Source organism: Marmota flaviventris, chromosome 20 (genome assembly GCF_047511675.1).
Source record: "Marmota flaviventris isolate mMarFla1 chromosome 20, mMarFla1.hap1, whole genome shotgun sequence".
Taxonomy (NCBI): domain Eukaryota; kingdom Metazoa; phylum Chordata; class Mammalia; order Rodentia; family Sciuridae; genus Marmota; species Marmota flaviventris.
The window spans coordinates 22,203,393-22,264,340 of NC_092517.1; the positions used below are offsets into that span (position 1 = coordinate 22,203,393).

Here is a 60,948-nt window from a genome sequence, read left to right on the forward strand (position 1 = left end):
TCAATGGATAAGATAGATGATAGATAAGATAGGTAGATAGATAAGGTGGGTCATTAGGTAGGTAGATCAGGTAGGTAGATAAAATAGATGATAGATAAGGTGGGTAGATAGATGAAATGTGTAGCTAGATAACAGATGGAACAGGTAGATAATATATATATATATATATATATATATATATATATATATATATATATATGGACAGACAGACAGAAATAATGGATGGAAGGATGGATGGGAGGATGGATAATGGATGTGATCCATGATAGGTGGGTGTACCAGATCAATTGTAGCTACATGGAATAGATAGATACATTAATGATATAGAAGATGGATAGATGAGATATAAATAGATCGACAGGTAGGTAGGCAGATAGAGGGGAGAGAGATTAAATAGAGCATGCATATATACATATCCAGATGGCCGGGCATAGTATTCCCAGTGGCTTGGAAGTTGAGGCAGGAGGATCACAAATTGTAAGCCAGCCTCATCAATGAGTTTCTAAGCAACTCAGGGAGACCCTGTCTCTAAATAAAATACAAAATAGGGCTGAGGTTGGGGCTCAAGGGTTGAGTGCCCTTTGGTTCAATCCCTGGTACCTAAAAATAAGAAAGGTGCCTGGGGTATCCTTGGTGGGGTCATGGGAGAGCAAAAATATCCAGATACCAAAACTAAGTAAATCTGAGTCAAATATGGATTTTGCATTAATAATGATGCTTCAGTTCACTGGAATTGCATTCCTAATTATAACAGATATAGATTAATTGTAAGGAGGTAACATGGTAGTGATGGAGAGTGGGTTGTGGGGCACATGGACACTCTCTCCACCATCTTTTAATTTTTCTGTAAATAAAAAACAGCTGTAACATTCCAAGTTGATTAAAAATACATGTCTGTGCTCCCGGAGCCAATTTACTCATCTTAATGGAACCCCAAATCCCAAATAGATATTTTTTCTTCCAATGGAAACTTTGATCACAAAAAATAATGCACAATATATTTTTTTCTAAAAGAGAAAGACCTGCTCAGGAAATGTTGGAATAGCTTCAGCAGAAAGGTCTATTTCTGCAATGGATATTAAAACATTTAAAGGCACAACCTTAAAAAAAATGGAAAAGATGGCCACGGGTGCAGATGTACGGGCACGTGATTGCCCAATGGTCTCCATATTATTTTATCTTTAAATTTGACTCCAGTTGCCACAATTCTTATGAGCACTCCGACTTTGATGGCTACCTCTTTCTGGTTATATATTGTATTTTTATTTGGAGGGGCAGTACCTGGGCTTGAACTCAGGGCCACTCCACCCCTGATCCCCATTCCCAGCCCTATTTTCTATTTTATTTAGAGACAGGGTCTTGCTGAGTTGATGACAGCCTCACCAGATGGATGAGGCTGGCCGCTAACTCAACATCCTCCTGCCTCAGCCTCCCAAGCTGCTGGGATTATAGGCAGGCACCACCATGCCTCGTTAATTTGACATCTTACCTAGAGCCAGAGAACAATGCTAATTTTACAGAGAAAAAAAATTGGGGAGAAAAACATTTAAATATTTTTATATGTGTATATTGAAAGTATATTAAAGCAGGGTTTTTTGGGAGAGGGGGGACATAATTATTGTGTTTGCCACATCTGGCACCTGAAAGCTGCTCTTCTTGTTTTTTTTTTTTTTTTTTTTTCCAAAGTCCTTATAATTTTCTTGGTTGGTGGCAGACCAAATTACTCAGCGGCACTCGCATGATGCCTGTAACATTAAATAGAACCTCGTGTCACAGCAACAACCCGATTGCTTTTGCACCCTGGGCTAGGAAAGAGGCAGATGTAAATCTGAACGGTTAAGGAGCAACCCAGACTGTCTCCCAAGTGCTGAGGGTCCTGTTGCTGAGTTCACGACTCCCTGTTGGGTTTATTTTAGTCATGGTCACACTCTAACAGGAGTTCAGGGGATGGGGTTCAAGCCTCCATGTTTTTAAAACTTCAGGTGATTTCAAGGGCAGCCAAGATCCAGTGCCAATTCAGAGGACTGTTTTTTTTGTTTTGTTTTGTTTTGTTTATACCAGGGATTGAACCTGAGGGTGCTGACCCACAGAGCCCCATCCCCAACCATCTTTTATATTTTATTTAGAGACAGGGTCTCCCTGAGTTGCTTAGGGCCTTGTTAAGTTATTGAGGCTGGCCTCCAATTTACAATTTCCTGCCCCAGCCTCCTGAGTTGCTGGGATGACAGGTGTGTGCCACCACCCAAGGCCCTGCTGGAAAATTTTGATTGGTTCATGGAGAATTCAAATCTTATCTTAATTCCAGAGAGTTTTTCACATTTGTTCCCCAGTTTGCCTTTCCTTCCTCTTATTAAATATGTATTTGATCATTCAATTCCCTCCTCTTTGTCTCTTAACCCTTTTCATATGTCCCATATCTTTATCTATTTGCCATATGTTGGAATTCTTGACCAAGGAGCTAAGTCATATCCTTGTAATTGGAAATTTCAACAATTTTACTTTATGTCTGCAGGTTTCTAGAAGTTTTTGTTTTCTTGCTTCTTTGTTTCTATATATGCATTCAATTTTGGATTTCTCCAATTCATAACTGCAAGCACACTTAGTTTGTAACTGTTATTTTAATTTATTGTTATGATTATCTTTACTTTTTTTTCCAGTTGACTTTCCCGTGGATTCCCTTCATCATTTTAAGAAATGTAAAAAATCATTTTTTTTCCATTGAAAGATAACAGGTGAAATACTTATAGTTGAGATGGCAGGACAACTAAAGCTAGCTTCAAAGGAATCTCGTGGCATTGAGGGAGTCAGTGGGGGTAAAGATAAAGCAACATTGGCTTGGTGATTTTTGGTTTTCACTTTATGAGGTCATCTTCACCAAGAATCTTTTTTCCCTTGGGGAATTCTGGTGCTCTATGCTGTGGGAGCATTGCTAGAGAGAAAGTTTTTCTTTTCTTTAGTTACTTAACCTCATGTATTGAAGGGGTGCTGGGTGAGGTTTTAAAAAATTGATATCTTGTCTTTGAGATTTCTGCAACATAAGGTTACAAAAAAAAGAAAATCCACACCTTGCTTAAAGAATGTAGAATTCTTTTCCCTAGAGTCTCAGTAGAGTTAATCTTTGTTCCTTCTCTGATCTGCTGGAAAATTTTATTATAATTCCCCTTTTTTTAACTCCAGGGGAGATTTTCAGGGTCCCAGATTTTTTTTAATATTTATTTTTTAGTTGTAGGTGGACACAATATCTTTATTTACATTTATGTGGTGCTGAGGATCAAACCCAGTGCCTGATGCATGCTAGGCAAGCGGCTCTACCACTGAACCCCAGCCCCAACCCCAGGGTCCCAATTTATAATCAAAGCCTCATTCTGGATCTTAAACTTAGATGCACAAGAGAGAGTTTTCATTCCAAAGAGGGCACGGATTAGGAAACTTTTCAAATACATCTACAGAAGGATTTAGGTAGAAGAGTGTGGCCAGGCTCCTGTACCCATCACCCAGCTCAATTTCTGCAGAACAAAGTTCACCTTTCTTCATTTAGGCCCCATCCACTTAACCCAATCCTGGACCAGTCTGAAGCAAGCCCCGCCCTGCCCACTCATTCTAATGTCTGGCCACGCCCACTCCTTCCAATGCTGAGCCAATCTAAGGCAGGTCTCGCCCACTCTTTCCAATACTGGGCCAATCAAAGGCAGATCCCACCCACTCTTTCCAATGCTGGGCCAGTCTAAGGCAGGCCCCGGCAACTCCTTCAAACGCTGGGCCAACCCAAACAGGTCCTGCCCACTCCTTCCAATGCTGGAACAATTCAACAGCAGGCCCCGCCCACTCCTTCCAGTGCTGAGCCAGTCTACGGCAGGCCCTTCCCACTCCTTCCAATACTCTAAGGCAAGCCCCACCCACTCCTTCCAACACTGGACCAATCCGGTGCAGGCCCCACCCACTCTCTCTATAGCTGGGCCAGTCTAAGGCACTCCTTCCAACAGCAGGCCCCACCCACTCCCTCCATCGCTGGGCCAGTCTAAGGCTCTCCTTCCAATGCCAACCTAAGAGCAGGCCCCACCCCCTCCTTTCAAAGCAGGGCCAGTCTAAGGCAGGCCCCGCCCACTCCTTCCAACGCTGGACCAATCCAACGCAGGCCCCACTCACTCCTTCAGAATCATTGGGCTAGTCTCCTGTCAGTCAGACAGAGCCCCGTCAGGATGAGGCCTTCCTAGACATAAATGCTCGGCTGGTTGATTGAATGATTAAGTAATCTAATCATTAATTTATTAATCTAATCGTTGGCCCCGACCAGGCCAATGCAGGCCCTGCCCGCTGACTCAGAGCGCCCAACTTCCGCTCTGCTCTCCCTTCCCTTCCCAGCTGAGTTTCCATGAGCAGCTCTTCTGGTTCCAACCGAAACGCCCCTCCCTGGCGCCCTCTGGTCTGCTTAGGAGTCTCTTAGGGCGTGACAGTTCCTTTCCCAGGCACTTTACTCGACTATGTACTGTGTACATTTCCCCCCTAGTGATTAGATTAATTAATCAATCAATCAACCAGCAGAGCATTTACTTCTAGGAAGGCCTCATCCTGGCGGTGCTCCGTTTGACTGACAGGAGACAAGCCCAATGATTCTTCCGGGTCAAACCACGCTCTGCCCCTCCCAGCTCTGCCTCTCCTGGCTCCGCCCACTCCCCTTTGCTCAAGTGTGGAGCTGACTGCCTATAAAAGGGGACTGAACGTCAGGCTGAGTGCAGTTGGGCTGCAAGCACATGAGAGTTCACTTCTCTCCAGCCAAGAAGCGCAGCCAACCGCTGACATTGGAAGCCCCGCTTGGACCCTGCAGAGAGCTCCAGACAACCAGCCCAGGGGCATTACTTCCTAGAAAGGTGTCCTAGACATGCATCCTGCTTTCAGGCATCCAGAGTCAGATCAACAGCATTGCAGATAGACGATTATGTAGGTGTCCCAAGCGTCCCTGGAGGATGGGTAGCTCCTGCAAGGTCACTGGGTATCAGGAGGTCTCCAGGACCTCAGAAGGACCAGGCCTCTATCTGTCCCTGGACTTCCTCCTCCCCTTCCCCTGGAAGGATCATCTCACCCCTTGGGCAACGTTAATCCCATGTTTCATCTTTGCCCCTAGCTACTGGGATAGGTGACCGCCCATCTCTAGGCCATTACCAACAAGCTGTTGGTTCTTCCTGGAAAACATCTCAGCATGTCCAAGTGCACCCCTTTCCAACCTGTTCCCGCACACAGCCCCCCTTTTACCAGTAATGCAACGCCCCTGGGCCTCAGAGGCTGCTGGCCGTGCGGGCCACCATGCCCATCCTGGAGGGTGACGCAGGGAGACTGCATCACTGCCTGGGGAATCAGGAGTGGCTTTGTCGTGGGACCAACCTGTTTTCATCTCCTGATAGATTTCCATATGGAGGGACAAAGGCGTTCGAAATGTCTCCTCCGAATGGCTGATAATCAAGGTACTGTCATTCTCTCTTAATTTTCTCCCAGTTTGGACTTTACTTTTGAAATTAACTTATACAACTGAGAGATCCAAACAGGGCATATTAGGAAATGCAGTGGCCCCGCCCACTCTCAGCCTCCCACTCCCTTAGATCACCTTTAACAGCCAAGCAAATGGGATTTTGTAGCATTAGTCTCCATTTTGGGTACCGTAAATTGAACTCAGGGCACTCGACCAGTGAGCCCCATCCCTATTTTGTATTTTATTTAGAGATAGGATCTTGATAAATTGCCTAGAGCCTCAGTAAATTGCTGAGGCTGGCCTCCAAATTGTGATCCTCCAGCCTCAGCCTCCTGAGCTGCTGGGATTATAGGTGTGGCCACTGCATTTGCTAATTCTTAAGTTATTATTTGCTTATTTAACACTGATTCATTCTTGATTCCATCAGTCCATCAATTTTATCTCTTCATGGTTTGCTCTAACCTCAGGCTGCTCTCTGCCATCTTCCTAGCAGTCACCCTGACAGTCTCTCTTCACAGTCACCTGGGGAGTTCCTTATCATTGACTTTTGAATTTTAATTCCGTTTCCTGTCTGGCTTCCTTTTCTTTGTTTGTATACCTTTCCTCTTTGGAGAAAGTCCACAGGTAGCTTCTCAATAAAACATGTATTAAAAGGAAATTAGGTAAGACCTTGCCTGTCTGAAAATATCTTCCTTCTGTCTTTCCTTGTTCCTAAATGCTAGTTTGATTGGGTATAAAATTTTAGGTAGAAAAATCCATTTCCCTCAAATTTTTGAGAACATTTTCTATTATCTTCTACACTCTAGTGTTGTTCTTGAGATATCTGATTTTTGAGACATTGTGATTCCTGTCCCTTTTAATTATGACACTCCCCCCTCCTTCTGTTCCTCCTCTTCCTTTTCCTCCTCCTTTCTCTCTGATTTACTGATTCAGCATCTTCTCATTGTCATCAATACTCCAAAATTTTATGTACTATGTCCCTAATTTTCCTATTTCATTCCCCTTGTTTTGGGTTTTTATCATTTTGGGGTTTTTCTTTGCTTCCTGGATTTCTTCACGTTTATCTTCCGAAATTCCCATGGACATTTTAATCTCTCCTCTCCTACTTTTTATTTCAATGAGTCTTTCCTGGATGTTCTTTTCAAGTGTCCTATAATTGGTTCTGGGGTGTAACTGATTATCTTTCTGTAATGTTCATTGTAGATTTTTTGTTTGTTTGTTTTTGGAAACCTTCCTCTGTGGCTTGAACAATCTCCAGGTTGCCTTTTTCCATTTGGGTTTCTTTCTATATTTCACATCCAGTCTCTCATTTTGATGTTGGCGGCTTCCTGTTGCTGCTTATATTTAAAAACAGGGCCTCAAAGAAGTCAAAGAAAGCACTGAGCCCAGTAGCAGTGTTTGTTGACTGGCTTCCACAAAATTTCTGTGCTTGGGCTGACAATTTGGAAGCCTGGATGTCAGTCAGTTCCTTGGGATGTCTTCTGCAGAAGGTTCCCAGAGAGCAACCTGCCGCTGGTCCTGAGTCCAGACTCCACCATTGATAATGTTCCATACAAGTTAGTGGAACACTTCCATGGAATTTTGCAGAAGGAGGCAGACCTTGGCTGCCACCCACACATGTCCCCTCCATTCCCTGCGCTCCCAATCTGCTTCACTCTCAAATTCTTCCTTTTGAGCTGCTTAGGGCCTTGCTGAGTTGCTGAGGCTGGCCTCCACCTTGTGATCCTCCTGCCTCAGCCTCCAGAGCCGCTGGATTTACTGGCGTGCACACCACTTGTTGATCTGTTATAAACCAACTACCCTCACTTGGTACTTTTCTAGAAAGTATGAAAATTCAGTAGCTATGACCAAACTGTCTTCTGGAACATTTACCTCCATACAGACTGTCCTCCATCTTTACATCTTTGCCAGGTTGGTGGAAGCATAACCATGTCCTGATCTTTAATTTGAATGGTCTCAGAGCAACTTATTTGCATATGTGACCTTTCATTTTTCTCCTGTTGTATGTGGTCTGTGATTGTTCGTCACTTTTCTCCTATTGTATTGTCTTTCTTATTGAATTTTAAGTGCTCTTTGCATTTCTGAGTCTCATCAATTCAAGGTTTCTCCATGAATTCAGAATATCTAGTTCTGACAGGCCAGTGGCATACACAATGGCATATGCCTGTCATCCCAGCAACTCGGGAGGCTGAGGCAGGAGGATCACAAGTTGGAAGTCAGCCTCAGAAACTTACACATGCCCTAAGCAACTTAATGAGACCCTGTCTCTAAATAAAATAGAAAAAGGTCTGGGGACCGGGCTCAGGGGTTGAGCACCCCTAGGTTCAATCCCTGGGACCAAATAAAACAAAACAGATAAATAACTAAATGAAATCGTAATTTATGCAAAATTCTGAATTGGAAATGGGATCAGGGCAGACAGGGCTCCTCAGGGACCTAGTGAAGATGGTACTGCTTCTGACCCTTGGCGGGGGCTCTCCTGGTCCACCCTAGCCTCCTTCCTATTCTCCTTCCCCTAGAGGCTTCCTGGGAAAGCCCTTGACTTACATTTTTGTGTGTGGGGTGTACTGGATTGAACCCAGGGGCACTCAACCCCTGAGCCCCAACCCCAGCCCTATTTTGTATCTTATTTAGAGACAGGGTCTCCCTGAGTTGCTGAGTGCCTCACTTTTGCTGAGGCTGTCCTCCACCTTGCGATCCTGATCCTCCTGCCTCAGCCTCCTGAGCCGCTGGGATGACATGTGTGCACCACCATGTCCAGCTAGCCCCTGCCTTTCTTCTAACTCTTTGCTTCTCTCACTAACTCCAGGTGGACATCCAGGGAGTCCCAGCTGCTCTAGTGGGTGTCATGAAGATCCTGCACAAGACAGAGGTCCCACGGACCCAACCCTACCCTCCAAACCCATTGCCTATGTGATTCCCATGAAACGGGAGGCCCCGGCTCCCCCAGAGCCTCCTCACACTGCCCCAAGAGGCCGAAGAGGACCAAGAGGCTGTGGTGGCCAAAGAAGCTGGAGAGGACGGAGAGGAGGGAGAGACATCAGCCAGGTGGAGGAAGCCTTCCAGTGGGAACCGGCACAGTCTGAGGAATTGGGGCGCCCAAGAGAGCTGAACAGCTCTGGGGGGATGGACCACCCCGTGGGGTCAGAGGCCACACAGGCCCCAACAGTCCCTGTGAATGCAGCCTCTACAGCAAATGAGGCAGTCCTGCTGGGCCTCGGGGACCCCGAAGTCCGGCTCTGGAGGAGACTCCAGGCGCTACCCCTGGTCTCGAGGCCTGAGCATCTACTGGGGCAACAGGAGTTGGTTAGTTACCCATACGTAGTGTTCAGCCCCTTGGCCAGCTCAGGTCTCCACTTCACCCAGACCGGCTCGGGGACCCTTGTATCTGGGGTCCCTCTGTTCTCCTCATATGCGAGGCTCTGAGTTCCTGATTACTTTTAATGCTGGGGATTGAATCCAGGGGTGCTTCACACCTGAGCCCCGTCCCCAGCCCTTTTTCTATTTTATTTAGAAACAGGGTCTTGCTGAGTTGCTTAGGGCCTCACTCAGTGGCTGAGGCTGGCCTCCAACTTGCGATCCTTCTGCCTCAGCCTCCCGAGACCCTGAGATGACAAGCAGGGGCCACCTCACCTGGCCTGCTCATCACTTTTTCTCCCACCTGGACTTTTGCTAAGGACTTTTCCCCCTCAGGCCCCAAATCGCCATCCTGTTTCTGCCCCGCACTCTCTGCTCTACCAAAAGTGCCTACTGGGCCTCTAAGTCCCGGGCTCCTCCCAGGATCCCAATAGAGTCCCTGGCCCTCTGCTTTCTCTGTTTAACCAAAGACACACCTGAATGTAATTTCTTGATGCTTATTAAAGTAAATCAGCAATCTTCCTTGGTCTCCTCTCTATATTTTCCTTGACTACCACACATTTTTGGAAAAGAGGACACATAAGTAACATCCAAAAAATAAGACTAATAGAATATTCAGGAAGAGATTTTTATTTTATTTATTAATTTTGGGGAACCAGGGATTGAACCCGGGGACACTTAAACACTGAGCCCTAGCCCTAGCCCTTTTAGATACAGGGTCTTGCTGAGTTGCTAAGTGCCTCAAGGAGGCTGGCCTACAACTTGCAATCCACCTGCCCTCAGCCTCCAGAGTCTCTGGGATCACAGGTGTAGCCATTGCACCCAGCACTACAAAATTTTATAAGAGTATGATCAATACCCTGAGAGAAAAATGAAATGGTGTTATATCCCTGAACTGATCAAGGAGACTTACATAAGAAATCAATAACAGATACTTGTGGGGGAAAATGGGGTTGTTGCTGGGTAGAGTAGCACACACATGTAATCACAGTGACTAGTATGGCTGGCATGTTGGAGGTCAGCCTCGGCAATTTAGCAAGGCCCTGAGTAACTCCGTGAGACCCTGTCTCTAAATAAAATACGAAACAGGGCTGCGGACTGGCTCAGGGGTTGAGTGGCTCTGGATTCAATCCTCTACCAAAAAAAAAAAAATAGATAAAAAGCAAAATGGGTTGGGGGTGTAGTTCAGAGATAGAGCATCCCCGGGTTCAATCCATAATATTAAAAAAAAATCCAACATGTAAGGAAATTAGAGTGATTAAGTTTACATAAATATGATCATGGAAGAAAGTTGAATACCTGGGAATTAAATTTCTAAATACATTGACATTTGAGGAATGGGGTTGGGTTCAAAGGGACTAATAGTTATTTGAGTTCTTATCTAATTCCCAGAGGGGATGCAGGTGTTGGATAGGAAATGGTAATCAAACTCTAGAGCCTGAGACTTTCTTTTTGATTGTGAGGATTGAACCCAGGGGTGCTTAACCCCTGAGCCCCTTCACCAGCCCTTTTTATATTTTATTTAGAGACAGGGTCTTGCTGAGTTGCTCAGGGCCTCGCTAAGTGGCTGAGGCTGGCCTCCAACTTGCGATCCTCCTGCCTCAGCCTCCTGAGCTGCTGGGATGACAGGCGTGGGCCACTGCATCCAGCCTGGACTTGGAGATATTTTTAAACTTAAGTACCAGTGCTCATTGGGAACCGCTAAATGAAATGAAATAGAATGTAAAAGTCGAAACAGATTGAGGAAAGTGTGGATCAAAGAAAATCTGATAAATCAAACAAGAGGCATAGCGGGGTTAATTGGAACAGGGAGAAAACACTACCCATTTTAAATGTTAAACAAGGAATAAATGATTGGACAGCAGCCTCCTTGGCTTCAATGGGAATATTTAAAATATTTTACCATTAAGCCGGATGCCAGCAGTAAGTTTCTCACAGATGTGTTTGATCAAGTCAAGGTTGATCCCATTTTATCAGAGCTTGATAAAAGGTGAATTACGAGTTGGAGTTTATATTTTATGAAATAAGTTTGACCAACGGGTCTTAATTTGTAAGAAGAGAAAAAGCCCAAGAAAAATGAGAATTTATCCCATCATGGTTTTTTTTTCCCCTTGTTGTACTCAACTATTCTCTTAAAAAAGCCCTTTGGCTTCTTATGATGCTATGAAGCTTTTATTAAAATTTTGCTAATGACCCCAGGGTCCAGTGGGACATGCCTGTACAGTCAGGGGCTTGGGAGGCTGAGGCAGGAGGATCGCAAATTTGGAGGCCAGCCTCAGCAACTAGTGAGGCCTCAGCAACTCAGCGAGACCCTGTCTCTAAATAAAATATCAAAAGTACTGAGGATTGGTTCAGGGGTTAAAAAAAAAATAGGTCACAATGAAACACGCAGGTACCAGGTGTGGCGGGAACTGATGGTGCCTTGGCTAAGCCTTGTAGCTCCTCTGAAGTGGGCAGAGGCCGTTTGGATTGCAGCTGGACCTGGACCACAGAAAGGGCATTGGGATCTCGCGAGACTTTACCTCCCCACAGTCCCTGGGCACCCCGCCCTCCAGTCCTCCAGCCTCAGCCTCCTTCTGCGAGATGCACGAATTCCAGGTTATTCAATCTTAGCTGTTTCCAGGGTGTTTCTGTGACCAAAGGACTTCACTAATTACTTGCATATGAAGTCTTAAGTAACCGTTTTTGTTTCTCTTTCTAAAATAAATTCCCAAAGTGAGGCCCTTGTGTCAAATGGCCACATTTTATTTTAATAGTTACAAAGAAATTGCCTTCAAATTAGGTCACATCAGTGACAGGTGTCACAAGCCATGTACAAGGGCACCTTTTCCCCGCAATAAAGATTGGAATGCTGATTTTTTTCCAATCTCTCAGATAAAATTACGTAAGCTTGTTTTTATTCTAACTAAAATTGCCTTAATTGCTAATGAGGCTGAGTGTCTTTTTATTTATTTATGCACTTGTTTATTTCATCTATTCATTTATTGGTCGTTTTTATTTATTTCCCTGCTAAATTATCTACAATATTTTGTGTCTCTTTTCTTATTAATTTGGAGGAATTTGTATATTAGAAATAGCAGCTGAGTGCCGTGGTAGTGCATGCCAGGGGCTCTGGAGGCTGAGGCAGGAGGATTGCAAATTGGAGGCCATCCTCAGCCAAAGTAATGTGCTAAGCAACTCAGTGAAACCCTGTCTCTAAATAAAATGCAAAATAGGGCTTGGGATGGGGATCAGTGGTCAAGGGCCTCTGGGTTTAATGTCCAGTACCAAAATAATAATCATAATAATAAAAATAATAATAATAAAAATTGTCTTGAATATTGTGATCTTTTATTCCTCCATTTTAATTCTAGTGGTAAATGGCCAAATTCTACTGAATATGGTGGTACATACCTCTAATCCCCTGGGTTCAATTCCCAGGACTGGGTTGGGGGGAATCAATTCTGCAAGAAAGACCATGTTGAGTTTTTGTTGGAATGGAGTTTAGTCATTACAAAAATTTAGGAAACGTTACATTATGCTATTAAATATTCCAATTCCTAAACATGAGGTGCTTCTTCATTTATCGGGGTCTTTTTTAGTCTTTCTAGAAAATTATACAAATTTCTGCACATGAGTCTTTACGACTTTTGTAAGATTTATTTCCATTTACATGTGTACTTTTGATTGGTACCTAAAGGATAGAAACATTTGTAAGTTTCTTGGTGCTACATTGAAATAAAACTGATTTATGTATAAGGATCTTATATTTGGCTACATGGCTAAACTCCCTTATCCTTGTTAATCATTTATTCCCAGACCCTTTTATTTGCCAATGTAGCAGTAGCTGCCAGCTGTCATCTGCCTGTACCTGACCACAGAGAAGAGGGGGTGGGGGGGGCGTGGGCAGGGCACTGAGCCAGGTGACAGGCACAACTTCCCTGCTTTTGGAGGCTTCAAGTGAACGTGGGACTGTCCCCAGGGGTAGCCACACATTCTCCTTTAATAACAAAAAGGTGCTGGTGGCTCATGCCTGTTATCCCAGCAACTCGGGAGGCTGAGGCAGGAGGATCGCAAGTGGGAGGCCAGCCTCAGCCACTCAGTTCATTTGCTACAGCAATTATCCTAGAGTGACATTCCCTGAGCCACAAAGATGTACCGGGGCAGGATGGTCATGTGGCATTATTTATGACCCACACCAGGAGGTGAGAGGGTAAGTGGATCATGATGTCCTGGGACAGGTGATGGAAGGACACTGGAGACCCAGGTATTCCTGGAAGGTACAGAGTCCCTGATGTCCTGCCAAGGGCAGAAGGTCGAGGTGCAGGGGCAGCCTGCAGTGGTCCCCCTACCTAACGAGACGCTCACACAGGGGACACCTGAGATGAGCCAGGAGCCACAGTTGACTGGGGAAGGACAGAGGACAGGAGAGAGGTTTCCATGGCAATTATTCACGATCATGCCCTGGACAGGCACAAGAGGAAGCAAAACTCTCCTGGGGCCACAGTGACATCCTGTATCTGTCACCAGGTAGAGGTCTGTCCTCTCATCACGGTCATTCCCTAGTGTCCCCAGGCCACCAGTGCAGGGTCCCCAAAGACACCCAAAGCCTCCTTATATAAAATGGTGTATTTTCCAAAAGTCCACACACAATCCTCCCGGATACCTTTGAACAATCTGCAGGTGACACAGCACCCAGTAGAGCTGGGGACATAGTTGATATATTGTTCCATTTAAGGGATGATGACAAGGGACAAGTCTGTACGGGGTTATCACAGAATTTTTTTTTAATTTTTTTTTTTTTTGGTACTAGGGATTGAACCCAGGGGTGCTGAACCCCTGAGCCCCGTCCCCAGCCCTGTTTTGTACTTTATTGAGAGACAGGGTCTCACTGAGTTGCTCAGGGCCTTGCTTTGCTGAGGCTGGCCTCCAACTCTTGGTCCTCCTGCCTCAGCCTCCTAAACTGCTGGGAAAAATGATTTTTAGAAGAAGGCTGGCTCATGGGGGAAAATGCCACAGGTATAAACTGAAACTTACTTGGTGACCCCCAGGGCAAAGAGCTTCTCATACTCTGTCCTGAAGGAATAGTTAGGGATGACCTGGAACAGAGAGAGGGGGCAGATGCTGGGGAACCACGGGCTGGGGGCACGGCAGAGAGCTCTCAGAAATGGTGCCCGCATGGCGTCCGGGGCACTGGGCTCTCTTCTCTGACTCCAGGACCCCTCTTCTGAAACCCACCATGCCATTGGTGATGACCAGCCTCGGGGCGCCAGGGCTGCTGGGGAAGAGGCCCAGAGGGTGTCCGCTGTACATGACCAGCGTTTGATCCTCTGTCATCTTCGACAAGTAGGACATGGTCAGCCAGAACTGGGAGAAGAATAAGAGTGTGAGTGTCTGTGGGTACCTACCCCATGCTGGGTCCCCAAGCCACATCCCAGTGGCCCTGACCTCCAGGTTTCTATTATACTCCAGGGACTCCTGGGGCCTCCAAAATGCTTCTGCTACCCATTCTTTATTTTGGGGTACCGGGATTGAATTCAGAGGTGCTTAACCACCAAGCCCCATCCCCAGTCCTATTTTGTATTTTATTGAGAGACAGGGCCTCCTTGAGTTGCTCACGGCCTCGCTTTTGCTGAGGCTGGCTTCCAACTTGGATCCTCCTGCCTCAGCCTCCCAAGCCCCTGGGATGACTGGTGTGCACCACTGTGCCCGGCTCCTGCCCATTCTTAGAGCTGAAAAGTCCCCAGATACTGTCCTGAGTGGGAGTCTTGGGCATTAGGGATCAGGGCCATGGGGGTCTAAACTCTTTCTAGGTTGGGGTGGGGATGAGGCCACATGGCCACAGTACCTTAGCCCAGTTGCTGAACACTTGTCCATTTCCTCCATAGGTGACCAGCTCCTGGGGATACTAAAGAACAGAAGGCATTGTGTGAGAGAGGCCTGGGAAGGACCCGTGGGGCTTTGGACAGGGAGAAGAAGGACCCTCATTCTTTGGCCTGGCTCAAAGAGGCAAGGAAATGGGGTGAGGCCCTGGGACACCCACGTCTGTAAGAACGTTGGCTTGTGTGACTGGGGTCAGGGCTTGGGATATATTAGGATAAATATAGCACAAAATCTGTTCCTTTGTATTTTTTTATGTGGCTGTCAGAAAACTGAGCAGGGCACATTGGTGCATGCATGTAAAATCCCAGCTACTTGGGAGGCCGAGGCAGGAGGATTGCAAGTTGGAGGCCAGCCTCTTTTTTATTTATTTATTTATTTATTTTTATTTTTAATTTTTTATTTAATTTTTTTATTGGTTGTTCAAAACATTATAAAGCTCTTGACATATCATATTTCATACATTAGATTCAAGTTGGTTATGAACTCCCAATTTTACCCCAAATACAGATTGCAGAATCACATCAGTTACACATCCACATTTTTACATAATGCCCTATTAGTAACTGTTGTATTCTGCTACCTTTCCTATCCTCTACCATCCCCCCTCCCTCCCCTCCCATCTTCTCTCTCTACCCCATCCACTGTAATTCATATCTCTCCTTGTTTATTTTCCCATTCCCCTCACAACCTCTTATATGTAATTTTGTATAACAATGAGGGTCTCCCTCCATTACCATGCAATTTCCCTTTTCTCTCCCTTTCCATCCCACCTCATGTATCTGTTTAATGTTAATCTTTTCTTCCTGCTCTTCCTCCCTGCTCTGTTCTTAGTTGCTCTCATTACATCAAAGAAGACATTTGGTATTTGTTTTTTAGGGATTGGCTAGCTTCACTAAGCATGATCTGCTCTAGTGCCATCCATTTCCCTGCAAATTCTATGATTTTGTCATTTTTTAGTGCTGCATAATACTCCATGGTATATAAATGCCACATTTTTTTTTATCCATTCATCTATTGAAGGGCATCTGGATTGGTTCCACAGTCTAGCAATTGTGAATTGTGCTGCTATGAACATCGATGTAGCAGTATCCCTGTAGTACACTCTTTTAAGGTCTTCAGGGAAAAGTCCAAGAAGGGCAATAGCTGGGTCAAATGGTGGTTCCATTCCCAGCTTTCCAAGAAATCTCCATACTGCTTTCCAGATTGGCCGCACCAGTTTGCAGTCCCACCAGCAATGTACAAGAGTACCCTTTTCCCCACATCCTCTCCAGCACTTGTTGTTGTTTGACTTCATAATGGCTGCCAATCTTACTGGAGTGAGATGGTATCTTGGTGGTTTTGATTTGCATTTCTCTGACTGCTAGAGATGGTGAGCATTTTTTTCATTTCTTGTAGAAATGGATAAAGCAATCATGAAATTCATATGGAAAAATAAGAGACCCAGAATAGCAAAAGCAATTCTAAGTAGGAAGTGCGAATCAGGCGGTATAGAGATACCAGACTTAAAACTATATTACAGAGCAATAGTAACAAAAACAGCATGGTACTGGTACCAAAACAGGAGGGTGGACCAATGGTACAGAATAGAGGCCACAGAGACTAATCCACAAAGCTACAACTATCTTATATTTGATAAAGGAGCTAAAAGCATGCAATGGAGGGAGGATAGCATCTTCAACAAATGGTGCTGGGAAAACTGGAAATCCATATGCAACAAAATGAAACTGAATCCCCTCCTCTCGCCATGCACAAAAGTTAACTCAAAGTGGATCAAGGAGCTAGATATCAAATCAGAGACTCTGTGTCTGATAGAAGAAAAAGTTGGCTCCGATCTACATATTGTAGGGTCGGGCTCCAAATTCCTTAATAGGGCACCCATAGCACAAAAGTTGATAACAAAAATCAACAAATGGGACTTACTTAAACTGAAAAGTTTTCTCTCAGCAAGAGAAACAATAAAAGAGGTAAATAGGGAGCCTACATCATGGGAACAAATCTTTACTCCTCACACTTCAGATAGAGCCCTAATATCCAGAGTATACAAAGAACTCAAAAAATTAAACAATAAGAAAACAAATAACCCAATCAACAAATGGGCCAAAGACCTGAACAGACACTTCTCAGAGGAGGACATACAATCAATCAACAAGTACATGAAAAAATGCTCACCATCTCTAGGAGGCCAGCCTCTTAAGAAACCCGAAACCACTCCAAATTACAGGCATCCTTTGTGTGACTCTTGAGGTCATCGAGTTACAGCTGGCAGGGGGTTCAGGGACCACTGCATTTGTCTGGCAGCATCTGCTGAATCGATACTTAAATTCCAAGCACACAAGGTCACAGTGTGTCCCTGGCACCAGGCCACGGTGTCCCCAGCCCCTACCTGATCCACAGCGGGGTCCAGGTAGTTCATGATCATGTGCATGATGGTGGTGGCCGCTCTTGTCTGACTGGGATACTGCTGGAGCGGGTAGGCCCTGCAAGGAAGGTTCAGTAACCTGGGTGGGCAGGCCCGACTCCCCTTCCTGCTGACCTGCAGCATCCACCAGCCCATGGTCTTTGGATGGAACCCACCCAGGGCCCTCGGCCCCTGAGCCCCATCCCCAGCGAGACCAGGTCTTGCTGAATTACTCAGGGCCTTGCTAAGTGGTCGAGGCTGGCCTCCAACTGGTGATCCTCCTGCCTCAGCCTCCCCAGCTGCTGGGATGATACAGCCACCATGCCCGGCCCTGTTGCTCCCAAATCAAACAGGAAGGATGGTCTGTGCCCATCAGCAGGCACCTTATCTGAATGGTGGTGCAGAAGCAGTACATATAGATGTGCCCATACAGCCGGAGCTCCTGGGTGAACTCCGGGGCCAGCAGCTTCTGGATGTCGGTTGGGAAGTAGCGTAGGGCATTCCTCAGGGCCAGCTGAGCAGGGGACAGGGAGAGGCAGCTGGGGTGATGGGCCTTCTTCCCTTCCCACCTGGAATGGCTTCGCTCCTTCCCATTGACCCACTCTGGGACCTCCAGAACCTCACCTTTGGCTCATAGGCACAGTCACCTCCTCCAGGGAGGCCTTCCTGATTGCAGCCCCTCTCCAGTCATGCAGACAGAACAAACTCCTCCTGCTCTGGCTCATCACAGACCATCTCTTGGCCTCAGGACTCTTAGCTGGAGGCTGGTGACTGGGAGGTAGGGAGTGAGGCTGCAGACTGAAGGGGAGGGCAGGTGTCCTCCACCCAGTGCCCGCTGTGTGAGTGGCACAGCAGCTAGCTCCCTCTCCACTGGGCAGCCTCAGGCCAGGCACAGGGAGGAAATCCCCGATGCCAGGGCAGAGCCTGAAGCCAGGACCAAGGGGTCAAGGGAAAGGAGAGCCCCAGAGAGGCCATCTTGCCCAACTAGGGAAAGAGCACAAAGCCCCATGTTCTCCAATCACTCTTTTCCCTTCTGCCTGCCACGTTCCAGGCCTGCCCCAGGGCCTTTGCACTTACCCTCCTCCTCCCCATCTTCTCTTCAGGTCTCAGAGCAGTAATCTCCCCCCCCCCTTTTTTTAATCCCCACACCTCTGAATGTGAGGATTTTTTGGGGGGTACCGGGGATTGAACCCAGAGGCGATGAACCCCTGAGCCCCATCCCCAGCCCTGTTTTGCATTTTATTTAGAGACAGGGTCTAGCTGAGTTGCTTAGGGCCTCACTAAATGGCTGAGACTGGCATTGAACCTGTGGTCCTCCTGCCCCAGCCCCTCAGATTACACCTGCCTCTGGTTTCTTTAATTTCACTTTCTAACAAAAAAAAAGTTTACTTCCTTAAATCGATTTCCCAACCTGGCACTAGGTGGCCACGAGGTCCAAATCCCATTCTAAAGGCCATGTGGGCTTCATTCCTGGGCTGGACTTGACATTTCACTAAAGCCCTGGACAAGAAAGACCAGCTTCTAATTCTATAATGTTAATTTGTATCAAATATGTTTTTTTTGGGGGGTCGGGGATATTGGGGATTAAACTCAGGGGTGCTAACCACTGAGTCCCCTCCCCAGCCGTATTTTGCATTTTATTTAGAGACAGGGTCTTGCTGAATTGCTCAGGGCCTCGCTGTTGCTGAGGCTGGCTTTGAACTCGCGATCCTCCTGCCTCAGCCTCCCAAGTTGCTGGGGTGGCAGATCTCCCTGATTTTATTTTCTTTTTAAGGACATAGAGACATCCTGGGCATCTCAGCTGTACTGATTGTGTATGGAAGGAGAGTTAAAAAAATAATAATAACCCCAGTCACAGCAGCTTGGGAAGCTTAAGAAGAAACTTTTATGATATGCCATTTGCTTAGCTTATAAAATAACCTTTTAAAATTGTTGAAAACCAATGAAACACATTAAAAAATAAGCCCAAGTCAATGTGTAAAGTAGGTGGTGATGAGAGTCACAGCATTTGGGGACCAGCTGAAGGCTGCTCACCCCACACCTAGCTGTGGCCCCCATCAACTCACAGCCCCACAAATGGACTCCATTCCCAGGGTTTTGTGTCCTTCAAACCAACAGTGGCACACAGGAGCAAAGTCAGGGGGCTCAGCCTCCCAGCTCCTGGGTGTCTTTCTGCCATCATAAGTCACTGCAGAGGCTGATCACCATCACACAGCCACCACTAGCAGGTCCCTCCCGGCCTCAGTGGCTGAAGGTCCAGACACCGGCTCCCAGCAGGTAGGGGACCCAAGGGTAAAAAAGATCAACTACCCGCTGGACACCTGGGAGCTGAGCCAGATGGGCAGAGCCAAGTGGAGACACGCCCCTGCGATGCCAGCCCCGCCCCTGGAGTAAAAGCCCCGCCCCAGCAGCATCAACCCGGCCCCTGCGGTGCCAGCCCCCCTGCGGCATCAGCCCCGCCCCCTGAGGCATCAGCCCCGAGCAAGGCCCCCAGCTCCCCAGGATCCTCCCTCCCATCCCTTTCCCTGCCTCTTCCCAGCTCCTCCCAGCCCCGACCAGACCACAGCGACCCTCAGCCACCCTCCAAGCACAACCCTGACTTTGGGTGGGGTTCAGGGGAAAGCTTAATGGGCAGCTACCCAAGGGGGCTTTGTCTGGAAAATGGTAGGGTTCCTCTTTTCATCTCTGTGCTAATTTGTATTTTCCACCTCCATATCCCTATTTCTGAAGACTTTGCATCAGGAAAAAGGAGCCGAGTGAGGGGGAGGCTGGGGCTGAAGGATGGCAAATTGGAGGCCAGCCTCAGCAATTTACAGAGGCCCTAAGCAACTTAGTGAGACCCTGTCTAAAAAAACAAAAAAAAAAAAAAAAAAAAAAAAAAAAAGGTTGGGGACAGAGCTCAGTGGTTAAGAGTCCCTGGGTTCAATCCCTGGTACTACAAAAAAAAAAAAAAAAAAAAAAAAAACAGAAAACGTTGTAAATAAGTAGGTGGAAAACTCTATATAGGGCCACACCACTGTCCCCAGCCCCCTTGTGCCGCCGGGTAGGATGCTAGCGGCAGCTTCTGTGCGCATGCGCACCTGCAGCAGGCTCTGAAGGCCAGTATTTGGGGCAGGGCAAGGTACACAGGCCCATTGCTGGCTCTGGGCCATTTCACACTCAGCCCGTTTGTCCTCCCACTAGAGGTGGCCTGTGTGCCACCACTTGCTGGCCCGGTGACATTGAGCTTCAAGATCGTCATCTGCAAAGGGTGATGGTGATTCCTGGCCCACATGGCCTGTCCCCCGCTCCCCTGAGAGGGCCCAGCTGCTGGGTGAGGGACTGAGTAGGGGGCAGGAGTAGAGGGTCTCCATGGGGACATCCGAGGGCACCTAGGGGACACCAGGCCCCCTCAGGCTCCAGCTGAATTCTTACCTGCTCTTCTGCAGGGCTGAGGCCAGGGGTCTTGACAGGGGCGTGGGGCACCCCAGGCCAGCGTCCCCGGTTCTCTGGCAGGGGTCGCAGGGGCAGGCCCGAGCACAGTGCCTGGAGGCTGGACATGTCTGGCTGAGAGTCAAGGCCAGTGCTGTGGAGAGGCCAGGAGGAGACTGGGCAGTCAGAGGCCAGCAGTGTTGGGACCTGTAGCCTCAGGGCCACCTCCTCCAGCCCCTCATTGGACCCAGGGCTAGAGGAAGGAGCCACGTGCAGGTCACAGGGGCAAGTCCTTTGGTCCCTGATTGATAGGCGGGCTGCCAGGGTGGTGACGGGGGGAGGGGCCGGCTTCCTACTGGGGACAGGGGGTCCCCTGGTCCCTTCCAGTGGGTTCGCCTGGAGGGTGATGCTTTGTGGAACATGACTCTGGGAAGCTGGTCGGACTCCAAGTGGGGGTTGCTTTGGCAATTTTATGGGGGTGTGACACCACTGTCACAATCCATGTTGAGTCCCAATGGTCCTGGGAAGGGACACCTGGGTGTGACTCCAGCACAGCTCCTGACCAGGCCCGTGGCCTTTGGCCCTGTCCCTATGTATTAAGTGGGTGGTAATTAACTGCTCAGGTTGCAGGGGCAGGAAGTGTCCAAACACCCTGTGAAGGGAACAACAATGAGGTCACTGGCTGTCACCTTCCAGGGCTTGATTTTTTTTTTTTTTTTTTTTTTTTGGTCCCAGGGATTGAACCCAGGGTGCTTAACTCCCTGAGCCCCGTCCCCAGCCTTTTTATATTTTATTAAGAGAGGGTCTCACTGAATTGCTTAGGGCCTTGCTAAATTGCTGAGGCTGGCCTCCAACTCATGACCCTCCAGCCTCAGCCTCCCAAGCTGCTGGGATTGCTGGTATGCACCACCGTGCCCGGCTAAGCTGCCCATCTCTAATACACTTTATTTTCTTCATGTCACCATTCATATCCATCTGTCCCTATTTTCTATGTCCTCGTATATAACATAAAGTCAATGAGAGCAGACACTGTTACCGTCTCGTTCTTTCCACTGGTGCCTGTGCATACAGGGGGTTGCTACCTGTGGAAGGAATGAAAGAGGGACAGTGTCTGTTGGGGGACAGCAGATGCGGAAAGGAACTTCTCAGGGAAGTTCCCGAGACTCTGGGCCTCTCGTGAGGCCTCTTAACCTTCCTCTCCCCAGAATCTTCTAGTGGGTCTCCCCATCTCCAGGACCATCTCTGAACACAGAGAGGCTGCGATGTTGTTCTCCACTGTGGCCACCAGTTGGCAGCCTGGAGCCAGGACACGCAGCAGGACTCCAGGGGCTGGACCTGGTACCTGGGAGGGCAGGTGCGGAAACTAATGAATGGGGGTTTGGTGATAAGTTGGGTGGCAGGGGACATTGATGGCTTGGAAGCTCTGGGTCCTGGACCAATCTGGGGGTGACCGGGAGGTCACCAAGGCTGGAAGAGTACATGATAAGGAGTGTCTGGTTCTGTCTGTGAGTTGGGTTTCCTGTCACTTGAGAACCATGATCACCAGTTGAGGCCACATCTTCAAGCCACCACAACTATTATTTACTCCATCTTCTTCCTATTCTTTATTTTGGGTCCCAGGGATTGAACCCAGGGGCCTTCAGCCACTGAGCCCCATCCCCAGCCCTGTTTTATATTTTATTTAGAGATAGGGTCTCCCTGTGTTGCTTAGGGCCTCACTAAGTGCCTGAGGCTGGCCTCCAACTTGCGATCCTCCTGCCTCAACCTCCCAAGCCACTGGGACTACAGGTGTGGGCCACTGGCCCGGCTCCTGCCTTTCTTTATCTTTCCAGGCAATTTCTGAGATCTTCCTGGTGCCTGAACTATTGAGTGACACAGATGAGGCACAGCAGGATAGGGGGGGCATGTCCCAGGGGGTCCCTTCCCCTTCCAGAGGCTGGGCAAGATCTGCAGGAGCCGGAACTCAGGCAGGATGCTGCCATCTGGTCAGGAAGGTAGGAGACAGGACGGTCCATGGGGGAATAAGGGACACTCTTGTGCCTGATCCTGGAGATGGGGCTCCTGTAGGACTCAGGTTCAGGGACCACTCCCTTAGGCTCCTGGGCTCACCCCAGACCAGCCCTGAGCGCTGTTGTAAGGAAACCAAATGCCAAGGGACAGTAGCTAGGAGGGATCTGTTCCTCCCACTTCACCACTGGTGAAGGCTTCTTGTGACACCCCAGGGCAAGGACTTTCTGGCGATGAGTTCCCACCCGCCCAGCCTCTAACCTGGGTGAGCTGCTGACCTACTCCATGGGGGCAGAGTCCGAAGACTTGTGTCTCCACCTGCCATCGTCCGCCTCCTCAGTCCCCAGGCTCCTTGGAATGCACCACCCTGATGGGCCAGGCGGGTCCTGGAGCCTGGCGCCAACGTCCCCACGCTGTGTAGGCCTGTCGTCCCTGAGTGGTGCAGCATGGGCAGGGGCTGCTCCTGGAGGCAGCGCACATTGGTGGCCGCGGGTCTGGGCGCTGGGCCGCTGCTACTGCTGTGCACCCTGCACCCTGGTGAGTGACGGCCCGGGTGACAGCCCAGCTCCCGCCGCCCCTCCGAGCTCGGGGTCCCAACCCCCAACCCCACAGCGGCCTGTCCCCTGGAGATCGCGGGGCCACCTACTGTCCCTTCAGTGGCTCCAAAGGCAGGAGGGGGTGGAGAGCATTTGGCCACCCTGGAATGCAGTCCCCTGGAGGTAACCGATGGGAGCAGGACCATCACCGTGAGGGGACACTGGACTCTCTTCAGTCTTCAGTTGTCCATTTGTATCCTTGGCCCTGCCCCCTGGAGTCCCCTGCAGTCCACACCCTAGGAACACTTGGTGCTCCTCTGGACCCCCCTCAGGTCTGGTCTGGCTGGGAGATCTGGGCGGCCAGTCCCCACTGTGCAGGCCCCAGCCACTCCCTGGCCAGGAACAGGACAGCATGTCTACTTGGAGTGCTCAGAGGTCCTCCTTGAAAATCTCCCAGCAGCCCATTTCATAGAGGAGGAAACTGAGGTCAGAGTGGACCACAGTGTAGATGGTTAAGTGGTAGCTATGTAGTCTGTCTGGAGCTGGGGGTTACTCAGTGGCCTGATCTTGGTGACTGTCATTTCCCTGTGTGTGTGTGTGGGGGGGGATGTTTGGGGGTCTCTTCTGGCCTCCCACATCCCCACTGTTGGCTCTATGAAACCCTTGGACCCTCCAGACAGCTGTGTATCTCAGGGAGGGAGAGACAGCAGGACTCTGGGATCAGGGTGACCCAAAGAATGAGGCCCAGGGAACATTTACCCACAGAGGGACAGAGGGCCTGGGCTGGTGGCCTAAAGGCCACTCAACAAGCCCTGTTGAGTGAGGCTGTGTCTAGGAAGGTGTAGGTGTCTGTCACAGCCCACAGCAAAGGCACAGTCAGCCCGCACCCGGGTGCCCTTGGGGATAGCACTGAGCTCCTGCAGCTTTGGCATGAGGACCTGCCTGTTCTGGCCCTGCCTCACCTCTCTCTGGGACGGAGGCCAGGGCTGGGCCAGGGTCCAGGTGTGCAAAGCCAGGGGGAAACCTGGGGTGCCCACCGGGCCTCTGCCCACTCCCCCAGCCCCTCTGCCACTCCCTCCATGACTAGATGCAGCTGGGGCCTCTCTGGGCTCAGGAAGGAGCTGGAATCACCTATATATAGGGAGACAGGGCCTTCCTAAGTGGCTGAGGCTGGCTTTGAACTCAAGATCCTTCTGCCTCAACCTCCCAAGCCACTGGATGACAGGAATGCACCACCCTGCCCAGCTGTTTTAATTTTTACTTTGAGACAGATTTCATCAACTTGCTGAGGCTGGCTTCCAACTTGTGATTCCCCTGCCCCAGCATCCCAAGTCACCGGGTCACCTTCTGAGTTCTGACCCTTCTGACGTCCCTCCTCCCACCAACTGGGAGACTGGCTTGTGTGGGATAAGGAAGACAGAGATGACACTTGCTGTGGCACACAACTGTAATTCCTGTGACTAGGGAGGCTGAGGCAGGAGGATTGGGAGTTGGAGGCCAGCCTCAGCAACTCAGTGAGACCCTGTCTCTAAATAAAACACAAACTATGGCTGGGGATGTGGCTCTGTGGTTAAGGCCCTGTGTTCACGGAGATGTCCTTCTACATCTTCCTTCCTGGAGAGGGTGAGGGAAGGGGCCCAGGGACCTCCGGTGCTGGGGACAATGGGCATCCTGAGCCTGAGCAGAACAGGGTCTTGGAGACTCTGTTCGGGAGCCCTGCAGTGTAGGTGCTGCTGGTCAGCCAGGCTGTGGGGTGGCTGTCTGCTTGCCGCGTCTTGCAACACTGCCACCAGCCACAACTTATTAACTGGAAACTGGGTGGTGTGACCTTTGCCCACAGCATGGGGAGTCTCCAGATAACCTGTCCCCTACCCATGGTGGCCTCTCCTGGTCTCTTTGACATCCCTGCTCCCTCCTCCAGCCCCTCCCCCGCCTCCTGTTTCTCCATTTTCAAAGCAAAAACGCCCTTCTCTCCCCAGCATGGCTCCTGGTGGCTGCCATGAGTCACCCAGGCCTTAGCTCAGGTCCAGGCCTGTCCCCCTAGGAGGGACTTGGAGCTGAGGACACTGGCCCAGGCTGTCCAGGTAATGGGAATGGGTCCCCTGGTGTGGCCCTGCTGGAGGGTCTCCGGGGGAGCTTTAGGACACCCCTCTTTAGATCCTCTGTCCTCTATATCCCTGTCTGTGGCCAGCCTGCCCATCCGGGTCCTGTGGTCTGGGTGCTGGGCGGGTGTGGGTGTGGGCAGGGCTGGACCTGCCCTGTAATCAGTGGCCACAGCTATTTTGGACTTTTCTCTGATGCCTGACCACTTGTCCCCACTGCCTGCTGGCCCTTGGGGACTGCTGCAGTCTGTGATCTGCCCAGGAAATAATGGCCCTGGGCAAGGGCGGTGCATCTGGTCCAAATTGCAGGGCCCTGGAATAGACGGGCTGCTCTCCAGAGCTGCCCTCTCCCAGCTGTGGCCCTGGACACACTCCTTCACTGAGTGACCTCAGGCTAGAGGGGCAACTCTCATCTGCAAAATGACAAGAAGGACCCGCCTTCTCTCTAGGTGGTGAGGTGTCCCCCCCAAAAGCTCAGCCCGGGGGACAGCTGCAGTACCTGGCCAGCATCCGTGGCTACCTGGGGCCTCTCCCGACTCTGAGGGACCAGCCAACATGGCTTCCCTCTCCTGGTGAGTGTGTTGTTCTGGGAAGGCAACCATAGGTCCCCCAGAGGTCCCTGAGTCCCAGTCTGGTGATAGAAATCCAAGTTCTAGAACCATCCATGACCCCCAAGGGTCTCAGGCAGGTCTCTGCCTCCTCCCAGTGCCCTGGTCACAGGGGAGCCTGGCTCTTGTTCCAGGGACACATGGCATAGTCTGGGGTGTGGAGGGACCCTGAAAAATGTGTTTTGAGACAGGGTCTTGATAAGTTGCTGAGGCTGGCCTCCAACTCACAATCCTCCTGCCTCAGCCTCCCAAATAAATAAAAAGGGCTGGGGACGTGGCTCAGTAGTTAAGTGCCCCTGGGTTCAATCCCTGGCACCAAATTATTCTATAGTGTTAGGGAGACCAAGAAACGTAGGAACGAGATTATGTTCCCAAGTCCCAGATGTGTCCAGACCCCCGAGTCCATGGCTTGCTCACCCCATACAGCACTGACACCTCTTCTCTGTGTCCCCACAGCATTTGAAAACACGTCCCTGGGCTCCATTTGGCTTAGAGGGGAGAAGAAGAGTCCCCTGCAGTTACTCTATGACCTGGACCAGGTAGGTGGACAGAGCCAATCCCACCGCTGCATCCCCAGCTATGGGGACCCAGAGTGCCTGCGTGTACCTGCTGGCAAACAGGACTGGATCCGGGGCATGGGGGTCATGATCCTTAGCTCAGGCTTTGTCTAGTGAGTGACAAGGGCAGGTCTTGGGGATACACTGAGACCCCTGGGGTCTCCACCCACCCTTCCTGCAATCCCTCATCCCTCCCGCCCCAGAATTTTAGGAGCCCCACCCTCTTCTTGGCCTCCAGCAGAGGACCATACCACCCACTGCGCATGCTCGTAAGGCCATTGCCCATACTCAGCTCCCAGTGCGCACCGCGCACGCACCTCCACCATCTCCCTGTGCGCTGCTTATTGATTTAGGATGGAGTTACAGCCGGAAAAGCCCATTGTAAGTTGAAAAATATCCTTTTTTTAAAATTTTTTTTATTTATTTTTTTTTTATTTTTTTTGCACCAGGGATTGAACCCAGGGGTGCTTAACCACTGAGCCCCATCCCCAGCTCTTTTTAAATTTTAATTTTTATTTAAGAAAATGTTTTGGTATCGCGGATTGAACGCAGGGACACTCAACCACTGAGCCACGTCCCCAGCCCCTTTTAAAGATTTTTAATTTAGAGACAGGGTCTCTTCCAGGACATCAGCCCCTTCTACCAGTGGCGCCTCTTTGATCTGTACAAGATGGACTTCCTGCTCTTCAACTACTGGGCCCCCTGGTACCTGCGGCTGCGATAGGGTCCCCGTGGTGGCCGCAAGAAGGGCAGTGCTTTCCCGGCAGGGCCTGGGACGTGGCGGCTGCGTGGGCGTCTGCGATGGGCCCGAGAAAGACTCCCCCTTTGAGAACCACTGCAAACACATTTACCGAGCCAGCCACCCATCTGGGTGCAGGTCCCCCGTGGCCAGATTGGGGTACCGCCTGGCTCAAGTGGCTGTAGTCCTGTCACCCTGCCTCTGCCTGTTTCTTCTACCTGCTCCAAGTGACAGGTACCTTCCCAAGCCGCATCCATTTTGTCGTTCTTAGGCTGCAAGTGGCCAATTTGAGGGTCAAATCTGACCCAATCCTGCTCATGGGGCCATAGAGCAGAATGCTACCTTGTGGCTCCTGTGGCCCCAACCAGTGCCCTTGCCCACCTCACCCACCTGGGCAAGGACAGACTTGGCCAAGGGGAGAAGATCTCCATTGGGCCAGTCTCAGGATCCAGAGTGAGCTGCCTTCCACTCTGCGGGTCACAGATGGGTCCCTTGTGGCTGGCCCCGCCCCGAGTTCCCCTTTGATCTCAGTCTTTCCAGATGCTACATCTTGTCTTTCTGGGTGCCAGAGGAGCCCTGGGCGCACCTTGGTGGCAGATTACATAGGATATTGGTGGGGCTGGGGGTGGAGGAGTTCTGTTTTAGAAATAAAAGTGTTTTGTTACTTTTTGATTGGATGGAGTTTTTCTGCCTCTCTGGTGCCTTTGCTGAAGGGACCTGGGGCTGTCAGATCTTGGGAAAATCCACAGGTTTCCCTTGCTGCTGAGTGGCCTAGGAAATCCAGATGGCCGTGAGGGTTTGGAGTACAGTGATCGCAGAACCTGACTTAATCTGCAGCGGTCCCCAGGTGTGCAGAGGGGGTACCCTGGGGCAGCAGGAGTGCTAAGTGCAGGTATGAGGGTCCATCCAGTGACAACTTGGAGACAGTCTCATCTTTCACTATGACCAGGCTAAGGATTCAACACCAAACCAGCTCAGCCAAGCGTTGTCCTTAGAACGACTGTGTGTGTGTGTGTATGTGTGTGTGTGTGCATGTATGTGATTGGGTACGTGTTTGTTGGGCCCTTGAGGACTGCATGGAACCAGGAGGTTCTGGAAGATTCTTCCTGGTGTCCTCTTTGGCTGTCCTCAGTTCTTGATCCTTTCTGGGTGGAGCCAGGACATCTGGCCACTGCCCTCTCAAGGCAGGGTCCTCAGTGTGGTCAGTGGATGACCCAAGAGAGTCCTGTGCTCAGAACCGGGTGACACAGGAGGTGCTCGGGTGGCCTTTCATTTGACACCCCCTTTGCTGGTAACTATTAAGACAGTACCCCGTTCCTCAAGTGACAGACAACAGGAACTAAAGTTCACGAGGCATTTTTTATTTTTTGAGAACCAGGGATTGAACTCAGGGACACTTGACCATGGAGCCCCATCCCCAGCCCTGTTTTGCATTTTATTGAGAGACAGGGTCTCACTGAGTTGCTTAGGGCCTCACTTTGGCTGAGGCTGACTTTGAACTCAAGATCCTCCTGCCTCAACCTCCTGAGTCACTGGGATGACAGGAGTAGGCCACTGAGCCTGGCAAAACCCCTCTTAATCTGTCTTGTAGATCATTCCAAATCAATATACAGAGTTGGTTCTTCACTTTTAAAGTCTACCCAGTATGTCTGAGTAGGTGTAAGTATCAGTAGTTTCCTACTAGTAGTGTTTGGTTGGTTTGAGATCTTTCACTATTTCTGACAGTACTGTAGTGACTAGCATGTCCTATCATCTTGACTTCCATGTGTATTTGGATCAAGTCCTTAGTGACATTTGCTTTATTTCTCTTTTTTCTGGTCCAGGGGATTGAACCCAGGGGTGCTTAACCACTAAGCCCCATCCCCAGCCCTTTTCATATATAGGGTTTCATGAAGTTGCTTAGGGCCTCACTTAAGTTGCTGAGGCTGGCCTCCAACTTTGGGTCCTCCTGCCTCAGCCTCCGGAGACATGTACTTTCTTCCTGAGCCTCACACCAGTCCTGCAAGATGATACATAATGACCCCACTTCTACACACCAGAAAAGAGAGACTCTGAGACAGTGACCAGTCCACGCAGAAGTGGGATTTCAATGTACAAAGTTTATTACTATGTACACGTGTGGTAGATGTGGTTCTTGGGGAGGCAGAGAGGTCCTGGTCTCCCGTGGCCATCAGGGCATTCCCCTCACAACAGACTCTGCAGCTTCTGCCCAGAGCATGCTGAGGAGAAGGTGGCTGAGAGGAAGGTCAACACAGACCTGGGGGCATTAGGAGAAGCCCCTCGATGGCTGATTTGCTTCCCTGAGCCAGGGGTCATTAGTGTCGCTGTGCAGAGGGAATGGCGGGTGTCCGGCTTGCTTGGGGAAGTGGAGGCTCAGTAACTTGAGTTCCCAAAGGTGGCACTGGGGTGGCGGTGGTGGCGATGGGTTGATGCTGGCTGATGCAGTGTGCTGTGGAGCCCTGAGCCTAGGGAGCCAGCCACAGCCACACCTCACCCCGGGAACACAGCCAGTGGGGTCCAGGGGTGGCAGAGGGGGCTCCCGCGGGGTGGTTTTAACCAGAGCGGCTACGACCTGTCCTCGTCTCTCCCACCTAGCCTGATGACCTGCTGGCTGCCCAGGAAGGCCAGAGTGCAACACAGGCTCACCTCCTGTGGCCACCAACACCCAAGCCCAGACCTGGCAGGTCCCTGTGGCATCCTGTGTCCCTGCCCAGCGCATGGCCAGGGGTCCTCAAGTGCTACCCATGCATGAGGTGATGGGCAGGGACACCTCTCTTCACCAGACCCCTTCTAGGGCACCCTCTTTAGTAGATACATGTGGAGACATGTTGGCTGGCACTTCCACCCAGGGGGACCCACCCGCTGCCTGTCTCTTAGGGATGGAAAATGGCCTGTCCCTCTCTCTAGGAGGGACCTTACATTATTCCCTCATGGGGCATCGGCATGTGAAATCCCCCAGCCCCTCCTTCCCCAAGCTCCCTGATGCCCCACCATTTTCGCTCCCTGCCATTCTCTGAAGGCTGGCCTTCATGGCTCCCAGGGGGAGGCTCAGGTAGGAGGCCAGAAATGGGGGACAAGGTGGGGACCCTCTCCCACATGTAGCCACCAGGCACTAGATAGATCACATTTCACCTAAGGGGGGTTCCATTCAGGGTCTGTGACAGGACTTGGGGACCTGATGGTCCTGCGGCTCCATGAGAAGGGGACAGTGGGGCTTAGGAGCAGAGGCCGAGGTGCATGCTGTGTGTTAGAGGCCGGGGCACCTGGTGGGGCTGGGGCACCAGGAAGCTGGGGTGCAGGCCTTTGTCCCAGACCCTCGAGATCATGATGCACTGTCGCCAGCAAGTGAGCCCTGTTGCTTTTGGTGTGTGTCTGGGGTGGTTCTTTCCTATACTGCGCCCTCGGCAGGCCTGTGGTCACTGGAGGGCTGCCAGGGCGGGACTCACCCTGGGACGGGGATGGACCTTGTGGCCACCAGCTTCTTCTGCACGGGCAAAAAGTCCCTGGGGGAGGTGTTCCTGCTGTCCCAGACTTTCAGGGACTCGGTGGTGGACTCTGTCATCCACAAGAACCTGCAACACGTGTCCTCTTGTGGAGGTGGCCCCCTGAAGGCGTGCTTGCTCTTCTGGAACTTTCTACCTGGCGGGCACCCTTCTGCGTGCTTGACCTGGGCACCTCTCTGGAGGCCCCTCAGCCTGGGCTGGGACAAGGTGGGGGACAGTAGGCAACAAGGCAGCTCGAGACTGTCCCCAGAGCAGGGCTCCTAGGGCCTGGGCACTGGGGACTCTGCCCCTTGAATGCCCTGGAATGCCCTGGTGGCAGGGCTGGGGGCACAGGGGACTTAGGGGTCTGGGCTTTGGGTACCTGTATGGAAAGTTGTTGGTGAATCTGTCTTGGGTCTTGCTCTTGAGTTTCTTATGTTGGGGACACCACTTGTGGGTTCTCGGTTCCATGGTGCAGGGTGTCAGGATGGGACCCTTTTAGCCATGGCTGGAAGGCAAGAGGTGTCCTCTAGTGAAGGGCAGGGATGGGACACAGTGCTGCAGAGGCCCTGCTTAACTCTCCCCCTCTGTGGAGGACATGCCATTGTCACCTCCAGATTTGGGGAGGGATATGGAAGCTCTGAAAGGCCAGTGCAGGGGACAGGAGGGCTTTGGGTGGGTGCTGGACTACATGGCCTCAGAAAGTTTGGGTGGGCAGAACCCAGAAGTCCCTCAAAGCCATTCCATGGTGGCCATACTAGTTGCCTACATGAGGGGCACGGGCCTAGCACCTTGACTCCTTCGGCTTCCCAGGGGCAGGAGTCCGGGGCAGCCCTCTGACCTCATGAGCATCCATCATGGATCATCTCTACCACTGGCCACTCGCTGCTCCCCAAACTGACTTGGGACTATCCTTCCTGGCCACATGGGCTGCCAGAGCTCACCAGGCAGCCCCATCCCCAATTCTGAGCGCGACCACGGTGGGGCATGGGTCAGACAGTCCAGGAAGGACAACAGGAGGGTTGCTATGGTTTCCCCAAGGCTGGACCCCTGGCCACAAGCCTCCCTTGGGAGGCTCAGCTGGAAGGGAGGCCTAGCCCCAGGGGGGACCTCAAGCAGATGCCGGGCCACTGCGCTCTGGTTAGGAGAGGCCATTGGGGCGGACGTTGACCATGGTCCTCACTGTCACCCCATGGAGGGAGCCTGCACTCCATGGCTCTGGCCAGGAAGGGCCCATAGAAGCCTCTGAGGTCACAATCAGGGCAACAGATAAATCCTGGGTTTTGCTGGCCCAGGGAGTGACTGTGGACAGCAGAGAGCAGGTGGAGACGTCACTGTGGCTGACCTGTCCTGGCGGACCTTGTCATGACCCGAGATCCAGCCCCCAGGTACCACCAGGCCGGGGTCTGGCCTGGGCCTTGGACTCTGCAGCCTGAATTCCTGTCTTCTGCCTCTCCACTCCCCAGTTACCATCATCTGCCAGGGGATAGCGTTAGTACCACCTCAAGGGTTATGGGGGGCATCGGATGTGGTCACACGTGTCACATGCTTAGAATGATCTTGTGTCCTGGGGAGGCCTGGCAAGGCTGAGAACAGCTGGTCAGAGCTGCTTGTCCATCACCCCTGCATGGATGAGTGAATATGGACCAGGGTTGGAGTGTCCTTGGGCTAAGATTGTTCTTCTGGAAGCAGGAGGTAAGAAGAAAGGAGAGGCAGGGAGCAACAGCCCTTTCTCCTCTGAGGTCACTGGGCCTTGCTCAAGAGTGTGAATATGAAGGCTAATGTACACGTGTTAGGGGGGGAGCTGAGAAGCGGCCCCGAGGACAAGGAACTCACTGAGGGAATCCTTCAGCAGAAGGAGGTGGAAGGACAGGGGGTGTGGGGAGAGGCTGGGCTAGGACAGGAACTGTCCAGCCTGGTCCTGGGCAGCCCCTGCACCTCCAGGAGGGGCCATCTTTTCCTGCACCAGGTAGTTGATCTTAGGTGGGGGAGGGGGTTGTGGAGTAGTGTCCCTGAGCAATGGCCTCCTGGCATAGGGGACCTGGGGTGACCTTACTCTCCTGTTGATGAAGACTAAGAACAGACTGATAGGGAGACAGTGAGTGGGAGGGGGACAGGTCAGAGCTATTAGGAGACTCCCAGGAGATTGCTTTCCCCTCCCTCCCTCCCTTCCTCCCTTTATGTTTCTTTTCTTTCTCTCTCTCCCTCTCTCTTTCTTTTTGGTGCCAGAGATGGAACCCAGGGGTGCTTAACGACTGAGTCCCATCCACAGTCCTTTTTACTTTTGTATTTTGCGACAGGGTCTTGCCGAGTTGTTGAGGCTGGCTTTGAACTAGAGATCCTCCTGCTTCAGCCTCCCGAGCTGCTGGGATGCCAGGCCCAGGCCCCCAGCCTGGATCGCCAGGACACTTTTAAAGGGAAGTAAAATGAGATGTTTCAGGGAACCTCACCAGAGCTGTGCAAATCTTCAACTTAACTTTAGGTTTGCCCATTTCCTCTCTGGGCCAGAGGATCCTGCCAGCTTCCTAGACAGTGGCTTGAAACGTACTGCAGGAAAGGGCATCTTTGGTGACACACACACTGGCTGGGGTAACTGGGGCACAGACACTCCCTTGGGCAGCCCACTTGTTTCAGTAAATAGATTCTGGAAACTTCTTCTTCCACCATTTTCCAAAATGTCACTCCACTTCTTTCATTTTTAATGGTTGAGTAGATTCCATTATATGGACACACCAAAATTTGCTTAATCATTCACTCATTGAAGAACATTTTTGGTCCTTCCCACACTGGGGCCCTTGAGAATAAAGTGGGTTGGGTGTGGTGGCTAAGAACTGTAATCCTAGCTACCTGGGAGGCTGAGGCAGGAGGATCGCATGTTTGAGGCCAGCCTCTGCAACTTAGCAGGACCCTGTCTCAAAATAAAAATTTAAGAAAGACTGGGGGTGAGGCTCAGTGGTAGAGTCCCCCTGGGTTCCATCCCCAGTACAAAAGAAAAAAAAAATCAATAAAGAGATGTAAATGTTCATGCACACACATAAATGAACACAAGCCTTCATTTCTCTGGGATAAGCGTGTATCCATTGAGTTTTCATTTCCACTATCAAAAGGTAGGATTTTAGGGCTGGGGCTGGGGCTCAGCGGTACAGCACTTGCTGAGCATGCATAAGGCACTGGGTTCGATTCTCAGCACCACATGTAAATAAGTAAACAAAATGAAGGTCCATCAACAAATAATAAAAATATTAAAAAATCATGGAGGATTTTTAGAGAATTCTGAAACTAGTATCACTCTAAAGCCAAAAGCAGACAAATACCCACCCGGGAAAGGAAACTTTTGACCAATATCTTTCATGAACACAGATGTAAACATTCTTAAAAAAAAACTATTGGCCAATTGCATACGAAAACACATGAAAGAGAGAGCACATCATGATCAAGTGGGGTTCATCCCAGGGATATAAGGTTGGCTCAACAAACAGAAATCAATCAATGTGACTCACCACATCAAAAGACTTAAAGGCAATCATCACATGATTATCTCAATAAATGCAGAAAAGGTATTTAACAAAGTACAGCACCCATTCATGTCAGAAAACCTAGGGATAGAAGGAACATCCCTCATAATGTAAAGACTGTGTATGAAAAAAACCCAAGCCAATTGTGAATGGAGAAAAATGAAAGCATCTCTTCTAAAGGCAGAAGCAAGGCAAGGATGCCCACCTTCACCATTCCTATTTAACACTGACCTTGAAACACTAGCCAGAGCGATTAGGCAAGAAAAGGAAATTAAAGGGATACAAACAGGAAAAGAAGAGCTTAAATTATCTCTGTTTGCCCACAACATGATCTTATATTTAGAACATTCCAAAAAACCCTACCTGATTTCCAGAACTCATAAATGAATTCAGCAAAGTATCAGAATGAAAAATCAACAGCAGATTCATCATTGGAGTATAGGAATATGAGTGTTTTAAAAGTGGCCACCCTCCCCACAATTGAGCTACAGTTTCAGTGCAATCCTTACCACAAGGCCAGTGATATTCTTCATGGAAGCAGAAAAAGATCCTAAAAATTCACATGGAGATACAAAGACCTGGAGTAACCAAAACCATCTTGAACAAAAGGAAGAGGTCAGAGGACATCACAGTACCTCGTTTCAAAACTTACCACAAATCCATAGTAGTTAAGACAGCAGGATATTGACATTGAAACAGACACGCAGACTAACGGAACAGGCCAGAAATGCACCCACACACCTACAGTTAAATGATTCTCAAGAAAGTCTCCCCAAACATCCAGAGGTTAAAATACTGCCTCTTTATTAAATGGTACCAGAAAGACTGGATTAACATGGTAGACTGAAAAGTGACCTACTCTCTCTCAAGCCACCCCGGATCACACTAAGATGGGTCAAAGACCAACATGTAGGGCCTGAAACTGTAGGAGGACATGGGTACATGTAGGTTTTCTGGTAGGACCTCCAAAGCTCAGAAAACAAAAGCAGAACAAACACTAGATCTTCAGCTCCCTGCCCAGGGCACGTGTGATCTCCAAAGGGCTTAAGGGTCTCCTCACAATGACCCTGATGGGTGCAGCACACAGGCCTCTCAACAGGCAGCCCTTAGTAGGCAGCCCTCATCCCTGGCATCTCTGCCCTCCTGAGCCCCCTCGGCAGACCTCTAACAGCTGCATCCACCTCTTCTGCTACTAGCAAGGACTCTGACATTGTGCACACTAAGCAGCATTGTACAAGCAGTGCACCTGCAGTTTCTTCTCTGAGGAGAGTCTTCTTTGAAAAAGTTGACACCTCTGAGTCTGCCATGGATGGCTTCTTGCTAAAGACATGTAGCATGTTTTTCATAAATCCCTTATCTTCAAAATGCCAGATTGTCTTGTGATATCATCATTCCTCTAATGGGCTCAGAAAAAAATATTTTCATTTATTTACAGTTTTTATCATTTTTTTAAGTTTCACGTGTAGGTGCAATTTTTTTTTGAAATCCTCTACACCTACAGAATTAACTCAGAAACTGACTACTATTTTTATATATAAATTTTCTTCCACTATACTTTGGAAGTGATTTTAGGACTTCAATTGTGCCATTCTCCCTAAACTAGTTCCTATTAAGTGTTTTCCATGTTTGTATTCTATTTTCTCTCCATTTTGAAGAGTGATTTGTTTATTTGTTAATACAATTTATTACATCTCACAGGAACCCAGATTCACCCTTTAAATTTATTTCACTAATTAAAAAAAATAGTTACTTACTCAGGACCCCTGCTTTTAGAGAGCTTTGAATCACTGTGACCAAAAAACAAAAACTTAGAGGGAGGAAAAATTTATTTTGGCTCATCATGGTTTCAGAGGTTCATTACAGTCACTAACACCATAGCTTTGGGTCAAAGCTGAGGCAGAGCATCAGGATGGAAGGGTGTGACAAAGGAAATCGGCGCAGAACATGACTGCTCTGAAGCTGAGAGAGGATGCCATTCAACAGGGACATTGTATAAACCCCAAAGGCAGACCCCAGGAAACTACTTCCTCCAGACACAACCCATCTTCCTAATTATAACACCCAGATGATGCATATCAGTGGATTTGTTTGTTGGGCTCATAATCTAACCATTTCACCTCTGAGCAGTCTTGAAGAATTTCATACATGAACCTTTGGGGAAAACCTCATACCTTATCCATAATACCATCTCATTTTAACTGCACTTTATGAAACTGAACAGGAAAAGTAAATACAAATGATATTTTCTGGCATCAGGAAAGTCCAGTACCTTGGTTCTTTAATCCATGTATCAAGTTTTGGTGCCTTTCAATTTTGCATTAGAAAATAGAAATCACAATTGAGACAGTGGAATTCAAACATTGTTCCATTGCCTGTTAATTATTCAGAGTGCATATTCTTAGAAGTACATTACATAGAGACCAATTTCATTCCTCAGTATCTCTTGACGCTCCCTGATTCCCTTCCTTTATCTAAATGTTTATCTTCTATTTTCAAAAGATGCATTTTTTTCTACTTATTCCACATATGAGATTAAATGTACAACACAGTCTTCTGTGTCTGGCTTATTGGACTTAAAGTACTGCTCCCAAATCACATCCATTTTCTTGTAAACAGTTGACTTTGTTCTTCTTTGTGGTTGAATAAATCTCCATTGTGTATGTATACCACATTTTCTTTATCCATTCATCAGTTAATGCACACCTGCTTGATCTCATAACTTAGCCATTGTAAATCGTGTGGTTGTAAACATGGGAATGGTTAGTGTGTTGTGTCTTTAATTCTTTTAAATGTATACTGAAGAGTGATCGCATAGATTAGCTGTATCATATAATTTCAGTTTCTAGTTTTCTAAGAAAATCACATAATGATTTCCATTCTGGCTGTACCATTTCATTCCTACCCACATTATATAAGGGTTTCCTTTTCCCCACATTCTTGCCAGCACTGGTGGTGGTTTTTATTCTAGATGATGGCTGTTCTGACTACAATGGCTTGAAATCTCAGGAGAGAGTTCATTTGCATTTCCGAGATGGCTAAACATGTTGAAATGTTTTCACAAAACTGTTGGCCATTTGAACTTCTTTCAGAAGCTTCTTTTTGTTTGTTTTTTTGGTCCAATTGTTGAATGGGTTAATTTGTATTTTATTTTCATGTTGATTTCTTTAAAAATATATTCAAATATAATCATTTGTTGGAGTAGCAAATGGCAAAAATTTCTTTTTCACTATGTTGTCTCTTTATGCTGTTATTTTCCCCTTTGCTGTGCATAGCCATAACCAGTGTTGGTCCTTGATATTATTTGCTGCACTATGAGTATTTTTTAGAGAGTCACTGCCACTCACCATGGCCCTCACAGGAAATGGCAGCTAGGTTTCCCTGCATGGAGTGAGCTGGCTGTAAAATAAAGTTAGTCAAAGGAAGGCATCAAAGCCACATGACACAGGAAGTAATTGTAGAAAGTGTAGATGGAATGGCTCTTAGGAGTTGAGCTTCCACACTGGAAGGAGAGCATGAGAGCCCAGGTTTGGTTTATTTACATGGGGGAATAGCAAAGGTTTTGCCATAGAATGTTCTTTGGCCACTTAATGTAGGAGGTGGGCTGTCCAGGCACAAAGGTAATGCCCAACTCCAGGGCCACCAGAGCAGCCTCCCTGGCCCAGCAAAGACTGAGGTCCCTGCTCTGCATAATGCATTAAGTGGGAGGAGCCACCAAATCACTTGGAAAGCCAAACCAGAATCCTCTGGGCTCAGGGCCTAGTGAAAAGGCTACAGAAACTCAGGGTGGCTCCCCACACCTACCTACTCCAGTGCTTCCCTTAGGTTTTATTTTAACAATTTCAAAGTTCTGGGTGTATTCTCTGGTCTTCAGTTCAGTTGACATTTACCTGTGAATATTCCATTTTCCCAGCATAATTTGTTAAAGGATTTCTTCACTCCAGTGCAAACTTTGGAACCTTTGTCAATAATCAACTGAAGGAAATTCTGTAGGTCTCTGTAGATTGTATCATCTCACTGGTCTCTGTGTCTCTTCCCAGAACGACTCTGTTTCTCTCCCTATGGTGCAGTCGTATAATTTGAAGTCAGGAATAGTGAGGTCTCTGGGTTGATGGTCTACAGAATTTACAGGGTTACAGAATTGCTTCCTATCCTGGGTTCTTATTATTCTATATGATTTTTAGGATTTTCTAGTTCTGAGAATAATATCATGGGTCATTTGAAGGAGATTGTATGGAATCTGTAGGCAGGTTCAGTTAATCTGATGACTTCATTAATCTGTCTATGATGTTTATTTTCTTAGCGTTTTGTAAATTTGCTTGTAGTGGTATTTCAGTTCTTTGCTTAGACTGGTAACTAAGCATTCTACGTTATTTGGAAAAGAATGAATTTCCTGATTTATTTCTCAACAGAGTTATTATTTTGGCTAAGGTTATTGATTTTTGGACCTTGATTTATTTATTTTGCAACTTTGCTAGACTTGTTTATCAGCTCTAAAAGTCTTCTGGTGAAAACTATACAATTTTCTAAAGTTTAGATCATACAATTAGCAAACAGAGATAATTTGTCTTTTTAAAATATTTAGTTGTAAATGAACAAACAGTAGCTTTATTTTTATGTGGTGCTGAGGCTTGAACCCAGTGCCTCACTCATGTGAGGCAAGCCCTTTGCCACTGAGCTACAGCTACAACCCCTCTTTTCCTATTTGGCAAGAGGCAGATATAAAATGTTACAAACACTCCAACTAACATTTAAGTACTTTAGTGTACAGGAGTGGTGATTGTGCACATTATTTGATTGCCCATTATTTTTAGAAGAAAAGCACACAGCTCTTTCCTATTCAGTAGGGTGTTGGCTTAAGTTTGTTGTATATAGCGTTTATGATGTGTAGGTAAGTTCCTTCTAAGTTTCTTTAGAATTTTTATCAAGAAATGATGTTGAATTTCGACAAAAGCTTTTTCCAGCACCTATTCAAATGATCACATGGGTTTTATATTTTGTTCTATTTGTATGTGTATTATAATTATTGTTTGTTGCATTCCTGAAAAGTAAACAACGTGATCATGTTGAATGATTATTTAAGGTGCTTTGAATTTGATTTGATTTACTATCTTTTTGAGCAGGCTTTCATCTAAGTCCATCAATTATATTTGTAGTTTTCTTTCCTGTTATGTGGTTTTTATGTTGAAATTTTTTTGTGGTATTATGGATTGAACCCAGAAACATAACTCTGAACTACAATTCCAGTTTAATTTTATTTTGAGATAAGGTCTTGCTAAGTTACTGAGGCTGGCCTTTAGCTTGTGGTCCTCCTGCCTTGGCCTCCCAAATTGTTGTGAATAGAGGTGTACAAAAGAGCTGGGCTCTTGTCTAGTTTTGATAACATCGTGATGCTGGCTTCATAGAATAAATTTGAGAGAGTTCCTTGCTTCTCTATTTGTGGAATAATTTGAGAAGCATTATGTTAATTCCTTCTTAATGATCCAGAATTTAGTATGAAATTCCTGTTGTATGCAACTGTTTTATTTTTTGAAGGTTTGGTATTACTGCTGCAATTGCATTCTTTTAAAAAATTTTTTTTGAGGAACTTTATTATTTCTTTCCTACATGACCTTAGTGGAATGTATTACATTCACAATTATCCATTCACACCACAATTTTTCATAACTCTGTATATAAAGTATGTTCATAGCAAATTATGCCATTATACATGAGTTCTTATTGATTTTTTTGCATTACAATTCTTAATACACCGTTATAACACAATTTATCTTATCTGTTTGCACATAAGGTATGCTGACACCAAATTCAAATTTTCATATGCATATTTTGTATAATTATAACCATCTCCTTCCACCATCCTTGCTATACCCCTTCTCCCTCCCTTTCCCTCCCATCCCTATTCCCTACCTAGAGGTAATCTTCCTCCCCACCCAAATTTGAGTCACCCCCCTTATAACAGAGAAAACATTTTGCATTTGTTCTTTTGGGATTGGCTAACATCACTTACTATTATCTTCTCCAATGCCATCCATTTACCTGCAAATGCCATGATTTTGTTCTTTTTTAGTGCTGAGTAATATTGCATTGTGTATAAATGCCACATTTTTTATCCATTAATCTCCTGAAGGACATCTAGGTAGGTTCTACAGTTTAGCTATTATGAATTGTTCTTCTATAAACATTGATGTGGCTGTGGTCCTGTAGTATGCTCTTTTTAGGTCCTTTGGGTATAGTCCAAGAAGAGGGATAGCTGGGTCAAATGGTGGTTCCATTCCCAGTTTTCCAAGAAATCTCCATACTGCTTTCCAAATTGGCCATACTAGTTTGAAGTCCCACCAGTAATGTATGAGTGTACATTTTCCCCACATCCTCGCCAACACTTACTGTTTGTCTTCATAATAGCTGCCATTCTGACTGGAGTGAGATGGTATCTTCGAGTAGTTTTGATTTGCATTTCTTTGATTGCTAGACATGATGAGCATTTTTTCATATATTGATTTGTCGCGACCCCTTGCCCGCAAGGAAGACACAACTCAGGAATCTTCTTTCAGCAGTTTATTCAGGTCCCTGATATTTCTTCTTCTTTCCCTCGGATGCCCCTCCCAGCCTTAATAAAGCATCTCAAGCCCCAATGCAAAGCTGCCACGTGGAGCTTTCTCATAGGGTGATAAGGGATTACGTGCCAACTCTCCAAAAAAGGAGTTGTTTATCACAGGCCACAGTGGAAGCCGGCGCCATCTTCTAATGGCGGCCACAGTCTATAGGAACGGCTCACCACAGTTCCCCCTTCTGTTTTATAAAACAATGCAGGCGAAAGTAGAGGTCCTATCCCACTGTGCAGAAGTGGCTGCAATGTATGGTTCAGTCCTAAGGAGGCGCCTTCCCCAGACCTGATCCCATATCAGCCGACGCCTTTTTTCGTAGGGCGGGGCGTGGACGTCAAACCCGCATGAAATAGGACATGCTTTCCTTGAGGTCCGTTGAGGGATCACTCAAGTGCAGTGCCTTGCCTCGCATCCTGCATCGTGAGAAGTAGGATAACACAGGTAGCCTGGTAATGATGACAAAATTTAAGTTGGCAACACAATCCCTAAGCCCCAGAGGAAGGTAAAGAGTCTGTAGCCGAGAAGAAAGACCAGTCCTGAAACCCATCTGCGTACAATGGTAACAAGACCTGCAGAGTGCAAGGGCTATTCAGCACTGAGAAAGCATAGGAAAGAGGGCATGCCAATCCCAGTGCAATGTAAAATTAACTTGGGGTGCAATGGCCATGCCCAGAAATCACTGTTTAAGATGTGCAAGCCAGATTTGTGGAGAAATGCCATTTTTTAAGGCCGCAAGAGCCTGTACAATCATAGCTTTCTCTTGCACATGGCGAGCTTTAAGGCGACAGAGAAGCCACAAACAAAGCACAACACCAAAGCAACACATTGCCCCAAAAATGTTCACTCCCACCCATTCCTTAAAAAAGGAAAAGGCAGAGGACAGCCAACTGGTGAATTGACCCAAAGTCACTGGTTCGACACGGGTACTATTCAAAACAGCAATCTGAGTTAGTTGAGACTGGATCAAGTTTTCTGCTTCCATGGACCAGGTTCCGGATAGATACTCTCCGATGATGCGGGAGGCATTTCTGGAATCATAAAATCTGACAGAGGTTATACATAAATGTGCACGTTGATCAATACAACCCAAATGTACTAGAACAGACAATTCCTCAACTTGAGCTTGAAGCAGATCTATCCTGATTAGCAGCCAAAATCCCAGATAAAATGTGTTGATTAATTTTACTTTGAGATTTAAGTATGGTGGATGTTTGTTGAATAACCTGATTAATAGTGGCAGCAGTTTGTACTTGGCTGGCCATGGCTACTCCAGCTGTAACTGCTGCAGCAGCAGATACCGCCACAGCTGTCACTATAGCTGCCGTAATTCCAAAATCTCTACGGGCTCTAATCAATTCAACAATAGGAAAAGATTCTGGATCTGCAGTAACCGGGATCGGGACAAAGGTTGGAATTTTCATAACCACTGCCGTAGTCCAGGAGCCATTCCAACACTCAGACAAGTAGCAGGTAACATTAGAACAATTAAGCATCCCCTGTAATGTAACATTAGCCAAAAGAAACAGGAACGGAGATTGGAGACAGACTGCTGCGGAGGGTAATGTAGCATTAAACAATTGTGAATTGTGTGAAGTAATTTTAAGTCTCCTACCTCGCTCCAAGTCTTGGGTACTGCCAGAAACATTAAACAGCCAACTTTGGACTCCTAATATTTCCCTGGGGAAACACAAGCACGGACTAGACTAGCCCAATCTGAGGGATAAAAAATCTAGTAAGTCCCTCCACCTGAGTGAGAGTGAAAGCGGCATCTATGCCATAAGTGCAGATGGATTCTGCCAAGGTTTTAATTATCTTAAAGTCTAAAGGCTCATGATATCTTCCCCTGTTATTGTCCTGAAATACAGGGTATGCAAGTCCCATATCTGTATTAACTGTCCTCCAAACTTGCGCATGAAAAGACCTCCCGGAACCTTGGCTCCCCCCCCACATACGGGGGTGGGGCAACAGGCATCATATCTTCTTCTAAATTTTCAACCTCCTCCTCCTCAGAGTTTTGTTGACCTATGTTAACTCCCTTCCCCTTCTTACAATAGGCCTGCGTGCCCTGTGTCTCCCTTTTCTTCTTTTTCATTTTTATCTTATGTAGTTGTTGTAACAATATATCAAGGTCCTCAGAACTCTCTGAGTCGCTTGTGTTCTCAGGTGTTTTTAATTCGGTCAAGTCTGGGTAGAGCCTTCTCCTATTTTTATCTTCAGGCTCTTTTGCCTTCTCACTACTGTTACTTTTAATACTCTCTGCCACTTCACTACATGATCCTTCAGATTTTTCCTCATGCAGTTGCTCAAGAATAGCTTGACCCTCACTCACAGCTTCCTGGCATTTACCATCTGTTATACATCCTCTAACTAACTTCCAAAGTGGTATAACGCCACCCTCTAATATGCCCTGCTCAGAAGCAAAGTCAAGATCTTTGCCTAATTTATCCCAACTAGGTACAGTAAGGCTGCCCGAAAATGCAAACCACGGTGCAGCGATATCTATCTTCTGTAAAAATCTCTGTAAAGTACTATGTTTCACTTCCAGGCCCTTGGAACATAACAGGCCATCTAGGGCCAGGAGAAGCGGACTTGAAGATGCGGCACCCATGACACAACAACAAAAGAAGCACAAAAAACAAAAGCGAAAGTAGAAGCAAAAGTACACAGTGCAGCTGCAATAAAATGTAATGCTCTCTCTGTGTTTACAGAGGAGCTGTCCCGCTTTGGTCGCGGGTCCCACTTACTAGGGACTAACCCCGCTTTGGTCGCGGATCCCACTTATTGGGACTAACCCCGCTTTGGTCGCGGATCCCACTTACCTGGGACTAACTGGTGCACCACCCCTGACTGTTGAAAGTTCTGATTCCCGGGTTTCGGCACCACTTGTCGCGACCCCTTGCCCGCAAGGAAGACGCAACTCAGGAATCTTCTTTCAGCAGTTTATTCAGGTCCCTGATATTTCTTCTTCTTTCCCTCGGATGCCCCTCCCAGCCTTAATAAAGCATCTCAAGCCCCAATGCAAAGCTGCCACGTGGAGCTTTCTCATAGGGTGATAAGGGATTATGTGCCAACTCTCCAAAAAAGGAGTTGTTTATCACAGGCCACAGTGGAAGCCGGCGCCATCTTCTAATGGCGGCCACGGTCTATAGGAACGGCTCACCACATTGATTGACTATATATCCTCTTAGAAATGTCTGTTCAGGTCCTTGGCCCATTTATTGATTGGATTATTTTGGGGGGTACTTGTTGAGCTCTATCTGATGTGTGAGAAGTAAAAAAACTGTTCCCAGGATGTAGGCTCCCTGTTCACCTCAAAGATTATTTCTTTTGAAAAAAAAAAAAAAACTTTATTATGAATCCATCCCATTTGTTCATTCTTGGTTTTAATTCTTGTGCTATAGGTGAAAGACCTTTATTATTTTTTAAATTCATATTTTTAATATGGTGCTGAGGATTGAACCCAAGGCCTTCCATATGCTAGGCAAGCACTCTACCACTGAGCCATAACTCCAGCCCCACTTTTTATTTTGGGCTTCTCAATTTATCTGCTTCGATTTTGGTAGATTATATGCACCCATGCATTTAATGGTTTCTTCTAGATTTTCCAATGTACTTTAATATTCCATTAGTACCTGGAATATTTGACAGTAGTCCCTAATAATCCTCTGAATTACATTGGTTTCTTTAGTAAGAGCTCCTCTTTCCCCTCTGATTTTAAGAATTCAATCTTCTCTTTGATTTGCTTGTCTAAGGGTTTTTTTTTTAATTTTATTTATTTCAAAGAACCAACTGTTTCTTCATCAGTCCTTTGTATTATTCTTTCGTTCTCCATTTTCTTATTTTTATTTCTGATCTTTATTCTTTCCTTGTACTAATTTGGGGAATAGTTTGCCTTTGTGTTTTTAATAAGACTGAGTTTTTTTTTTTTTTTTTGGTAGTATTTTGCATTTTTCTTGCTGTTGATTTCTTATTTCAGGCTATAATGGCCTGACAACATACAAGGCATGAAGTCTCCATGTTTATATTTGTTAGGAAGTCATTTGAGAGCTTAGATATGATCTATTTTGGAGACAGTTTCATCAACACATGAAAATAAAGTGTAATTAGCTATTGTTAAAGTACCTCATAGATATTTGTTATGTCCATTTATTTGAATACTGTGCTTTAACTACAGGTCAGTTTTTTCTTCTAAAATGAGGGCTATTTTTGTAACAGAAAGGTAAATGTGGGCACATATAATCAGTTTCACATGATTTCAGGAACTTGGATTAAAAAATGGTGGCAAATGTGTTGGCACTGGATTTTGAAAGAGTGGAGTTGGTAATACATTTTTTGATCAAACTGAAATATGATAACTGGGTTTGATGACTCACACCTGTGATTCCAGTGAGGCAAGAGGATTTCGAGTTCAAAGCCAGCCTAGGCAGTCGAGTGGTATCCTAAGCAAATTGACAAGATCCTCTTTCCAAGTAAAATATTTTAAAAAGTTGGGGTTGTGCCTCAATGGAAAAGTGCTGGGTTCAATTCCTGGTACAAAAAATTACAATGATTGTGTAAATTGTATTTTTTTCATAAGCACATATGTGTGATATTCTTATGGGCATTCTGAAAATAGCAGGCATCTCTGTGCCACTTATATGCCAGGGTTTGGTTTGCTCCCATAGATGAGCAACCTTACTCTTGTCTCACACAGCTTACTGTCCTTGGTTTGTTCCTCTGTTTTGTCTTCCTAGCCCTATCTTGTATCTAGGTGTGGTACATACAAATGCAGGGCTGATGTCCTAGTGTGGATGAAGGAGACCCACTCTGGGCTAACACAAGAGCAAGGAGACTGGAAAGCCCCTGGGACTGAATGCCTGCTGAGATTGAGGACACTGATCAGCAGGGAAACGAGGTTTGGGTTTGACACACAGGCAAATCTTTAAAAAGTAGGTGTAAAACAGGATAAGGTTGTGGACGACCACTTAGAGTTCTTAGCTTGTGTCAAGAAACTAATAATAATAATAATAATAATAATAATAATAATAATAATAATAGTATAGTGTTACTTAAGATAGGAGAAAAAATCATTTTAATAATAAATGGTATAAAACAATTCATATAAAAAGGAGGGAAAAACAATAGATATGAAGGAGAGACATTAGAAAGTCTTTCAAAAAAAAAAAAAACAAAACAATATTAGTAAGGTACATTTGTGCTAGGGATGTGGCTAGTGGTACAGAAGTTGCCTTGCTTGTGCAAGCACCCAGTTTTAATTTTCTTCATTTTTTATAGTGATTAAAAGAAATTAGTTTTTAAAATTTTAATTATTCTAATTTGATATATTACAGCAGAATGCAATTCAGCTAATATTATACTATTAGAGCACATTTTTTCATGTCTCTGGTTGTACACAAAGTAGAGTCACATCGTTTGTATTAACACATATACTAAGGATAATGATGTCCACCTCATTCCACAGTTTTTCCTACTTCCTTATCTCCTCTGTTCCCCTCCCACCCTCTGCCCTTTCTAATGTTCATCTATTTCTCCCATGCTCCCTTCCATCCCCACTATGAATTAGCCTCTTTATATCAGATAAATATTTCAGCATTTGTCTTATTAGGATTGGCTAACTTCACTTAACATTATCTTCTTTAACTCCACCATTTACCTGCAAATTTCATGATTTTATTATTTTATTGCTGAGGAATATTCCACTGTGCATATGTACCACATTTCTTTATCCATTCATCCACTGAAGGACATTTAGGTTGGTTCCACAGTTTAGCTATTGTGAATTGTGCTGCTATAAACATTGATGTGGCTATATTTCTGTAGTGTGCTGTGTTTAGGTCTTTTGGGTATAATCCTAGAAGAGGGATAGCTGTGTCAAATGGTGGTTCCATTCCCAACTTTCCAAGGAATCTTATTGCTTTCCATATTGGCTGCACCAACTTGAAGTCCCACCAGCAATGTATGAGTGTATTTTTTCCTCCACATCCTCACCAACAGTGTTGTTGTTTGTCTTCATAATAGATGCCATTGTGACTGGAGTGAGATGATATCTTAGTTGTAAGTTCTGTGTCTAATACATTTCTTTGCGTACAGATGCCAAGGTTTTAATAATTAATTAATAAGATTATAACATCACCAGTGATGTTCTGACTTCTCTTGTGTGTTTTTTGAATTTATTTCTATGTTTCAGTTCTCTTCCACTAATCTGTTTGTATACTCCTTGCTACATATCTCACCTTTTGGGTTACTGTAAGTTCATAGTAAATCTCAGTGTCAGATATTTCTGTCCTTTAAACTTATTCTACAGAATTGTTGACCACTCTGTATGGCTGCCTTCTCCATATAGCCTTTAGAAGCAATTTTTTAATATTTATGCAACAGGTTGTTAGGATTTTATCATGGTTGGGTTTAAATCATTTATTAGAGTTGTAGATAACTAATGTATTAATATTGAATGCTCCTTTCTATGTTTGGTAGTTGTAGGGTCCCCCCAATTTACAAGAAGTTAATCATCAGTGTAGGTGACATTCTGGGTCTTATAAGTGGCATCAGAATTAGGTCAAAGACTGGAAGTTTGAGACCTGAACTAGTGACATTTGTGCCAACCAGTGTCATAAATATGTTTTTTTTTTAAATACTTTTAATTATGGATGTACCTTTACTCTTTACTTATATGTGGTGCTTAGGATCAGACCTGGTGCCTCACACATGCTAGGCAAGTGCTCTGTCATTGAGCCACAATCCCAGCCCCCCAAAGATTAGAAATTTGGTTGATTTTTCTGCAAATTCACACATTTTCTTTTAGAAAAATAAATTTTAAAGGACATTCTAAGTGAGGACCTTAAACAGACTGCAGCTATATGTCTATTAACTGGTGAGAATTGTGACTCAGGAAGACTAAGCATTTCCTTTCTTTGCAAAAGGGATCTGAGGTGTTTGGACTTTACAGAATTATTTTCTAACCTGTGCAGAATTACCTGACTCACTGCTTAGGAATGAGCCACAGAAGGCTTCAGTGTTACAGTGAGGGTGCTCTACATTTTGGAAAATATATTTATTCTAACATGTCAGGATTTTTTATTTTTTGCGTTTTGTGAACGGTGACTATAATCATCTACTAACCTGATTTTTCTTGTTGTTCCTTTCTTAAAATCTTGATACCATACAATTCCAATTGGCTCAAGTATTTAAATATTTTGCTATTGAAGATTTTTAATTGGTTATTTGTGTACATGTGGTGATTCTGCTCTGATGTCATGGTAATTCTTTCAATAAAGTAACTATGTTTAAGTAATTATGATCCGTCCAAATGTGGAGTTCCTACGTGGAAAATCTGTGTGGACAATTCTAGTGTGTCTAACTGATCTCAACTTCCTTTTGAACACAGAGATGACATACTGTGCCTCTTTTATGACTAATAATTTTATTATGTATTTCTCAAAGCCATCATTTTCATTGTAATATTGCCTTGGTTGTATGAGTTTTAAGTGACTTATTGTTACCATTATTTTTCCATTTCAATTACATTAAAAGGTCTTTTTCATTAACCATTTCTTTGTCTCAGTCTTTTGAACACATACATGCTGCTGTCTGGGCCTCTATTGTACCAAATTTATTCACTCATTGAACTGCTTATAGAACTTGAAATATTTCAAGTCTGTCTTTTCATGAAGTGGAAGTGTCACTTTACGTGTCCCCAAACATTAATATTTTATGAATATTTTACACACTGGGAATGTGTCATGGTTGATATTTGAAATTAATTTTATTGGGGAGGTCAATCTATCTCATAGATAGAAAGCAGAGAGAATAACTACCAGATTGTTTTCAAAAGCTTTTTTACCACTCTTTTTGTCTCCCTTGGGCACAATCACCTTATGAGAATATCTTTGACAAGTCTCATTTGCCTCTGGAATGTCCTCCAAATTTCAATCACTTATGGCAGAACAGTTAGGAGTTGGGATTTTATTCAGTGCTTGCATTATGGTATATATCCTTCACTTACTCTTATGTGGAATATATATACTGTTTTTGGACTTATGTATATTCCTCTGAATTTGATAATGGAAAGTATCTTATTACACAATTAAGGTCACTCTCCTACATGACAGTCAGTTCTACTAACTCTTAATTCAAACTAAAAACTGAATAATGCTTTGGCCCATGTGCTATTGTTCTACAAATTTTTATTTCAGGAGCCATTGACATTCGGGGATGTGGCCATTTATTTCTCTGAGGAGGAATGGGAATGCCTGGATCTTGCTCAGCAGAATTTATATGGAGAAGTGATGTTGGAGACCTACAGCAACCTGGTCTTTGTGGGTGAGCATAACTTGCTTCAAAATTCCTAATTATATTTATTTAATTTTCTTCCCTTGAAGTATATCTTTTGGGAACTTCATCATAAGAATTAGTTTCAGATTCATGCTTTCAATAAAAAAAGATGGGGTAGATCTTGGTGCTGACAAGAAAATGTTAATGATGTTTCTTTTCATCCTTAATGTTTTCCTTTGTTGGCATGATATACATCCTTCACTTGACATATGGTTTCCTTAGAGGAATGCAGTGATGTCAAATACTGTGGCCCACATATAGCAGAGGACATAGTTGAGGTAGAGGAGGAAGCCTAAGTTCAAAAATGTTGATTGAGAAGTTATACAGCAGAAAACATTTTTGAGAAGCTTTGATTTCTTTCTCTTCTTATCATAGAAGAACCTGTTCTGTGTTTTGTGCTTTGAAATTATCTAGTCTCCTTCTTTTTCCCCAGTAATGTCTCCATACACACAAATCAACAACAAAACACTCCCCTTGCCTTGTGAGTGTCAATATTATCTGACAGCTCTTCCATACTTTTTAAAAATATTTTTTAGTTATTAATGAATTTCACATTTATTCATACATGGTGCTGAGGATCAAACCCAGGGCCTTATATGTGCTAGGCAAGCACTCTACTACTAGTCTACAATTCCAGCCCCTCTTCCATTATTTGCAAGAAATGTCTGCACATTTCTGGAAATCTCAAGGTCAACCCATTGTAATACATTACTATCATAAGTCAGTTTCTCTAATCTTATTTGTACATTTTTTTTTCACTAAAATTTCCTTATCAGAGTTCTTTCTGAACATGTGTAATGGATTTTCTGTGAAATTATCTGCCATGGAATGAATGTCAGATGGACAAAGACTGCTCTTTTGACAGATGGTGTAAGTTGTAGTTGAATAAGAGGATTTGTAAAATAATACATCTGTGGATATTTACAATTTGGTTGGTTTTTTTTTCTTTATTTTTAATTGTGTACAGTCAGTTCAATATTATAGACTGGGTTTTCTCATATCAGTTAATTGCTTTACAAATTAAGATACACATGAGTCTTGTTTATATTGCCAATAATATTATACGTGCTTTTGCTTGTATAAATATTAAGCCTCTTTTGTCTGAATTTTGTATTTTATCTTGATTGGCTTTTCATCCTGCCCATGTACGTAGAAATTGAAATTTTGTATATGTAAATGTAATGGGGATTGATGGCAGTGATACTCGAATACTGAACTACACCCCAAGCTCCTTTTCACTCATAGTTGGAAAGAAATTCTCACTAAGTTATTGAGGATTTTTGAATTTGGAATTCTCCTGCCTCAGACTTCCTAGTAGCTGAGATAACATGCATGTCCATCATTTGTATATTGATGAGTTTGTTCTTATTTATAGGATAAAGACCACATTATTTTAAATGTATCTTTGAGAAACGTTGCAGTTCTCTTTATCTTTTAACTTTAATTGCAATCAAAACCATAAAATAAAACTTACTGTCTCCAAAATTTTAAATTTACTGTTCAGTAACATTAATTCAAATTGTTATGCAATATATCTCTAAAAAGTTTTCATCTCAAAAGAAAAAAAAAATTCCTAGGAAGCAAGGGCTCATTTCTGTCTCACCATCACAAAACCATTCATTTTGTTCAGAAAGCTACTTTTTTAGTTTAGAGATGTCATGTTCATAGAATTCTGTAGTATTTTTCTTTCTGTGATATATTTCAGTAACCTAGTGTGTATACATTTTTATTAAATATATAATTAGAATAAATTCCTTGACTTCAAAGTTTTATAGTTTCTATGTACCAAATTGGCTCATCAATTCTTTAAAGGGATATTTGGTTTGCATCCCCCATGATGACTCTGTTGAATAAGATTGTAACAACACTGATGTGCATTTTTTTTAATTTGCTATTGATGTGAGGGCTTATTACCACACTCACTCAGACCTCCATCTATCTAATTCCATGCCTGAATTTAAAAGTGAATGCTGCAACTTTTAGTATATTTTTAGCAGGGAAATGGTCTTCTTGTTTGTATTTTGGGGGATATTCATACAATTTAAAAGATAGATTTCTCTGCAAAAAAAAATAATAATAACAAGGGGAGTTTGATGCATATTACCTAGAGCCTCTAATTAACTTTAAGTAGTATAAACATCTTTTAATTTTATCTTTCAATTCTTAAACAATAGCATGCCCAAGAGTGTTCAATAAACTGACACATATTTAGGGATTTTTGAACATCCCTATCACTTTTGACTTCAAATTTTTATTCCATATTGGTTACAATAACTATCACTTAAATATTTATTAACATTTGTTTTAATACATAAAATTGTTCTATCTAGCATAATATCCCAATTGTTATTAAGAACAGGGATTCTATAAGTCTACAATAGTTTCAAAATATTTTCAAAGTCTTATGCTTGGCAATTACTATTTTGCTTCACTGTATTTCCCTTTTCTATAAGTGGGGATTGATGTCTCATAGTGTAACAGTGATTCTTGGTTTTCATTCAACACTCTCAATGTTTTCTTTGTGTGTTTGGGAAGTAGGATGCTCATTTCGAATGTATTTACTCATAATTCAGAACCTAGGGAAAGGTTTCCTGTCTCTATTTTGCCTCTTAAAAGTTTTTCTTTTTTTTTTTTAATTTAAAACATCTTCTATGTCCTTTAACTGTCTTCAACTATGTTTTGTGTACTATAATTTAGACATCCCAGGTTTTGTTTGGTCACTTTTGTATGTGTCATTCATATATCCCTTTTCTTTCCGTATGTGTGTGTCCATAGACTTAGAGTATCCTGTGGACTACCTACAGTTTTAATTTTTAGAGTTAATTCAGATAGCTAAGTTTTATTTTGAACAGAATTTTGTAATCCTGCATTTGCCAACAAAAAAAAATCTAAAAATGAAGAATCTCCTACTTATACATTGTATGATTATCAACTTGACTTCACTTTATTAAAAAATTGAATATATTTATGTGTCCTTTCAAAATTATATTATTGTTACAGGTATATATGCCTATTAACAGTTTTGTTTTTATGCTTTTTTTCTTTCAAATTCCATTGCAAAGTTACATGTTTTGAGACCCATCATTACAATATAATAGAACTGTTTGTGCCAAGAAATGTTTAGAATTTCATATGACTTTTTTTGCTGTGCACACTTACATTTTATTATGAATGATTACCTTTAGTACTTTGTGGAGAACATATCTAGTATTGGTGAATAGTGTGTGCATTTTTTATATCTTTAAAGTCTTTATTTTCCTCCTCTTTTGAAAGATAGTAGCTGTGAGTATTATGTCTTGGTTGATAATTTTATTCTTTCATCTCTTGAAAATACCTTTATTCCTTTCTGTGTTGTGAAGTTTTGACTAAGGATTTCACAATTATATAGTTACACATTTCTAGGTGACCCATCTTTTTCTCTTGGATGCTCTCAATATTCTGAGTTTTAGAACTTGGATTAAAACCTGTAACTTGGAGATAATTGAGCTACTTGGATGTTTTGTTTTTCCTATTTTCTGAGATGTGTTTATTAGTACTGGAAAGAGAACTTAAGGGTGATTTAGCACTTTGCTTTTTTTACTTTGACTGGACTTGAAATTTTGATCCTCTGGCTCAAGCTCCTCTGTTGCTGTGTACAACCACCTCTGACTCTTTCACACATTTTCTAAAGAAAGTCTTTAAACACACATTTTCTTCTTATTATTATTAACAATTCTATACTACATTTTATTCTATTTTTGGGTTGGTTTAGTTCAGTAAACTTCTTTGAAATGATAATTTACTATTCCCTTTGAGTAATTCATAACCTTTCTTAAAGTTAATTTAGCCATGTTTTTGTTCTGTTGGTAAGCAGGAAACCCTTTTTGAACAGTCCCCAAATATTTGAATATTTCATATTTTTCTTTTTTTAATGAAACAGAACAAAGTTGGTAGATTTTTAAAATATATTGTGAAGGAGGAAAGGCTGTGTAACACAATGTATTTTCCTCTACTATATTACTCTCCATAGTAAGTGTTCACAGTATCCAAGATGAGCACTTAAGATGATTTGTAAAATTGTCAAAGTAATTTTCTGTATACATTTATTTGATTTATATATTTCTGCAGTAATGATGGACTTGGATTGAATAATCCACTCCCCTGCTAATGTTCCTTTATTGCTATAATTTTCTATGTTTGCAAAATATACTCAGTCCAGTATAGTAAGTAAGTATGATTGTTATTTTTATTTATTTCAGCCATGACTTCTCATCATCCTCCAGAAATTTTACCAGAGCAGGAAATAAAAGAGAGAGAGGGAAGATATGGAAAGTGTGACCTTGACTATTTAAAAGTGAGAAAACAATGGGTAAATATAGGTGAGAGTAAAGTTCAAAAATTGTATTATAATGTACAAAAACAATTAGTAATCCAGATTTATGATAAAAATTCTATGGTCAAAAGACACAAGGAACAATTATTATCTGAAAAACATTCAATTTATTCCACTTACTTTTGTATATGTCTTTAAGAAAATATTCACAGCCATTTTTGAAGACTATATTTCCTCTAAAAGGAAATGTGGAAAATTTGAAAAAAAATATGGTCCATGCATCAGTTTTTAACTTGCCCAATTATAAATGTAGCACTGAGTTAAACTTCCAATCAAACATTTGCAAGAGAAGATATTTAAAAAAAATTATGAAAGTGATACTTTTGAGAGTTTCTTTACAAAATGTCCCTTTTTCTGAAACAAAACATTAATTTCTCCTTGTGCCCAAGTACACAATATTTTAAATTGTAGAATGGTCCCTACTTCCACTCTATTGCTCAATGACAATTCTGATACAGATTTCTGGAAAGTGTACTATATAGATACTGCTATAAGCATGTCTCTACTCTGAGTAATTACCAGTATATTTACATTGGTGATAAAAAATTATAAATATATAGAAACTCCTAGTCATTTTCTAAAGGAAATTTACCAAGATGAAAAATGTGGGAAAGTTTTGCTTCAGTGCTCAAAAACTATTACTCATCCAAATATTCACAATCAAGACAAAACATGCAAGTGTAAGGTATGTGAAAGGGCTCTTAACCAGAGTGCAGAGCTTGCTTAATACAAGAGAATTTATACAGAAAGAGAGCCCTTTAAGTTTAGAAGATATTGAGCAAGACGATGCTTTGCTATATTCTTTACAGACAGCAGATATTATGACAGTGTTAAACCCTACACATTTAAAAGAAAGTGGAAAAACATTTAGTGAAAGGTTACAACTTGTTAAGCATCAGGGGATTTATATTGAAGAAAAGACCTGTAAATGTAAAAAGTGTAGCAAAGCCTTAACAGATTGTTCAACTCTTATTAAACACCAAAAAAATTATTCTGCAGACAAGATCTACCAATTTGAAGAATTCAACACACTCAAAGACTTTACTCAACTCCATAGTGTTCGTACAGGAGATATACCAAGAAAAGAATGTGACAAAACCTCTAATAAAAGCTCCAGTCTTATTTGTCACCAGTGGACACACCCTGGAGAGATGCCCCACATATGTAAACAATTTTGCAAAATTTTTAGTCAAAAAACAAGCCTTAAAAATCACCACATAATACATACTGGAGAGAAGCCCCACAAATGTAAAGTGTGTGGCAAAAGTTTTAACACAAACTCACAGCTTGAGCACCACAAAATGATTTATACTGGAGAGAAGCCCTATAAATGTAAAGTGTGTGGCAAGAGTTTTAATATAAATTCACATCTTGATTGCCACAACAGGATTCATACTGGAGAGAAGCCCTACAAATGTAAAGTGTGTGGGAAAAGGTTTAACACAAACTCTCAGCTTGATTGCCACAACAGGATTCATACTGGAGAGAAGCCCTACAAATGTAAAGTGTGTGGGAAGAGTTTTACTCAAAAAGCATCACTTACTCAGCACCAGCGAATCCACACTGGAGAGAAGCCCTACAACTGTAAAGAATATGGTAAAGCTTTTAATAGAATCTCACAACTTAATTTTCACAAATAGATTCATACTGGAGAGAAGCCCTACAAATGTAGAGAATGTGGCAAAGCTTTTAATAGCATCTCACATCTTAGTTGCCACACGAGGATTCATATGGGAGAGAAGCCCTACAGATGTAAGATTGTGGCAAAGTTTTTAATAGCATCTCACATCTTAGTTGCCACAAGAGGATTCATACCTGAGAGAAACCCTACAAATGTGAAGAATGTGGCAAAACTTTTAGGCAAAGATCATCACTTACTCAACACCAGAGAATGCACACTGGAAAAAGCCCTACAAATGCAAAGAATATGGCAAAGCTTTTAAAACTGTCTCTCAGCTTAGTCGCCACAAGAGGATTCATACTGGAGAGAAGCCCCAGAAATGTGAAAAATGTGACAAAGCTTTTAATAGCATCTCACATTTTAATTGTCAAAGGATTCATACTGAAGAGAAGCCCTACAAATGTAGAGAATGTGATAAAGCTTTTAATAAGGTCTCACAGCTTAGTTGCCACAAGAGGATTCATACTGGTGAGAAGTCCTATAAATGTGAAGAATGTGGCAGAGACTTTAATCACAAATCATCACTTACTCGACACCAGAAAACCCATGCTAGAGAGAAGTACTATAAATGTGAAGAATGGCAAACATTTAAATTTGAAGATCACATCTTACTAAACATTACAGATTTTATACTGGAGAGAAGTTTTACAAGTGAAAACATTGTATCAGTGTCTTTAAGAATTAACCAACCCTTATTTCACAGTAGTTCAAAACTATTTCATACAAGAGATATGATAGCACAGAAATTATACAGTTGTTAAATAGGTAACAGAGTCTCCAACAGTTGTTCACACCCTACTCAGCACCTCAGAATTCCTACGAGTGAGAGGACATGTGGAAAAATTTTTGCAAAGCTTTTGGCCATTGATCAAACATTTTTTAAAACACTGGAGGATTTATTGCATATAGACACCCAAAGAATGTGTCCAAGACTGTATTCAAATTTCAGAAATTTTTCAATTTCTGACCTCATATCTTTAGTAAATGTGGAGTAGAATTTGTCCAAAGTGTGTACCTTCGATAACAACAAAATATTAAAAAACCAAGTTGACAAACATAAAGATTGTAGTAAGTTTCTTATCTATAGCCCATCCCTTGAAGTATTTGGGACCTAGGAGGGAAAAAATCATTTAAATGTGGAAAATGAGTAATTGCTTTTGACATTTGCTGAAAATTTTCTTAACATCTTTAGCTGATATTGTAGAAATAAGGAAATACAAGTATAGAATAGTGTATCCCTAAAAGGATATAATTTTACTATAAATCAACAATTACTAAAGAGTCTCTTTTTCACAACTAGAAATATAATAATTCTCAGAGTTGATTATTTTAGAAGTCTCTAAAGATTTATATGAAATTTAAAGTTTTTAGTTTTTATTTTTGTACTTAAACTTAGGGGCACTTAATCAGTAAACCACATCCTCAGATTTTTTTTTAGAGATAGGGTTTGCTAAGTTGTATAAGGCCTCACTAAGGTATGGAGCCTGACTTTTAACTTGCAAAACTTCTCACGTCCCTAAGGTCAGAGGAATGGACCACCATGCCCATTTTACTGAGCATTTTTACTTATATTTGCCTGACTTATGCAATTTGTTTCTAAATAAAGTGTGAATTTCTTAATGTTAACCTTGTCATGCGTTTAATGATGTTATTAGGTCACACATCTCCCACTATTTGCTTTGCTAATGGATCAATGCAACACTAAAACATTCTATTGGGTAAATAATGCTATAACGTCTACATTAATTATTTCATATGTTTAATAAAGTTTTACTTGGGAATATTATTTATGTAAATCATATACTCTCTTGTTTGTAATTATAGAAAAATTAAGACAGTTATAAGAAGGACCTAGGAATACTAAAATAATGCCCAGATATCCCTAGTTTGAATTACAACTTTAACATTTCACCTTATAGAGATGCAATACTCCCTAAGGGATCTACAAATTTGGAGAATTATACAAGCTCCAAATCAGGGATAGGAGAAAGACTCAAAAGAGTAGGAGCCAATGTGCATATTCAGGTAAAAAAAAAAAAAAAGGAGGGTTGCTGAAGAAGGAAATAGCCTCAATATTTCCTGGGGAAACCACGTGGTCCACAGGCCCATCCTGACTCTTGGAGTGAAGAAACCATGCAGTTTCTCATGAATTCCATGATGTTCACCACTGAGGAGACTAGATTGACCTCAAGTGTAGGAAAAACATCCTAATATAGGACCACCTCTTTAGTCTTGGATACCAAGTAGAAAAGTGTAACCAGAAACATGTAAAATGATGATTGTAAGAAGAAAATGACATTCTATAGGAACATTTATGCCCCCATATTTTTTATTTCATTATATATTTTGATTTTATAGACCTTTTTTGTTCTAATTAATGACTCACAATATACTGTTTGTTATACTTATTGGATTATGTGATAGATAGCACGTGTCATGGTCTCCCAGACCCCTCTGAAACCCAGTAATTATAAGATACTATAAACTAACCCTGTCCCTTTTCAGATCTTACAGTTCCAGGACCCCATGTCACCACAGAGAGAGAAACACAATTTTGATTAAAATAAACTTCTAGACTCAAATCTACAAGTCAAGTTCAAAAAGTAAAAACACAATGTTCTCTTCACATATGTTTTTTTTTTGTTTGTTTGTTTGTTTTGTTTTGTTTTGTTAACCCTTTTGTAAACAAAACACCACCCACCAACATTTAATTTATCTTTATTTGGGAAAATAAATATTGAAATATAATGATAAGTTCTGGGAGAATAATATCCACACCCTTCTTTATTCAAAACGGTAAATCTCTAGGTTTCATGCTTATCTCCACTCCATGTTATTTTATGCAGAAAACTGGTTTCATTTTTACATATGAGTTTTAACTATTTATAAGACCAAGAGGGAAGATTCAGTTCTAGAGGTCTAAGGAAAATATTAAAGATCTTCCCTTTCCATGTGCCTGCATGAGTATGCATATCCTTGATGAAACAGCTAAAGAATGCTGATTTCTCAATGAATCTGGCTCGGTGGCTCACTCATTGAAACCCCAATTTTTTTACTCATCTTTAGGTTATAACTCCCTCCTCTGGGATCTGACCTGTTCATAAGACTATGTAGTGTCCTTCATGGGGCCATTAGGTCATGCAAGCTGTTAGAATGAAGCTTTATTTGTTATAACTTGTATTGATTCAGCCCCACTTTAAAAACAAGTTAGAACAAGACTTCAGACTCTCACCTGTGGAGAGAATGTTCTGCCCAGGACTTCCCAATCAGGACCCTGAAAAGCGGTTTGGGACTCCCTAGTACATAGGTTCAGTGTTGGGGTTTTCCTAGTCTGGCAATACAGTCGCCTGTGTGTGTTACTTTTTCTTTCTCTCTTGCTTTCATAGTATTACTCAAAGTAACACTGTCTGGTGTGAAGAGAGTGTCTTCCTTATCTATTGGATCTGACCGGCCAAGTTGAGCAGCTGCCCACATACTTAATGTCACAAACACATGTATTTTATATCTAATCAGTAACTAGCATATCTTTCAACTTCATGATTTTTTATTGCATGGGGAAGGAAATTGAGAATGCTTTCTTTGATTGCACACAGCACTATTAATAGCATTCATTACACTGCTATGTAATATTTCCTCTCTGCTCAACTTGTAAGTATTTCTCTTGTTCTGCTTTGTAAAACGAAACAAAAAAAAGAGTTGTAAACCAAAAATTTTGTGATAATAGATAGTTGCACAAACTGTCTTGGGCAACTCTATTTACCATTATTTATTATTTTGTATGGGCTCAAGGCAGTCTTTATAATTTAATTTAACCTTAATTACATTAGCATTTATTGAAGAGTTTTTTACTCAAAAAACTTCTCTGTATACAAATTTTCCCTTATTTTTAAAATTTCTTAATCTTTTTAGGTATACATGACAGTAGAGCAAATTTCGACATATTATACATGGAGTAATACTCATTTTAGTTAGCATTCCATTCTTGAGGTGTACATGGTGTGAACCTTCACTTGTGGTGTATTTATATATGATCATACAAAAGTTGTGTCTGATTCATTCTACTGTCATTTCTATTCCTACTTTGTTTTCTTCCCTTCATTCTAACTTTGTCTAATCCACTGAATTTCTATTCTCTCCCCCTCCCTTGTTGAGTGGTTTAGCATCCATATATATTATATATTATATGTAATGTCTGTTTCATTCTACTATCCTTCCTATCCCCATATCCCCTCCCTGCACTCCTCTCTAAATAATCTAAAGTAACCATTCTTCTCAACCCCCCATTGTGAATTACCCCACATGTGTAAACAATTTTGCAAAGCTTTTAGTCAAAAAACAATCCTCAAAAATAGCCAGAGAATTCATACTAAAGAGAAGCCCTACAAATGTAAAGTGTGTGGCAAAAGTTTTAATAGAAACTCACATCTTGATCACCACAACGGGATTGATACTGCAGAGAAGCCCTACAAATGTCAAGTGTGTGGCAAGAGTTTTAATCACAAATATTCACTACTCAGCACCATCGAATCCACACTGGAGAGAAGCCCTACAAATGTAAAGTATGTGCAAGAGTTTTAGTAAAAAATATTCACTTACTCAGTAACAGCGAATCCACACTGGAGAGAAGCCCTACAAATGTAACGTGTGTGGCAAAAGTTTTAATAGAGACTCACATCTTGATCGCCACAACAGGATTCATACTGGAGAGAAGCCCTACAAATGTCAAGTGTGTGGCAAGAGTTTTAATATAAATCAACAATTACTCAGCACCAGCTAATCCACACTGGAGAGAAGCCCTGCAAATGTAAAGTGTGTGGCAAATTTTTAATAGCATCTCACAACTTAATTGTCACAAAAGGATTTATACTGAGAGAAGCCCTACAAATGTAGAGAATGTGGAAAAGCTTTTAGTAGCACCTCAAATCTTAGTCACCACAACAGTGTCCATACTGGAGAGAAGCCGTAGAGTTGTAAAGATTGTGGCAAAGCTTTCAATAGCATCTCACAGCTTAATTGTCACAAAAGGATTCATTCTGGAGAATGTGCCTGCATGATGTCTGCATATCCGTGATGAAACAGCTAAAGAATGCTGATTTGTCAATGAATTTGTCTCCGTGGCTCACTCATTGGAACCCCAATTTATTTAGTCATCTCACGGCTATCACTCTGTCCCCTGGGATCTGACCTGTTCTTGGGAGGATGTAGTGTTCTTCATGGGACCACTACGTCATGCAAGCTATTAGAATGAAGATTTCTTTGTTCTAACTTGTATTGATTCAGCCCCACTTTAAATACAAGTTAGAACAATACTTCAGACTCTCACCTGTGGAGAGGATGCTCTGCCCAGGAATTCCCAGTCAGGACCCTGAAAAGCTGTTTCGGACTCCCTAGTACATAAGTTCAGTGTTGGGGTTTTCCTAGTCTGGCAATACAGTTGCCTGTTTGTCTGTTACTTTTGCTTTCTCTCTTGCTTTCATAATATTACTCAAAGAAACACTGTCTTGTGTGAAGAGAGTGTCTTCCTTATCTATTGGATCTGACCTGCCATGTTGAGCAGCTGCCCACATACTTAATGTAACAAACACATGCATGTGTTATCTAATTTGTAACTAGCGTATCTTTCAACTGCATGATTTTTTATTTCATGGGGGAGGAAATTGAGAATGCTTTCTTTGAGTACACACAGCATTAGTAATGGTATTCATAACACTGCTATGTAATATTTCCTCTCTGCTCAACTTGTAAGTATTGTTGTTGTACAGCTTTTAAAACAAATAGAAGAGTTACAAATAAAAAAAATGTGGGATTATAGATAGTTGCACAGGTTGACTTGGGTCACTCTATTTATCATTCTTATTTTGTATGAGATAAAGGTAATCTTTTATAATTTTATTTAACCTTAATGACATTAGCATTTATTG

General features: G+C 44.0%; 1 protein-coding gene and 1 pseudogene across 1 annotated transcript in view; both read left to right on the forward strand.

The window, feature by feature from the left end:
• Positions 1–8,890, forward strand: part of LOC139703061 (proline-rich protein 20G-like) — an 11,740-nt gene extending 2,850 nt beyond the window's left edge. The window contains exon 2 of the mRNA XM_071605978.1: positions 8,274–8,890. Coding sequence (XP_071462079.1) covers positions 8,274–8,890 — 617 coding nt within the window. The remainder of the gene's footprint in view (positions 1–8,273) is intronic.
• A 21,609-nt stretch (positions 8,891–30,499) lies between these two features.
• LOC139703062 (zinc finger protein 420-like) lies at positions 30,500–60,098 on the forward strand (annotated as a pseudogene).
• The last annotated feature ends 850 nt before the right edge of the window (positions 60,099–60,948 follow it).